Raw genomic sequence first — 55054 nt, forward strand, 5'->3', positions numbered from 1 at the left:
TCCTTAAGTGCAGTTCTGGTCATGGACTCCCTATCAACCAACTCCAATGACTTCCTATTGCGTTTAAGATAAAATCATAACTCCTCTGTTTAGCTTTTAAAGCCCTGCACAACTTAACCCCAATCTTTCTTTGCAGCCTCACTGAACCCTGTTGCTGTTTTTAGAACCAGCCAAGTTGGCTTTTTCTCTATTCCTCAGTCCTGACAGCTTATCTCTAATACCCATGCCATTGCCTAGGCCTCCCCCATACCTTCCCTCCCTTGTCCTCAAAGCCTCTTTTCCTTTAGAAAGCAGCTCAAAAATCATCTTCTGCATGAACCCTTTCAGAGTTTCCACTAACTGCTGGTGCCCTCCTTCCCAAACTACCTTGCCATTAACCATATAGTCATTTGTTTTTTAATTTTGTATTTATACTATGTATATATTTGCATGGACTTGCCTCTTCCTTTAGAATATAAGCTCCTTGAGGGTAGGGATTGTTTCATTCTTTATCTTCTGATTCCCCGTACCTGAGGGAGGCAGGTGCTGAACTTGTCAACTGATTGGATGTGTGCATGTGTGCAATTAATTGTTGCCTTGGGAAGACTGGCTTAGCAGGGTTTATTATACAAAGTTCAAGGCACCCCAGGGCCAGCCTGGCCTAAAAGTTGGTCATTTATTAACCACCCTCCCAGAGCAGCTCCCTAAGACAAAGCAGGGGCATAGCTGGGAGCTAACCCTTGGAGAAGGGGGGGGCGAATTCTGCAGTGACCACCACTGCCCTTTCCCTAGCCCTGGAGACGTGGCAGCTGGACAGTTATCCTCCCCCATCCTGACAAACTGAGCTTTTACCCAAAACAGGCCAAACATCATCAAAATATTTATTGAAACCAAAGCACAATAAGATATTCAGTCTGAAAGGCAAATCTGTGGCTGGGGAGAGGACTGGGTCCTATAAGCAGCTGGCCCACCCCCCCAAAGACAAAAAGCCGGCACCAAATGTGCTGCCCCTGTCCCCACAGACCCTAAACCTAAGCCTCCTCCAGTTGAACAGAGAGCTGAGAAAACACTGGAAATTGGAGGACCGGGGAGAGGTAGGGAATCAAGGATTTGCCTCTGAAACGTCCTCCTAGTCTTTAAGTCTGATCCTTCTCCCTGCGTCATCTTGCCCTGCCTAGGAGACCCCCACCTTGGAGAGCCCCGGCCAACCCAGACAAGGCTCTTTCTTCTCCCACCATCCAAATGGTGAAATAGAATCTGGGAAAGTAAAGAAAGGAGAGGGAGAGAGCTTGGTTAGGCCTTGGTGATGGGGGCCATGTCCTCAGAGGCCAGCACACACCAGCCCAGGGCAGAGACAGCAGAGGTCGGGGACACAGACTATCTACTTCCTTCTCTCTCTCCAGCCCACCTGCTACCAAAAATGCCCAGTCAGGCTTCAGGCCAGAAGCAAAGTGAGGTCCTGAGGCTGCTTTTGGCCTGTACTAACTACTCTCCACCTCCTATGGTAAGGGTAGGGCAAGGGAACAGGATCCTTCCATCCCCCCAGAAGAGTCACTTCTTCAACTCTGCAAACGTGCTATTCCTCCTGTCACTGCTTCTTCCATTGAGCTTTGACAACCCTGCCTCTAATCCTGGCACCCCAGCGGACATTCCCATTGCACCCAGGCCCGAAAAGCCCAGGTTCCAGCTGCAGCTCCGGCTGTAGCCTTCAGAAGCTGACCAGTCTCCCGGTACATCCAATTCTCTCCTTCGTCCTCCTTTCATGACTTATCCTACTTCTCCTAGAGTCTCTCTTTGCTTCTGGCCTATGACTTTTTCCCTCTTGCCATTCCCAATAAATAAATAAAGTCAAGACGTCAAAATTCTACCCAGGGGTGATCCCTCTTGGACTCTTCCCCTCTTCCTTCTTGACTGGCCTTCTGCCCCAGGCCCCAGAGGCTGAGGAGCTCCTGTTCCTCTACCTCTTCCTTTGGGCCCATATGGACACACAAGGGCCAAGCGGACCTCTGCCCCCTAGGGATGCTGGTTCCCCAGCTCCCATTCCACCTGGGAAGCGGGGGCCAGCCGTGGCCAACTTCAATAAATAAATAAGTTTGCACACACTGCGTTTTAGTAAAGCTTTGCAACAAATAACCTTTTAAGACGACAAAAGTGCTCTCTCCATGCAGCCTGGACCTCCAAAGAGGTGCTGCAATCTTTCATCCAGCACTGGCTGGTTGGTTGCCTGGGGGAAAGCCTCCTGGGAGGAGGCCATCAAGCCCTCACCCCCTCTGAGGGTGGGTCTAGGACTCAGGTCCTGCCTGACTGGCAGTCTCCAAGCCCTCCATACAGAGAAGATGAGCAAAAGTGCACTTAATGCTCCCATCACACAAAAGCACCCCCCACCCATCGCCAGCCCCTTCCCTGCTGGGGTACTCACTGAGTGCTCCAAATCCCGAGGGGGTGGAGAACTCCAGCCCGTAGAAGAAACCAAACATAGGGGATGGAAAGAGAGGACCAAAAAAGGGGGAAATAAATTAGGCGGCTTTTGCGGCAAAATCAGATCATTGGGGTAGACTCCCTGGCAGGACAGAGATGCCCTCCTGGGGAAGTCTTAGAAAGGATAAGATAGGAGAGAGGGAAATAGGCCTGGGGCTACAGCAGCTTTGAGGATTTCCAAGCATGTAGGAAGAGAAAGCTGGTGATGGCCAGGGAAGACTGCCCACATGCTTTCCTCCACATACTAGGACACCCAGACAGCAGCCAAGCCTCTCCAGGAGTCTGACCCTTTTCATTTGACTTAAGTCATCCTCCTGATCATTGTGATGTCCCCTCTCTACTCTCTGAGCTCCTTGACCTATCTGTGGGTCCGGGGAGCTTCTGGTTGCTTTGTGTCAGAAATCCAGAGGGGTAAAGTCCCCAAAGTCACAGTCAAAGAGTTCCCTAATGCCCTCTCCTTCCTCCAGGCCAAAGTGATAGTCCTGGCCCTGAGGAGGGGAGAGGCTGATGAACTCATCTGGCAGGAGGCTGGAGAAATCCTCCTTCACTTGGTCCAGGAGGCTATCCACAGACACTAATGGAGACAAGCGTCCATCTTCTGTCGAGGCTCTGAGGGATGCTGGGCTTGCCCTGGACAGGAGGTGTTCTGGAGAGAGAGGAAGCAGAGACCCACATTATACGATATCTGGGGTGGCCATGTCCCATACCACCCCTCCACCCTGGCTCAAGAGGGCAGGCCTGGCCTGGCCTGGCCCAGAGAAGTGTGACCCATGTGAACCACAAGATCTCTTCCATCCCAAGTCCTACTCAGCCTCCAAGCCCCTGTCTTCCCCACAGGAGAGGAGCTGATAGAGCAGCCCTCATTTTGGGACTATTGGCCAGATGTGGAGACCTTCAGGCTGGATAACTGTCTGAAACTACTTCCTCGGCGACCAGAGAAGCAGGCTCTGTATTGTGCTCCCCTCCCTCCTCCAACTCCCAGCCCACACACCTTGCTCGCTGGTGAGCAGAGGCAAGTTGCCGTCCTGCGTGGAGGCTGTGAGAGGACTTGGAGGTGGTGGCGGCGGCTGGGGGGGAAGGGTAGGCTCCAGACTGAGGCCAGTCTCCTCAGGAGTTGCTTTAAAGGGACTCTTCACCGGACTGCACACATCTGAGCTTTCCTCGGGGCACAGGAACACATCAATAGGACCTCGGCTGCTTTTCAGGGAGATCTGGAATGCCTAGAGGTACATTGGGAGATCGTGTCATTAGAAACAGTCCCTTCTACCTGCGTTGGTTTCACAAGAGCAAAATAGCTCCAAACAGAGCAAGGGCTAGGGACGGAAAGGAAACAGAGGCAATTCTGAGAAACATCTTGGCCAAATGGGCACGAAAAACTGCTCTGAGCCCCCTCATGTTTGCCTGTGCCCACCTCGAAGCGAAGACTGCAATGACTTAGGGAAAAAACCATCAGAGGATCCCTGGCCTGGTCTTTGCCTGGTCTCTGGGTCCCTTCCCCACCCAGGCCACCTCCTCCCTCACTAGGGTTATGAGGAAAGAGTTTAGGATCTCAAAAGTGGAGGTTATCTTCCAAAACATGATTTGATATGGATATGTTTTACATTATTGCTTATGTATCACCTATGTTTACCATCTTAGGAAAGAGGAAGGATAAGGAAGGAAGGAGAAAATTTGGAACTCAAAACAATATAGAAAATGAATGTTAAAATTGTTTTCACATATAATTGAAAAAATAAAATAAAATGCTATGTAAGGGTAGAGATCAGCCAAGAGAAGAATAGGGAGCTGTCTTCCCAGAAATCAGCTGGAGTCAGGATCACTAAACGTCTTTATTCTTGATCTTTTACGGTCAAGGTCAGGGGCTTAGGCCTAGCAACCTCACACACACCTTCCTCCCTCAAACGCCCGGAGAGACTGAGTCAGCTTCTGTGTCTCAATTCCTCTTCCTCCTCCTCCCACACATGTCACTTCCCCCTCTTTGTCCCACCAATCAAGTCAGCACAGAACAGCTGGTTCAACCTTCAAACAAGTTAATAGGGAACTGTCCAATTGGCAATTAGTCTCACGTGCTCCATTATCCAAGTGCATTACTCAATTCTAACCCTTTACAGGGAGAGGTACCCGACGAGTGATGAAGGGCCAGGGTTACCTCTGCAGGGTCTGATGCTTGTAGTTGTGTCTCAGGTGGGGCCTTAATCACCATCACCATCTGCTCTGCAGGGTCTGCTATACTTCGTAGGTCTTGGCAGGTCACATAGGCTAAGGTGCACTTAAAAGTCAAGGATCACAACATCATGTTGTCAACCTCTCCCCATCTGAAGCACATTAAACTCCCTCCTCGCTGACTCTCCTACCCCTCTCTGAAGGGGTCCTCCAGAAGAGATGATCCAACCTTGATCTAAACTTCTCTATTCTGCACCCCCTCAACCAAGCACGAGCCAATGTGGCAAAAAAGGCCTTAGATAGAGTTAAGAGATGCATGTTCTTGGAGAATGGCTAAATAAGTTATGATATATGAATGTTAGGGAACATTATTGCTCCATAAGAAACAATCAGTAAACTGATTTCAAAAAGGCCTGGAGAGACTTATATGAAATGATGCTAAGTGAAGTGAGTAGAACCAAGAGAACACTGTACACAGCAACAACAAGATTATGCATCGATCAACTCTTCTCAATAATGAGATGATTCAGACCAATTCCAGTGGTCTTGTGATGGAGAGAGCCATCTGCATCCAGAGAGGTCTATGGGACTATGAGGACTGAATGTGGATCACAACATAGTATTTTCACCTTTTTTGGTTTTTTTTTCTTTCTCATCTTCTTTATCTTTTTTTTTTTTTTTTGGTACAGCATAATAATTGTGGAAATATGCATAAAAGAATTGCACAAGTTTAACACATATTGGATTACTTGCTGTTAAGGGAGGGGGATGGAGGAAGGGAGGAAAAAATTTTGGAACACAAGATTTTACAAAGGTAAATGTTGAAAACTATCTTTGCATGTATTTTGAAAATAAAAAGCTATTATTAAGGAAAAAAAGGACAGAGAATTGCAGGTTCTACTCTTAGCTCTAATCTTAGCTCTAATACTTACTAGCTATGTAACCTTGGAAAAGGGGACAGCTGGGTGGTACAGTGGAGAGAGCACTGGTTCTGAAGTCAGGAGGACTTGAGCTGAAATCTGGCCTCAGACTTAACACATACTGACTGGGCAAAGCCAATTAACCCCCACTATCTCAACCCCCTCCTGCAAAAAAAAAAAAAAAAAAAAAAAAAAGTCATGGGACTCCTACAAGCTTTCTCTTCTATAAAATGGTGATCCTAATTCCTGTTCTACCTGACTCACAAGGATGCTCTAAGAATACAATAAAATACCAGATGTTGTGAACACTTAACGAGTACTTCAGGGAAAACATAACATGAGATCTCATTTTAGTAATGCACCTGACAAAGTTTTCCCAAAATTCTTGCAGCCAAAATAGAGAGATATGAGCTACATGATAATAGATAGGTTGGGAATGGGATGGCTAATTTAACATAAACCAGAGAAAAGAGATATGTCCATAGGTCTCTTCTGTTCAACAGTGACTAAATGGTGTACATATCATAAATTAGAGGATAATATGTTGTCATACAAAGAGAGTTAAACGTCTGAATGATAGGAAAATCCACAGCAATAAAGTAAGTTGAGTAAAATGGAATTGAATAGTAGTGATTATAAAGTCATATACTTAGTTGATTACCCAAGTACAGGATGGGAGAAATATAGCAAGACAGAAGTCTGGGGAGAAGGAAGGCCTTAAGGACTAAAAAGTGCTGTCTATGTAGACACTTAAGATAAATGCAATTTATCTTAAGCCCTGGACCCATTTGATATCCAGAATGTGGGAGGTGAGGATTCTATTACACCGAGGCTTCCCAAGGCAGGCTAGTTCTAGATAATCATATTCAGTTCTAAGAATCATAGGAGAAATTTTGACAAGCTGGAGCACATCTAGAAGATGAGGAGCAGGAGAAGAAGAATGGAGTCTCTAAGAGGATCAGTTGAAAGAACTAGGGGTATTTAGTCTAGAAGAAATTACACTTGGGAGATGGGGATGAGTAGAAGTCATATAATGGTTGAAACATTTCAGTCACGTAAGTCTCCTTGTCAGATTTTGGGATTTTCTTGGCAGAAATAATGAAGTGGGTTTGCCATTTTCTTCTCCAGTTCACTTGACAGATGAGGAAACAGGTAAACAGAGTTCAGTGACTTGCACAGAGTCACAAAGATACTAAGGGTCTGAAGCTGGGTGTGAACTCAGAAAAATTAGTCTTCCTGACGACCATAGGCCCTGCACCATCTACTATGCTACCTCACTACTCTGGTCCTATATGAAGATAATATCTAATAGCTAAGACTTCCCAGATGACTGAACTATTACTTGTGGTAGGAGATTACAGGGGAGATTTGGATTCACTGTCAGGAAGTAATGAGAGCTATCCAACTACAGAAGGAGTTATTTCATGAGATGCTACGTTTCTCCTCAAGCTGGGGATGCAGAAGCAGAGGCTGGAAGACCAGTTATCAAAGATGCTGCATGTGGGGTTCACCTTTCAACAGAGGTTGATATCTAAGGACACTGCGTGATGTTTATAGAAGTCCCTTCTAGGCCTGGAATCTTTGATTCTGAGTGTGGGGGATCAAACCCCCACCCCAACACATCACTGCGACTCCCCCTCCCTGCTCACTTCCTTCCCCACAAGGATATTGCTGATTGTCGGCATCTTCAGTGAGCAGTTTGAGCTGAACGGTGCACATCTGGATCAAGTCATCCAGCTGCCTCTCAGCCTCCTGGAGATGATGCAAGTCCTTGGCTAGCATCTGCTGCTTGCTGGTGTTGACGGTTACAGAATGATTCCCGCTGGAAGCAGAGCAGGGAGAAAAGGAAGGTACATCTGTGAGAGGGGCTTCTCCTTGCTCCCTTCTCTTTCTTGGAGTAGCTTCTTTGGTCCTCGGCTTAAAGGGGGAATGGTGAAGGGAAAAAGGAGGACCACATTGGGGTTCCTTATGTTCAAAGAACTATCTCAGTTCTCCTAGCACCCCCTAGGGTCCAAAAACCAGCTGTCCAGAAGGGCTCCCACTACTACCTTCACCCGGTGTGGGTCACTGGGATAAGCAGGTGGCTGGGACGAGAATGGGCAGCAGCAGCAAAGCTGGGCTCGCCTCAGCTACACTCCAGCTCTAGAATTATAGTCCTTTCTTAAAGTTTACAAGGGAGAAAAAGGCACCAAGATCTTCACTTACCCCCCACCTCCAGGCAGCCAGGGCCAGACAGGGTGCAACAGTCTGGAGACAAGTGCTCCTTCTTCCTGCGGAGGAGACCCTCAGCAAGAGTCCCTCAGACACAAAGCCCTTTGGCCATTATTCTGCCTGCATGTCCTGCTGTCTGGCCAGCTGCCTCACTCCCTCTCTTAGGTGAAGTGCTGCCCAACTGCCCCTTCTCTGGCCTCCCTACTGCCCTTATTCGAGGCTCTAGCAGCAAACCCTGGGCTGTGAATTAAACACTTGAATCTTAATCCCTGTCCTGCCAGGGACTTTCACTGAAATGGCATAAGAGGTGCTGTTATTATCCCCATTTTACAGATGGGGAAACTGAGGCAAACAGCGTTAAATGACTTGCCTGGGGTCAAATGGGTGAGCCAGATTTGAACTCGGGTTTCCCTGACTCCAAACCTGGCACTTTTATCTATTACTGCATCTAGCTGCCCCAGAGCATAGCTCTCCAACCCCTCTGCTTTCCAAGCTTCCCTGCCTACCTCTCCCATAGTTAGGACAGGGACCTGAAAATTGCATTATGAAAAATAGCCCTAGGTCTTCCTACCCCTCTTTCCTTCAGGAACCAACTTGTGGCTGGGGCTGTGGTCTGGGCAGTGGGGCCCAGACAAAGCTGTGCTGGGGAGTAGAGGGCTGGCAGGAGAGCACCCCCCCACCCCCACCTCTCCTGGGACCCAGCACCTACAGCCACTGGATGTGGTTCTTGGACTTCTTGGTGATGAGCTGGATGCCCTCGAGCACGTTGGTGATGTCATAGATGCGCCTCTTCTGCACCTTCAGCACCTCGGCTGCCCAGTTCAGGTCCACCACGCCATCTGTAGACTGGTTCAGTAACTCCAGGAAGCGCTTGGTAGTCAGGTTCAGTGAGGTCTCGTAGCGAGACTTTTCCCCTGGGGACTTCACTCCTGCTGGCAGAGACCAAGGACCCAGGCTCAGGGCCCCAACTTCCCAGGTTGCCCCTGCCTCAGACAACAGCTAGCCAGGGCAGGGAAGCTCCCTGGCCTGCAGGGCTGGAAAGCTGCCAAGACCAGGGTCCAAAGGGCAGGAAAGGACTCTGCCCCACCTGAAGGGCTCACAGATGCCACAGGGCATGGCCCCGGCAGGAAAGCCCCCTGTATTGACACACCCTACCCCAGCTCTGCCACCAACCACAGAACTTCCTCCCAGGGCTGGGGAACCCAGCCCATCCCCACCCCCCACAAAGGCCGGTTGCCTCCCCGAAGGCCAAACCCTGAAGCCAAGAAGAGGTAGCAGGCTCCTTAGTGGGGACCCTGCCTGGATCTCCTGATCCAGCGCCTCATCTACACAGGGGTGAGGGAGTGAGAAAAGAGAGCCAAGTTTTCAAAACTCCCGCCCTCCTCTGGCTCCTCTGAGTACCAAGGTTCACTAGGGAAGGGGAACTAGGGCTTAGGGGAGAGGGCCTGGGGCTGAGGGCCTTTCCTCCCCCAAAGCTCCCATTCATAGGGAAGAGAGAAGAAACCAGACGCCCCGGTTGGCTCGAGCTCAGTGTGGGGACACTGGCTTCCCAGTGTCCTGAGCAGCCTAACCAGGGGCCAGAAAAGGGGGAGCTGAACTGGAGCCTGTTTGGGTAAGGAAGGCCCATACCTTTGCCAGGGGGTCTGGGCCTGGCCCGGGTTGGCTGGCTGCCTTCAGCTATGTACTGATGGTCTGTTTCCAAATCCAGTTTCCTTTTCACCTGCAGCACAGGGGAGAGGAAAAGAGAGGCCTCATCAGAGACCCAGAGGCCCAGGAAGGGGGCTAGAAACCTGCTCTGGAACAGGGCTGGTGATGGGACGCCCCATCTTAGAAACAATTCCATTTCCCCCTCCGTGGAGGAAGGGATGAACCAGATAATCAGTGATTATCTCCCCCTGCTCCGGAGCAGTTCTCAAAGACTCCAGGGCACGCCCTAAGAACAGATCAGTTCAGGTCTGGACAGGACCACAGGACCCAATCTATCCCAGGCTCTGTCAACCCCAGGAAAGAGGGATGGCCATCGAATTCAGCCTGATCTCCATCTTCAATTGCTATCCCACTCCCCAACCCCAAAATGTGACGATGGTCCTGGAACACATCAGAGAGGGGGCTGGGAAATGACCATGGAGAGCAACCAATCAATGTGTGTTTAATAAATGTCACTTGTGGGGGAAGGAAGGGGGAAAAAACAACAAACAGTCCTTGCCCTGCATCTCCCCCAATTTCGGTAGGGGGAGGCAGAAGATAGGTGACCCAGCAAATAAGCCTGTCAGACTCAGAGTCAGAAAGACCAGAGTTCAAATCCTCCTAGGGAATGTCACTTAACCCCTCTCAGCCTCAGTTTCCTGATTTGTAAGATGGGGTGATACTAACAGCAAAATTAAATGAGAACACATGTACAGCAATTTGCCAACCCTAAGGTGCTCTATAAACACTGTACCATCATTATTATTACTATTACTGACGAGGAAATGAAGGCCTGAAGATTGAGTGACTTTCCCAAGGTCATACAGAGTACCTCCCCCTGCTTAGTGACTGCTGGGCTTTGGGAGCTTGGACAACCCCCTTTTCAGGAAGGCTTTCCTGACCCCCAGGTTTCGCAGGCCCCTCCTCCTTCGAGCTCCCTGATGTCTGAGTACTTCGTCCTGTGTAGCTCTCTAGCACAGGGCAGGAGATGGCCCATGCTCATGGATCTAGGCTGGAGTGTGGGCCAATCTGAACTCAGGACCTCTGCCCCTAGAGGTGTTATACTTTACTATACCAAGTATATGTTACTATATACCAAGATGAAGAGTCAGATCTGGATTCTATTCAGGCCTCCACTACTAACTCACTGCCCATAAACTCTCTAAGCCTGCTTTCTCATCTGTAAAACAGAGGTAAGAGCCCTTACCCTGCCCCCCTCAAAGAGGAATTTGTGAGGCTCCTCTAAAATAACAAAAGCCTCAGGTAGCAGCCATTGGACGGGCTGTGTTCCTTGGGGGCACAAAGCTATCGATGTTCTCAGAAGGATAAGGGATCATCCTGGTGACTGGGACATCCAGAAGCAGCAGAGGCAGGAGGCCCCATAAATGGCAGTGATGCTTAAAGCATCAGTTAATGTCATTAAAGATCCGAGGACCTTTTCTGGTGGAAGCAGTGAAGTAGCCCTTCCAAAGCCTCCCCCCTCAGAGCCATTACAGGAGGGCCATCACCCTGGGACCTGAGCCACCCTGACCTCAAGAAGGCACTCTACCCTAGGCATAGGGTTGGGCTGCCCCCGAGGTATTATAGTTGCTCCTGGTCCTGAGCCTGGACTTGGACAGCCAACGTAGAGATCTGCACTGCAGCCCTTCTCTGAACCACACAATCTATCTTTGAAATGAGAATATTCCTAAAGTCCAGGTTACCCTGATCTCAGAGGACATTCAGAAGCCGGAACTAGGAGTGACCGTCAAGTAATGGAGCAGACAAGCAGATTTCAGCTCAATAAAAGGAAGAGATTCCTTAAAAATCAGGAGTCCCTCAGTAGATTAGGCTGTCCCCATTCCAGCTCTTATTACCTCATATCCAGACTATCCCAGACTCCTAACTGCTTTTTCCTTTCCAACTTCCCCTATAGAGCCTGCCAGATTAGGTCCGGTCATGTCACTCATTCCTCTCCTGGAAAATTTTTACAGGCTTCTCACCACCTCCCTAGGTAAAAGTCCAAATTTCTTAGTGAAGCATTCAGAACTCTGAATACTCTATCTCTAATCTAGCCTTATTTCCCCATATTCCCCTCCTTGTATTCTTTAATCCAACCAGACAAGATGATTTATGGCCCAGTTTTCCCTACTCAGATTATGTCTCACTGCTGGAAGTCCATTCCTACGCCCTCCCACTTGCTTGTTGACCTCCAATGCTCCTTTCCAGAACCAGACCCCCAGACTTCATGGCTCTCTCTGCTCCTGATGGCCTCACAATCTAGGCCTTTTTTATATACAAGACTTATACATGCAAGCCCGACTCTAGGGTTGCCCCTAGAGACACCAGCAATGAAAACGATAACCCACATTTAAAGCGATTTACAAATCACTTTATACATTATTTCATTCTAGACACGGAATCAAGAAGACTTGAACTAGAATCTTGCCTCAAACACTTACTAGCTCTACATCCACGAGCAATTCATCCATCTTAGCCTCAGTTCCCTTGTCTGTAAAATGGGGGCAATATGAAATGATAGACGTGGTCTTTGCAAAAGCTATAGAAATGTCAGTTATTATTAAATGGTGGTGGATGATGATGACCTGAGACCCACGGACCAGAGAGAAGGGGCAGGGGGAGCCCGAGACCTGGGAGGGTGTGGAGGGAGCCGTGGCCAGGAAGCCAATGCCTACACACGCTCCCCAGGCTGGCATTCCTCACCCACAGACACAGAACAGGTTTTCCCTCTGGGCGGCGGTGGAAGGAGGAGGAGGAGGCAGGGCAGGGCAGGGCAGGAGGGAATCTGGGCTGTTACACCAGAGTGACACTGATTCACCCGCCAACCGGGACCCAAAGGAAGGGGCTGGGGAGCAGGGGGACACAAAGGCCTGCCCCAAGGAGCTCTAAACACCCACAGGCCCGTCTTCTTCCCATCTGAAGCAGAGAAGAGGAGCCCCTATGTGACAGATAAGGAAGGAACCTGGGACTCCGGCAGGGGAAGTGACATGAAGGAAGCTCCACAGATAGTGGCAGAAGTTACGTTAGAACCCAGCTCCTAACCACAAATCTAAGGCTCTCTCCTCTCACCACTCCCCACCATGATGCGTTCCCCCCTGGGAATGTCATAGTTCAGTGGGGGGGGGGGGCAGGAAAGGCTGAGACGCCCATATGGCAGGGATTCAGCCGGGCAGGCGCTGGGTCAGCAGGTCATCATCTCCTCTCCTGCCCTCTCCAGAAGAGCTAACTTAGCAGGCGCCTTATCTCAGGCCACAGGGGGTCTGCCATCTGATTTCAAGACCTTCTGTGACCTGCATCCAAACCCATCGCCCATCGAATCAGCGGCAGCTGCTAAGAAAGGGCCTAGATTTCAGGTTTCCCAACAAGGCTGTGCACCTGCTGTGACTCCCTTTCTCAGCACTCCCCAGGGCCGGGGGGTTTAGTTTTCCAGCTAGGTTCTGTCTGGGGTTCTCCTCCTCTTCCTTTCAGCTGCACAAGCTCGCAGCCTCATGAACACCCCCGACAGCTTTGGGGAATTCCCCTGGAAAGGCCTGGGTCCTCTGTGGCGACCACCAAGCATGTCTTAGGAACACCAGGCCAAACCCAATCTGTACAGTCCAAGTTCGCCCTAGGCCTGACCACTACCTCCAGGGGTCGCAGTGGGGTCAGGACCAGGTGCTACGGGCTTGGCCCGGTGTCTGGCTTTGAGACAAGAGGGAGAGCTTTCCTTGGCCTCCACCTGAAGGAGCCCAACCAGGTTCTACAGGTTGAGAGAGAAGAGGGGGAGGGGAGCGGAAGGGCTGCCGGGCAGAGGGAAGGGGAGCGCAGGCCACAAGCAGCTCCACTGCTCCCTCCTGCCTCATTCAGCCCTTCCCCCAGTCACCCAGCGCCACAAGCGCCACAGAGGCCAAGGACCAGCTCAGTCACCCGTTCCCTTCCCCTCCCCCAGGGGGCCTAGGGGAGCTGAACAAGTTCACTGAGCATTTAGACACTATGGCAACGAGCCCCTTGAAAATATGAAGGCAGGTGGAGAGGGCCAACAGATGGAGGGGGCGGTAGGAGGGAGGGGATCAGCTGCCACTCCAGGCTGTACCCTCATTCCCTAATGGGGGCGAGGCAGGACCTATTCCCGCCTTCAAGGCCTCACACAAACGGCCCGCTTCAATTGTGGCCCTTTCTGGGCGCAGAGCGGGGGCAGGCCCCCACAGCGGCATCCCCCAAGTTCGGGGCACTCAGCGGACCTCGCTTAGCGGGCACTGGGTGCTCAGCGCAAGCGTAAGATTTCGCAGCATCCTTTCTCCTCTTCCTCTTGCACAGACCGTCTCCCCTCCCCCCCCCCACGCGCGTACTACAGCCCTGGCAAAGAACGCGGCTGTCCTGCGGCGCGCAGCCACTCCTGGTGACCCAAATCCACCGTCTCCTTTACTGCCATGGGTGATGTGGTTCATAAAGTAGGACTTTGAACAGCCTCAAACACGGACACCGGTCCGTCCTCCATCGCAGCCCTGCCCCGGGCCACGGCTGCCCTTCGGCAGCAGAGCCAGCTCTCCCTGAGCGGGGGAAGTTGTAGAAACCCAAAGTGAGCCGCCGCCGCCGCCCCCTCCCCTCCAGCTTCGGTCCCGGAGCTCCAGGCCGCGATCCCCGGAGAGGGCAAAGGGAGAGCGCTCTCCAGTGCTGTGCGCGGCCGCCGATCGGCTCCACCCCGGAGGCAGGCGCACTGCAAGGGGGCTCCCTGTGGCGCAAACCCTTCCATCTGGTACCGCAGCTTAGACCCCCCACTGCAAGCACACGCACTCCCTTCCCCCGCCCGCCCGCAGAGCCGCCGACCGGGCGTGGGATCTGCCCTGGAGAGCTGCCCGGAGCCCCGGCGTTCGGGCCGGGCCCCGGAGATGCAAGCCCACAGAGATGCCCGGGGCCGAGGCCCGCCCATAGTGCTGGGAGGGCGGGGAATGGAGTATTACCGGAGGACGGCCCAGGGCAGGCCTGGGTCCACTGGCTCCCGGCCGGGGAGCCTGGGGCGTAGCGAACAGCAGCAACTCGGCCTCTCGGGGCCCCTCGGCTGTGACCGGGACGGCGGCGGCGCCGAGCGGGCCTTCGTCCTGGGTGGAGATGATGACGATCTGCTGCTCCAGCAGCTGCAGCCCCCCAGCCCCCAGCAGGGCCTCCAGCTCCGCCACGCACGTGCCGCCACCGCCGCCGCTGCCGTCCAGGGCCATGGCGGCTCCGCGGGCTCGCTCGCTCCCCCGGGCGCCGGTTCACATCCCAGGGACGGGGACTGGCCGGCGGGGCCGGGAGGGCCGGGGCGGGGCGCGGCGCGGCCCGAGGCTGGGCGGGCTTCCGCAGTTGCCGCTCGCGGCCCTATCCCCTGCCGGGGGTCTCGGCACTAGAGCACGCTCCGGATGCCAGGTCCATAGTCCCCGGCTCGGCCCGGCCTGCCGGGCTAGGGCTCAGGGCCCCGGACCCGGGCCGGGGCGCGAGCTGCGGGAGGCTCCGAGAGGGCCCTGGCCCATGCGCGGTCCTGGACTCCCGGTTTCAGCAGCGATCGGCTCCGCACAGACGGATGGAGCCGGGGCGGGAGACTGGAGGACAGGACAGGGGCCAGGACTGGGGCCGGAGCTGGGAGCTTGTTTTGGTCTCTCCAGCTGATCCCCGCAAAGTCCCGGACACTTTTACGCGCCAAATCCTTTTTGCCGCGAAAGGGGCACGAGCCGGATAGCGGCGCTTCCATTGGCTGGCAGTTCTGAGATTGATACAGAGAAGCGCCGGCGCCGAGCTCCGCCATTGGTTACGGCGCGCCGGCCCCGGCCTGCGTATCCGAGGGGGGCGGTCAGCACGTCACCCACAGCCAATCACCGCCTTGGAAATGCGCAGGCTTTGTCCGGGAGGCGCGCCGAGGAGAAGGAGCGGACTCGGAAGCCGAGGTCCTACCCAGTTCGGCCCTGCCCAACCCCGCCCCGGGGGGACCGGCTGGTGTCTGCACCCTCCCGAGAGAGCTCCCCCGAGTACCTTTATCTCCTGTACACCTCCTTCAGTCTCGAGAAACCCCTCCCGACAAGGTACACTTCCGAATCCCCCACCCTCCACCCCGAGCCTCCTCACTTCTACTCCAACTGCGTCTGTTCGGCCGAGCAAGCACTTATTAATCGCTTCCTGTATGCCAGACGGGGCAGGCAGGTGGTGCAGTGGAAAGGTCAGGGCCCGGATTCCGAAGATCTGTATGGCGGTGGGCAAATCGTGGTTGCTTTTCGGTAGTGACCCCGTAGTGGACTTTGTTGGCAAAGACTGGAGTGGTTTGTCCTTAGTGAGAGAAGGGGGTCTCCCAGGACGGGGTGTGCACGGCCCCTCCCCCCATGCAGACAACCAGCACAGCCTCCCCAGTCCCCCAGAGCCGCTCTCCTGGGCAGAGGGGGCAGGGACGTTTTAGAAGTGAGGGGGAGGGGGAGCGTTAGGAGTGGAGCCCCTCACAAGCCAAGCGCTTTTACAGACGGTCTTTCCTGGCAGCCTCACAAGCAGCCCGGGAAGAAGGAGCCATTATCGCCCCCCCCTTTTTCTTGTGAAGAATCCGGAGTCAGGCGGCTAATAATTGCAGGAGGTTCCGTTTGGACTCGGCCTCCCTGTCCACTCTGCTGTCTCCGGCGTTCGGGGGTGAGTCCGTGGCGTCTCTGTAGTCGGGGGCGGGCAACCGGGGATGTGAAGGAAGGTGGTCAGTCCTGGACTAAGAAGGGCAGGCTTGTGTACAGAGACCGTCAGAGTGGGATTTCTGTTTCAGGAGAAGTAGAGCTTACGGGAGACGCTTACAGGTATTCATTGAATGAATGTCAGGAAGCAGCAGTAGTGATGCAAGGGAAGGAGACGGGAGAAGGAGGTGCTGGGCCGGGAAAGATGCACAGATGGATCCATGAGGAGCCCCTCCAGAAAATGGCCCACCGCCGGGGCGATTGAGGGATTTGGGGTGTGGTTCCCCCCTCCCACTCACCCGCCGCCCTGGAGGAGGTGAGAGATGCCGGATCCCTCAGAACCTGGACCCTGGGAACCCACCGCTATGGCAAGTCACAATTCCAGAGAGACTGAAAGGGTAATTAATTACCCTGAACAAAGGGATAGAGGTAGCTGTAGCTCAGAGCCCACCTCTCAGGCTCCACAGGCCTTTTTGTATTCATCGGAGCTATTCAAGACTCGGCCATTTTCCAGAAAGGTTTTGTTTTCTTTTCCACTCAGAGTGTTTCCTTAAGCTCTGCCAGTCCAGTACACATTTATTGAGAGCCTACTGTATGCATGCCATTATGCCAGGCCTGGGAGATGTAAAGAAAGCTCTAAAAGTTTCCCATTTAAATAGGAGATAATCATTAGAGAGAAGGGGAACAAGGAAAGCTTTCTGGTAGAAAAGGGGATTTTTAGCTGGGATTTTGCCCCTTCAGACTTCAGAAAGGGCACAACCCCATATTGTTATCATCTCCACTCTGAGGTTTGGTCTTCCAGTGGGGGAGACCCCCTCCGCTCATCTCCCTGGTTCTAAGGGCCGCCTGTGAATAGGCTGGTCTGCCACATAAACTGCTGAAGGCTTCCAGGATGGGAATAGTCCTCTCCTCTGGGCCGAGGATGTCCTCTCCCCAGCCTGAAGAAGAGAAGCTGGAACAGAGACAAGCTGAACTGCAAGAATCAGCTGAAGGACAAGGGACCATTTCTTTATAGAAGAAGAGAAAGAAGTCCAGAAAATAGATGGTACTGGCCCAAAGCCACACAGAAGTTCAGTGGCAGATAACAGCTCAAATGCTATTAACAGCTATTTGAAAGAGGTAATACCCAGAGGCCTTAGCCCTTGTGAGGACTCTTGCTCTAGGGCTCCCGGCCTGAGGGCTGCTGATAAGACTTCCTATGTTGTCTATAATCATACTCAGTTTGTGTGAACTGAACCTTGGGCTGGAGATGCTTGTCATCACCTCCCAGACTCAGGCTGACAGAGCTTGACACACTCAAGGCAGTCCTGAAGCTGTTTTTTTCCCCATAATACAATATTATTGAAGACTGGGGCCAACCCAAAGCAAAACCTAAAGTAGACAGAGTTGGTCTTTCTCTATTCCACATCTGCTCAGCCCATGTATTCAGGTGACTCCTGGGTGCATCCAGAGTCTGGGTGTGAACCAGGTGGACACAGGTCCTAGTTTCCATGCTAGGCTTTCTGTCCAACTCCAGGCACCCGTTCCAGCTTCAAAAAGACCCTGCCTCCTCTATATCCCTGATATTTGGGCAACTCTAGTAAGAAGGTAGAGAGCCTAAGAGAAGGAAACATCCTATGTTGCCTAGCCTTGTCCAATGTTTAGTTCTTAAATCTTGCTCCCTGAGTCTGCTGTTGTAAATGATTTAACTTCTCATATTATGTTCTAGCTTCACTAATAGAATGTAAGTTCCTCGAGGGCAAGGACTATTTCCATGTTGTCTTTTATATGTCCAATCTCCCCCCCTCAAAAAAAAAAAAAAGAAATTGAGCATCACACAGAGTTGCATGGTAGATAGCTATGAGCAAGCTGCAACAGTTATAGTGCCAAATTCTCAGTGTTTGTACACTTTAGAAATATTATTGCCACAAATTTGGACTCAATTCATTATTGAGTGTCTCAACTTAAGAAAAGGTAGTCACAGTATAGTTACTAATATAGAAATGTGTACATATTCTCTCTTGTAAAACATTTAACACATTTAGCACATTCCTGTATGCAATGAACTTGGAAGAACAGAAATGAAAAATATGGCCAAGGAATTGTATGATAGGTAGAGAAAATGGGCTGTTATGGGGTGAGAATAAAGGATGACCAGTAGGCAATAAGTATTCCATTGGTGTTCTTATAATGTCAGAAGAAATTGAAAAAGTTCTCCAGCATGTGAGGGCATAAACAGATTTTTGCCGTTCTTTATAACCCTAGTAATGAGCATGTATTGTTTAGTAATTTTCAGTCATATCTGACTCTTCCAGGCTCCTTTTGAGGTTTTCTTGACAAAGATACTGCTATTTTCTTCTCCAGCTCATTTGACAGATGAGGAAACTGAGACAGAGTTAAGTTATTTGCTAGAATCATACAGCTAGTGAGAGTTTCAGGCTGAATCTCTTAGACTGAGGAAGATGCTTCTTTGTGACTCCAGGCCCTGCACTACTTAGTTGCCCAGTTAGTACATAGTAAGTGCTTAGTAAATGCTTGTTCACTTCCCAATTGACTCCCTCTTTATGGAACTTATAAAAGGACATGGACAATAATGGCACAAGATGGTCAAGCATAAGTAAATTGTAATCCATTATCACTGGAAGAAGCATGAAAAAAACCAACAAAATCATGGATCCCTTTGAGCATTTTCAATAGCTAGTTGAATCAGTTCCTTAGGCTGCCCTAGCCTTTTGTCTAATGGGAAGGGATTTTGTGAACTGGGAAGTGTTTGGAAGGTCATTCAGTAAGAGAGATAGTTTTGGCCGAAAGGCTTTTTGCCACATGCTTCAAATTATACCACATGAGCCTTCTCTGCCCACACAGGATGAGCTCCACTGAAAACAATCTTTTCTCCCAGCTCTTCCAGTACATACAGTTAGAACATCTGCTGGTGCTGGACACAGCAGGTCTGTTATGCTGCTTTCTCAAGCATAACATAATATCTCAGCTGCCTTCCTCCATTCCTCCTGCCCACTTCTCCCACTGGCAAGTTCTTTCAGGGGACACTGTTTTGAGGAAAGGTCCATTCATCCTTGGCTTCTCTCTACAAACTTTATCACCAATCTCCAGCCTCCCTACCCCACCTTGCACAGCTCCCTTTTTGTGCTGTCTTCTGAAGTTAGAATGGAAGGAAGCTCCTTGAGGGCAGGGTTTATTTTTTTTTGGCTTGTATTTATATACCTATTATTTAGCCTTACAGTAATATGATGACGATGATGATAAAATAACTATAAAGTTTAATAAATACTTATTGCTTGCCAGCCTGTTATTGCTACCCATCTACTAAGAAATCCTCAGTTCTTATCCCATCTCTATCATCCTTTTCGCTGTTTCCAGTGAACTCCTCTTCTATCTAACCCAGCTTGTGCTGCAAAGGGCCTTCTGAAGACACTCTTGTTATTGCTATTTTACCATGTTGCTCCCCAAATTGAAAGCTTGGGGAACAATTTTTTCTATCAAAAGACCCTAGGGAAATAATTAAGTCAAAGTTTTCTCCCCATTGGAGGACCCTGCACTAGATGACATTGAACAGGTGATGGAGTAACCAAAGACCACAGTTTTGTGAGGTTATGTGAAGGGGTGGGGATGGGATTTCTAAATCTCAGTTCTGCCACTGTGTAACCTCTGACAAGTCACAACCTCTCTGAGTCTGTTTCCACTTCTGAATAAAGGAATAATTCCTCCCCTGCCTTCCTCTCAAGGTTTTGTGAAAATCAAATGAAATGATGGTTGTTAAAGTTTATAGGAGCATAGGAAAGAGCTACAAGCTCTTCAAGAAATGAAGCTACCTAAGGTTACATGATTTTTCTGTTACCACACAAATTGAACTAAATTTAAAAAAAAACAGCATTCAATTCATCTGCTTTTTAAAAATTAACTCAAAAACAGTATAACATTTCTTCAATAAATGCAATATAGAGGGGAAGGCCAAGGAGAATGGATGACAGAAGATTTTAGGCATAAGAAATTCGTGTATCTAGATAATATTGATATATAGCCCTTTAAGGTTTGCCAAAGCATTGTTCACATGTGCAATTCAGACTCTCTGAGTTTTCTCACTTCTTACATGGAGCTTGTAGTGCTTCCAACCACTTGGTTAGGAGTAGTCTTTTTTGGATGACTGCCTGTATCTTTAAAACCAGAGCTCCATTTACTGTTCTGCCATCTTCATCTGCTGTACAGTAGGGTCTTTGTGAAGAGATGCTTGCCTCCAACTGGGATCTTCTTCCTCAACTGAGATTTGTGAGAGGGAATACTGGCTAAGGGGGTATTACTTCTGGAAGAACTAGAAGTGGGGGTCTGGTTGGGCAGGCAAGGAAAGGAGTTAGGAAGACCCTCAATGAGTTCCCCCATCACCTGAACTCCAACAACCCCAAACCACTTGCTTTGTTGGAGCTTTGTTGAAAAGCTTTGTTGGAGATGATCTTGGCCCATTGCCTGGTATAAATAAGTCCAGCACTGAATGGGGGTTAGTCCCTCAGGACACCTCATGGAAGAAGCCACCCCAAAGAGCATATGCATCTCTCACAGGTTATCATTATTGACCTGATTCTATAATACAGATTCCTTGTGCTATGGCTTCCCTTGAGACTAAATTTGAGTATTACATCCCTAACTTCATTCCTGATACACAATTACTAAATGACTACAATAATTCAAACAGGAAAAAAACCCCACTGCAATGCAATCAAAAGTTAATTTTGCAAAATTACGAAGAACAAGCATCCTATCCCACTGCAAACATGGGAAGTTCTGTATAATCCATTTACCATCAGACGTTTTTAGTGTTTTAATCAGTTTTGCTAATTTTTTGGACTTTTTAAAGTTTAAAAACATTTATTATGTGGGATGGTTCTCTAGGAGAAGAATAGAGATAAGTAGGGAAGACTTTGGTGATGTTAAAAAAAAAAAAAAGTAATCAATCTATCAATAGTCATTTAAAAAAGGAAAGATGAGATAGTTCTCCAGAAGCTCACATTCTAATTGTAGGAGATAACTCAATTAAGAGTCCACTGGCAGGGTGAAAAGACACAGAAGCATGTAGTAGGGTTGATGACATTGCCTGGAGGTCTTCAGGGTGAGGAGTCAGGGTAGATAGTAAGACCCAGAGAACATAGGACAGACTTGTAAGGCTGATGGAAGAGTTTGGTGGTCCTTCAGTTATTGGAGAGGTAGGAATTGAAGACTCCCAGCTCATTTTAGTGAGATGAGTCACTATGTCTCTCTTCTCAGTATGCCATCCTAGACAGCAACAGAGCAACAGGGGAGCCTGAAGGAAGAGGAAAATGAAGTAAGGGTGAATGGAAGTAGAGAAGCTAAGGGAAAACTTTTTAACAAGCAGAGATGTCTAGTAATAGAATGGATTATCTCATGAAGCTGCAAGTTTCCTGCTCCTGGGGTAGTCTAACACAGAGTGGATAGCTACTTGTCGGAGTAGTTATGAATGATTGTGGAGAATGTATGGCTAGACTGAATAACTCTTTAGATCCCTTTGAAGCCTGGGATTCCTTGAATATATCTGTTAAACTTCAGAGAAAGAAAAGGAAAGTCTGACTTAGCAGGAAAGCTTCTCTAAGGAAGTAGGATTTGAGCTAGGTCTTGAGGGATAGAGAGGATTTGGTTAGGCAGCAGGGAGGTAAACAGTATGAGCAAAGGCACAAAAGTAAGAGCATAGCAGGGGTCAGTTTTGTTTTTTTTTTAAAGGAGGTTATCTTATGGAAATTTATGTTGGGGACCAGAGAGAAATGAGGTGGGAAATGGAGAATAGATGTCAGAATACAGAAGTCCTTAAATGTCAGGTAATAGAATTTGATCCTAATGCTGTCAGTGGGACTCTTGGTAGTCCCTCAGACTTTTCAGGGGATCTGTAAAGTGAATTTTTTAAAAATAAAACTTAAGGTATTTTCTGAAGTGCTTTCATTTCAGATACATTAAGTATCTATTGTTACAAACCATATTAACAAAACTCTTGGTGGGGGAATGAGGAATCAATAATTAAGAATGTGAAGGACCCCTGTGACCAGGACTTTTTATGAGTATTACTGCAAGAGTAGAAAGGGACCACTGGCATCTCAGCTTGGACTGCCTGTTGCTAGACCACCCAAAGTGATCCCCAAACATTTGTGATTTTGCTTTCTTCCTCCCAGACACTCCCAGGCTATTTCTGTCTGCTCCAAAGACCAGATGAATGGTGGATAAAGCTTTGCAAGGGGCCAGTCTCAACTTGAGCTAAGGATCCCTCATACTGCCAATCTACATATTGCCAGATTTTCTCTTAATGAAAGATTATATTCCAATCTGAAAAATTACAAATCTGCATAAGTATTCATGGAGTTTAATGCTGTTGAGAGAGGTTCCTAATTACTCTGCTATCTCAGTGGAAGGAATTAATGTGTTTTGGTGGTTGTAAAGGCTTTTGAAAAGCTTATTCTCTGATGATTTCTCTTACATCTGGCCACTGTGCCCTCTGCTCCACAATATGACCATCTCTTGTTCTTCTCTCAGCATAGGGGTATAGGTGATAAGAACTCTCAACCACTTTTCCTCATCCCAGGAAATAATAAGTCCCAGTCATCCCACTTTTGCTCCCTATCAGCCTTTCGTGGCTTATGTACCTACACCATAAACATTCCCACATCAGAATGTTCTTGTGAAAATTAGAAGTCAGAAGTTCCAAGTAACTGTGTAATCATCGGCAAGTCATTTGAGTCTTAGAATCCAAAGTTTCTTTGAAAATTCAACAAAAATAATGAACATTTTTTAGAAAGGTTTTAGAAAGACCTGGAAAGATTTACATGATCTGATGCTAAACAAACAAGTAGAACCAGGAAAACAATGTATACAGTAACAGAAAGATTGTGATCAACTATGAAAGGCTTAGTTCTCAGTAGTTCAGTGATCCAAAGCAATCCCAATAAACTTTGGACAGAAAATGCCATCTGCATCCAGAAAAAAGATCTAAGGATATTGAATATAAATCAACACATGCTATGGTCACTTCTTTTTTCTATTTTCTTTTAATTTCTCCCATGATTTTTCCCTTTTGCTCCAATTTTTCTCTCCCATGATTCATAAAGCAATGTGTATTGAAAATAAATTAAAAAAAGAAAATTCGACAAAAAGCCATCTCCTACACAAGCTGATCTCTTCAGCTAGTTGAGCCTCTTCCCCAAATTACCTTATGTTTGTGTGTGTGAGTGAGTGTATTAAATGGATTTGTGGATAAATTCTCTACCCTAATGGAATGTAGATATTTAATTATTATATGCTAGGCACTGTGCCAAGCGTGGAGGACATAACATGAGCAAGATAATTCTAGTCCATAAGAAACTTGCACTCTAGTGAGAGAAGGCAACACAAAAGTGAGCTGGAGGATGCAAATACAAAATCCAAGGTTTCTGTTGGGGAGAATGACCAGAAAGTCAGTTTCTTGAGGGAGAAATTGTCTTGATTCTGTACTTCTATCCCAGGAATCTAGCACAAAACCTGACACAAAGTAGGTACCAGATAAATGCTTGACTAAATATGTTTCCCAATCTATAAAATGAACATGATATCTGGTAACCTTCCTAATGGGTTTGGGATAGGGTGAGAAACATATTCAAATATTGAGTACCTGGTCTATGCTGAAACTAGCAACAGGAACTAAATAGGCTAAGCAGTCTCAGCCAGCAATATTCCTATGAGATAATGGATGTCTGATTCATTACATACAACGATAATGGATTTTTAGACAATAAAGAGAAAAAGGTTGGAAAAGAAAAGCATCCTTGGTCTTGAGTGAGCATGACCAGAACCCAAACTGGGGGAGAGGAGAAGCTGGAAGCAAGACAAAAGCAGAAAGAGAGGGACCCCACACACATAAACACACACACACACAGAGTGCCTAGATTAGTATAGTATGGACAGCTGCCTCAAATAGCAGCTGGAGCAGCTAGGAAAGGTCCTTTTTAACAACATGGGCAACATGTTCCCCACCGCCTGTTAGCAGACTTCTTTTACCCTGGACCCACTGGACACCAATCTCTAGCCCAGCAAAATTATCCCTTGGTTAGTGCCAAAGGAAAAAAGCAAGGCACCAGACAAAGAATGACAACATAGATATTGTGGGGCTGCCCTTTGGGAAGGATCTTGTGAAGAAGTCAGGGTTCCCCAATTGCAGATGGTCCATGATTCTATGCCTGCCTTTTCTGTGTAGTTGTACCTAATGACAACCTACCCCAGGAATCCTTAGTGACAATTCACTTGTCCTATGTGCTCCCAAGGAAGGTGATGACCAACAATGTAAAATCATTAAATTAGACATTTATTCACCTCCTCCCAAACATCATACATTTCTGTTTTTCAATCTTTTTTTTTAATTGACATCAACAAATGAAAAAAGAAACAGTTCAGCATTACAAAAGTCTATATTTGCTACGCATTATACACAACATTAAAGGCACCTTCTTCAGTGAGACAATGTTTATTTCTTCATTGAGATCCAGTATCAGTTCTGGTTTGTTCATCCTAAATTAGGCCTCTCAAAAGACAGACTGAATTCTTTTGATTAAAGGCTCAAAAAGTAACTGTCAAATAGGGAGGGATTTCATTATCTCAATTCTTTTACGTTTATTCTGCTTAGGGGATTGTCATAGAAAGCTAGAGAAAGAAGGAACCTCAAAGGTTATTTGGATGACACAATAGATACAGACTGGGCCTGAAGTCAAGAGGACCTGAGTTCAAATGTGACCTTAGATACTTACTAGCTGTGTGATCCTAAGCAAGTCATTTAACCCTGTCTGCTTCAATTTCCTCATCTGTAAAATGAGCTGGAGAAGGAAATGGTAAAATACTCCAACATACCAAGAAAACCCCAAATGAAGTAACAGGAGAGTGAGTACGATTAAACAACTTAAGTCATCTGGAAGCAGAGATTCCCTCTATTATAGCTGTGACAAGTGATAATATCCAGCTTCTGCTTAAAAACTCCTAGTGATTAGGAACTCCCTACCTTATAAAGCAGTCTTTCTATTTTTCTACTGATTTAATTACTAAGAAGTTTTTTCCTAAATGGGAGACAAAATTTGCCTCTTTAACCTTTCTCATTTCTCCTGGTTCTGGCTCTTCTACTCAGATAACTGTCTCCTTTCCACTTTCCCTTCCAATTTCCCCCAAGTCCCTTCTTTAAGGTAAATATCCCATCTCTATATGGAATGGCTTCAGATTTCCTCATCACTTAGGTCATCTTCCTCTTCAGGGCAAAGAAAATCTCCAAAAGGAGGTACAGGACTCTGAGTTTTTCTTCTAAATGTCAAGTATATATGGAGTATGGGAAAAAACCCTGGCCTGGCAGATCAGAGACCTGAATTATAATCCTAACTATGCCATGACAATGTTGTGTGATGTTGGGCAAGCACGTCATTAAATCTCTCTAGCCCTCTCTTCTTAGGCAATTGAAAATAATGGTGTTGAACTAGATTTCTGTGTGGTACACTGAAAAGAATGCTCCACTGGAGTTAGGAGAGACCTGGATTTAAATCCTAAGAGTCAAAAGGGAGAATGAATGCAAGGAGGAACTTTGTGAACATTTAAAGAGCTAGAGAAGTAATAGCTAAAGAATTACTATATAGGGTTAGCTAGGTAGTGCAGTAGGTAGAGCACTAGCCCTGAAGTTAGGAGGATCTGAATTCAAATTTTACCTCAGACACTTAACACTTCTTAGCGGTTGTGACCCTGGGCAAGTCACTTAATACCAGTTGCCTTAAGGGCGGGGGGGGGGGGGGGAAATATATATATATATATATATATATATATATATATATATGTTTGTGTGTGTATGAGACAACTTCCTTATTCTTCATTACCAAGAATTTTAGGATGATGAAAAATGCTTTTCTAGGAGAGGAAGGAGAATATGCACATCAAAGAGCAACTCTGCATTACTCAACAGCTAGATTTCTTCCCTGCAGCACAGGGAGGAAACCACCCCCTGTGCTGCAAGAAGAAACCTTTCAAACCAGGAAAAAAGTTGCATCAAGAAGGAAACAGTCTAGCTAAGAAACTATAAACAATATTCTTAAAGGCTCACCTTGATTTTTTTTTTCAGAAAGAATAAAAATATTCCTATTGGAGTCCAAACAAGAAAAAAAATTAGGGGGAGAATCAAAACTGCCTCCCCAATTTAATTGTATTATTGGGGTTTGAGAGAGAAGAGGTAGAAGGGGAGGAGTCCTCAAAGGAGGAAGAAATAAGCTTTACATAAATGACAAACAGGACATGAAGATGTAGAAAACCCCATCGATAGATGGAGCATTGAGCTCTAACAGGCAGATTATTTCTAGGCCACTTCTTTATTACACACAGCCATTGTTCAGCCCTCTCACAAGCCTGTAGGATTTGCTGAGTGCCCTAAACTAGCCCCAGAAGTTGGTCTGGTGGAAGGATGAGAACATGTTCCCATGACTCCCCTGGGAGCACATAACAATGATCTACCCACAGACAGCTGGGAAACTCGGAGCCTTTAAAGAGCCTGACTAATGGCTGGCCCTGGCCTGATGAGCAGAACTTGCTGAGGGAATCTGGGGCTCAGAAAGGGAATGACTGTTAAACAAGGACAGGAGGTGTGCATGCAGGCGCCGTTAGGGAGAAACAAGGCCGGAGCCTGTTCCCTGGAGCTGGGGCAGAAGGACAGGTCAGCAATGTTGGGCAGGAAGCAGGCCAGATCCTGCTGACCCAGGCCAGGCCTCTCCTCCTAGCAAGCACCAGCAACCAGTGCCAGAAGGGAGCCAGGAGGCCTTAGGGCTATTTAGCCCCAACCTGGCATTTATAAACAAGAAAACTGAGGGTCACCCAAGTAGGCAGTGAGTATTCCTAACTCCCAAGCTATGATGGCTGGGGCTGCCTCGGGTGACCCACACTGTCCTTGCCTGGCTGCTTTTATCTTTACTTTAACCACCTCTGGGAATGCCCTCCAGGACTAGAGGCATTACTTTATGAACCTACACTTTGGATATATGTTTTCAACAAGGCTTTTGTTTAGAAGCTTTTTTAAAGTACATTTTATTTTTGTTGAAATTAGGACTGCACCATAAAACAGTCCTCCCAGATCTATATCTCCTTTTCATTCAGACCTGTCTTTCATTCCGTCTACACTGGCTAATTAATCCACCTGGGCAGGGAGAGGAGCCCTCAGTTGGCAATACAAAAGTCCCAACAACAACAGGATTGACAAGTGATTGATAGTGCCTTCTCAAAGAAGAAAATGAAAATAAGAGTCTATATCTTGACCTGACACCCCTTCCCCTCCCCCTCCTTACCCTGATCAAAACATTTTTGTTTCTCAGAACTAGACTGTCTCGAATATAAGAGCTACACATTCTTAATGGGGGAGAAATCAAAAGTGAATGAAGTAATGTAAGGGATAAATTTTACAAATTTTAATAATATATTCCCATTGGAAAGGCCCCAAATATGCTTTTCTTTCATTTGAAAGTGTCAATCATGACTGATTTTTCTTTTAACTTTAAGTACCCCTACAATAAATTATGTAATATCTCTGAACATCATCTCATTAGAAACAGACACAATAGATGGCATAGTACCTGGCACAAAGTCAGTTTCAAATTTATATTTGCAATTTTAATGATTAATAATACTGATTTTACTAGCACCATTACCATTGCAATGAGAGGCAACATGGCATGGTAGAAAGCTGGTGTTGGAGTCAGAAAAACCTACTCTAGGCTTACAAATTACAAATTAGTTCCCAATATACATGGGTGGAGGAAGTTTGCACAACAGGAGTTCCTTACACCGATAAACCACAGATCCCAGAAAAAATAATAACAATTGTGACTCTTTACAGTAAAAAAAAAAAAAAAAAAAGTTAACAAAGTATTTTCACATCTATTTTTTTTTTTAGGTAAATTCTATAATAGTCCTGGGTATGTCCATATTAATCCCATTTGCTATTATGAGGAAAGAGAAATTCAGAAAAAGGAAGTGACTTCTCAAAGTTACAGAACTAGCAACAGAGTTAAAAATTGAACCCAGGGCTGGTACAAGTCCTTCATGACCTTCCCTGAGGTCCAAAAAGTCAGAGGAGGCCTCCCCAAAAAAACAAAAGCTGAAGAGAAAAAAGGAGCAGGATGGGGGGGGAGTGGGTAGAAGATAAAAGGTATTGCAATTTAAAAGTCATTTATGCAAAGAGCTTTGTGAAATCTGCCTAAGAAAGCCTAGTAACAAGGGGAAATTATTTTTTGCATTCTTGTCTGAAGCTATAAAGGATGCAAGTTATAATAGGACTCAGTCTAAGCACAGATTATCCCTAGAGAAAATGCCTAATCCAGGAAAACTGGTCTAGAAATCTGGAAGAAAGGTGATGGACACTGGCTATTCAAATCAGGAATCTTGAATGCAGTGAGGTACACAATCTCTATGGTTAGCAAGGGGAAAACTGGCAGGGGGTAAGGCTTAGATGCCTGAGTATGTGCTTCTGTTCCTGATGTCACCCTTTGGTTTTCCAATATCCCCATGTTTTATTCTCTGCCTGACTTGTTACAACCTGTAACAAGCACAACTACAGCCAGGTTTCCATCAGCTCTTCACATACACAAATAGTCCCAGTCTAGCACTCTCTGATTTATTTACAAGTACATCTGTTTTATTCTTTGTGCAAAGCAAACCAGGTTTGGAAAAATAATTACATACATTCTTATTAAAAAGTCTAGGTTTAAACTCCTTTTAGATCTCTAAAGGAAAATTTCCCCCCTCCATTCAAGGAAAGTCAGATAGAAAACCTGATTCTCCCAAACCTATAAACACACTTCACAGGAGCAGAGGGAGGAAAAAGAAGATGAAAGAAATTCTGACTCCATTATCACTGACTGTCTTCTAAAAATATAACATCACTAACAAACATGTAGTTTTTCATGTCTGATTCAGAAGAAAAACAATTTAAAGAAATCAATGAGTGAGTTATTTAGGAAAATACTTTCTTCTAAAGTAGAAAAAAACTTCACAGAGGAGACTTTTGGAGAATCAATTTGTGGGCCAGGGAGACTGTGAAGGTGATTCTAATGGGACACTGGACTAGGAACTTCTAAGACCCCTTCCAAGTCTGTACTTCTACAGTAAAATCATCTGAAGTAATATTAAGATGTGTCCTCTGTACATAATTACCTTTGAACAGAGTTGCACTTTGTTTTTGTTTCTTTTTTTAAAAAAGATTTATATTCCACTGATGGTCTAAATAGCTCCCTGTCATTACATAAAGTACTTGATTTTAAAAAATGGGTTAGAGCCCTTGTTACTAATGAAATTAAACATAAATGAACCTTAAAGAATAAAATAAGTCATCTCTCATCTCTATTGGAAATTTCTGTTGACAAAAAAAAAAAACCTAATAGAAAAAAAAATGGCATAGTGTTTGTTTAAAAAATTAATTATCAAGAAATCCATTCAGGGGATGGTAAAAGCCAATCTGAAAACCCTTTAGGTTTATGTTGAAGACAATGACCCTGGCCCCAAGGCCCCCCATTACCCACTTTACCAAAGCCTGCAGCTTATTTCCCAGAGTGGCTTTTATTATAGATAAGGAAGTCTGTGATGTCGTGCCAGACGTTGCTGTCATCATAGAGGTAGGTCATGGAAGACTGCAGGGAAGGCTGCAGTGTGTGTCTGTGGTACTCAAAAAGCCAGAGGATGAGGCCCCAGATGACAGCGGAAAACAAGGGGAAAGGATCCTGCTTGGGCTCTGGGAGGAAGCCTTTCTCCACGGCTAGCCGGGCCAGTCCAAACAGAGTTCGAGACAGCAGGTACATGTTAATCTGCAAAAAGGAAAACCTGAGTAGAGGACGGCCCCCCAGTGCCCACCACGTTTCCCTGTCCCCTCCATTCCAAGACTCCTTGTCAACCAGACATGAACCAAGAAGGAAAAAAGGTCTGGAAGATGGGAACAAGATCACCTTGAGGCACCCCAGCCCCAGCACTTCCAAGGGAAGAAAGAGCCACCGAGTCACTATTTTATTCCATCAAGTAATCATTTACTTCTGACTGCAGGACTAACCAGGAAAATCCTGGACTTGAGTGAGGGAGTAATGAGCCGCTAGAGCAGGGAGGAATGCAGGAACAGGCAAACTTTAACCAAACAGGGAAAATCTAATTTTAGGCCTTGATAGCAGCTCAGGCTAATGATTAATCATGGTGAGATAATGATCTGCACAGGCGTGGGGCAGGTGAGGAAGCAAAGGAGGGTTCCCATGAAATGATTCTAAGACCATAACTAAGAAGTCCAAATACAAATTTGGTCATGTACAAATACAAAGAAGGTCAGGTGATGGGAAACAGCTGCCCAGGAAAAGAGGGGGCTTCACTTACCTGGCTGTTAATGTTATTATTTTCTCCAAAAACCAACCAGCCACCGATACAGGCTGCCAGGAAGGAATGAAACTGGAAGGTCTGTCCCTGGATCCGGGACTGCAAGGCACACAAGCCCTTGTAGGTAAAAACAAAGTAAGCCAGGTTTCGGGAATGTGTGTATGTGGCCTGAATGATTGCCTTCAGCTTCTCCTTTAGGCTAAATGAACAAATACACACATGAGAATTAGGAAGACTGTGATCACAATGAAAATATGAAGACAAGAGAATATTTTCCTTTGGAAAGCATTGAAAGCTATGCGTGCAAGGGCTAAGGGATTGGTTAATTTACAAAATATAACAATGTGTTTTCCCAAACACACGATCATACTATGTTTAAGACTCAGGAATGCTGCTGGAGATAAGCCATGAAGAAATACAAAATCAGAAGTCCATACCTTCCGCCTCTGAAGAGAAATGTCATGACCAGAGCATGGGGTGCACGGATTTTAGCTCCATAACTGGGAAAGAAAAACAATTTTCATAAGATATTGGGCTCTTTGGATAAATTCAAGAAAGGTCTTTAACACTAATAAATGACTTAGCTTCCCTCAGCTCTTCAGGTAAACAAGATTATTCAATGCTATCAAGACACCATTAATCACATGCTCACAGATTAAATTACATAGATTATTAGAGGTGGAAGGGTCCTTAGATATCATTTAGTCTACCACCCCCATTAAAAAGGAAAACAAGACTCCTAGGGAGTTGGGAGGGATGGAACTGGAGTGGTGGACTAGAAAAGCATTCAGAGGACCTCTCCCAACAACTTTAAAATAACACTTCAAATTTCATTCTAGAGTAGGAGAGCCAACAGAAGGTCAGAGTGAGACATTCAGTCCAAGGCAACCCAGGAAGTAGAATGAGTGACAGGGGGAAGGAGGCCCCCCCGCCCCACATGGATGAAATACCAGTGAGGGGACTAAGGTGGTCATGGCATAAGCAAGAGCAGCTTCAAGAGTTCTCAAGCCAGAGATGTAAGGGGATCTGGCAATTGCTCTGGAAAGATGCTGTTTGGCAACTCTATTGCCTATATTCACTTTTGAGTCATAATTCAAGGGCAGAAAAGAGCACTTCAAGAGGGAGCAGGAAACCTAAGGGGCAACTGTTTGCCAAGTCCATTGCCCAAACACACTTCTAGGTCATAGTTCAAGGGTGGAGAGGAGCATCTCAGATGAAGGGGTGTGACAGCCCTAAGGGGGCAGTATAACTTCCAGCTCCAAGGAAGTATAACTTCCAGCCAAGGATCAGAGACTCTGAAGAGTAGTATCAATTGCAATGCTAAGGAATCTGGCGTCCTGACCATATTACAGACCAAGACCACACCTCTCACCAGATCACAGAACCTTGGAAGCCTGAAAACTACCAAACTCCCAGAACTAAATCTGAAAACAATGCAAAAACCCTAAAGATTGAGATGAGAGTCTTTCCTTTCCCCCATTGTGGAAACTGAGCTCAACATTAACATAAAATTCTAAATCAAGAATTAGAGTGGAAAAATTAGAAAACAACCAAAAAAGAATATTACTATAAAAATGTAATGTGACAGAATATCAAGACACAAATTCAGAGAAGATAATAAAATTAAAGTTGTTACAAGAAAAAGTGAATTGGACACAAACCCAGCAAGAATTACTAGAAGGGCTAAAAAATGATTTTCAAAATCAAATAAAAGTGGTAGAGGAAAAATTAGGCAGAGAAATGAAAACAAAGGAAGAAAAGCATGAAAAGATAATAGCCTAGTAAAAGAGGTACAGAAATACCAAAGAAACATCTTTAAAAAGAGAATTGGCCAAATTAAAAAAGAGATAGACAAATTCACTGATAAAAATAACTCCTCAAACAGAAGAACTGGCCAAATGAAAAAAGAGATACAAAAACTAATGAAGAATATAATTCCTTAAAAATAAGAATTGGGCTCATGACTCCCCAAGATAGCAAAAAACAATAAAACATACTCAAAAAAATAGAAGAAAATATGAAATATCTCATCTGGAAAACAAATCAAGGGATAATTTTTAAATGGTTGGATTACTTGGAAACTATGATCATAGAAAGATCCTAGATATATTTCTTTTTTTTTATTATTTAGAATTTTTTGTCCACAGTATATATGCATGAGTAATTTTTTTATAATATTATCCCTTGTATTCATTTTTCCAAATTATCCCCCCCTTCCACCACCCTCCCCCCCCCATGACAGGCAATGCCATACATTTTACATGTGTTACAATATAACCTAGATACAATATATGTGTGTAAATACCATTTTCTTGTTGCACATTAAGTATTAGATTCCGAGGGTATAAGTAACCTGGGTAGATAGACAGTAGTGCTAACAATTTACATTCACTTCCCAGTGTTCCTTCTATCCTAGATATATTTCAAGAAATTATTAAAGCAAACTGACTACTCAATATCTTAGAACTAGAAGATAAAACAGAGCTTAAAATAATCTATTGATTACCATGTGAAAGAGATGTCAAAGTGAAAACTCCCAGAAATATTATAGCCAAATTCCAGAACTGCCAGATCTTCAAGCAGAAAATAGAATTATTCAAGATTTAGCATTATATTAAAGAAGTAGAGAATTTGGCATTTTGCCAGAAGGCAACCGATCTCAGATTACAACCAAGTTATCAAAATGTGCATACCCTTTGACCCAGCCATACTACTACTGGGCTTATACCCCAAGGAACGACTAAAGAAGGGAAAGGGATCTGTATGTGCCAAAATGTTTGTGGCAGCCCTTTTCATAGTGGCTAGAAGCTGGAAGATGAATGGATGTCCATCAATTGGAGAATGGTTGGGTAAACTATGGTATATGAATGTTATGGAATATTATTGTTCTATAAGAAATGACCAACAGGAGAAATACAGAGAGGCTTGGAGAGACTTACATCAACTGATTCTGAGTGAAACGAGCAGAACCAGAAGATCATTATACACTTCAACAATGATACTGTACGAGGATGTATGCTGATGGAAGTGGATTTCTTCAACATAGAGAAGAGCTAATCCAATTCCAATTGATTAATGATGGACAGAACCAGCTACATCCAGAAAAGGAACACTGGGAAATGAGTGTAAACTGTTATTTTTACCTTCTGAATCTAATTCTTCCTGTGCAACAAGGAATTCGGTTCTACACACATATATTGTATCTAGAATATACTGTAATATATTTAACATATATAAGACTGCTTGCCATCTGGGGGAGGGGGTTGGGGAAGGAAGGGAAAAAATCTGAATAGAAGTAAGTGCAAGGGATAATGTTGTAAAAAATTACCCATGCATATGTACTGTCAAAAAAATGTTATAAAATAAAAATTTAAAAAAATTAAAAAAAAAAAAAGATTTAGCATTATATTAAAGAAGTAGAGAATTTGGCATTTTGCCAGAAGGCAACCGATCTCAGATTACAACCAAGAATCACTTACCTAGTAAAATAGTACAATACTCCAAGAGAAAAAAAAAATTAATGGAACAGAAGACTATCAAGCATTCTTGATGAAAAAAACAAGAGTTGAATAGAAAATGTGACTTCAAATACAAACTCAAAGGAAGTATAAGGTAAACATGAAAGAGAAATCATAAGGGACTCAATAAGGTTAAACTCTGCCTTTCTATATGGGGAAATGATAAATATATCTTCTAAGAATTATATCATTATTAGGGCAGTTAGAAGGCTTCTACATGGAAAGTGTATATATGAGTAAATTGATACATTGGGATGTTAAAAAAAAAAAAAACAGGTGAAATAGAGGAGGATGGGGAAACTTATCTCCCATTTAAGTGGTATGCAAGGAAGAGTTTTTATACTCCAAGGGGAAATAGTATGTATAGGAGGGGCATGATTCTTAAACCTCACCACATCTAAGTTGGTTCAAAAAGGGAAAATATATATGCATACTCAATTGGTAATAGAAATCTGATTTACCCAAAAAAGAAAAAAAAAATAAAGATGGGGGTAAGGAGAGAGGAAATAATAAAAGGGAAGTTAGATATAAGAAGGCAGTGGTCAGAAGCAAAACAAACGAGAGGAGAGACAGGATAAAATGAGAAAGACAGAGAACCACACAATTAATAATCATAAATGTGAAAGTAAATGGGATGAACTCACCTATAAAATAGAAGTAGATGGCCGAATTGATTAGAAGTCAAAATCCAATGGTATATTGTTTATAAGAAAACCATTTAAGACCGAGACAACACACACACCACACACACACACACACACACACACACAATGGAGGCTGGAGTAGAATTTATTATGCTTCAGCTAAGTACAGAAGCTGGGTATCCATCATGATGTAACACAAAGCAAAGGCAAAAACTGATCTGATTAAAAGATTTAAGTGGGGAAACAACATTTTGCTAAAAGATAAAAGACAATGAAATAATATCAATACTAAACATGTTTGCACTAAATGGCATAACATCCAAATTCTTAGAAGCAAAGTTAAATGACTTACAGGAGGAAAAAGAACTGATAAATCTAATGATAAAATAAATGAACAAGAAGATTAATAGAATCTTTTAAAAATTAGATATAAAAGACATTTGGAGAAAACTGATGGGAAGAAAAAGGAGTATGGTACATACTAACCATGTATTAGAACATAAAAATTTCATAAACAAAAACAGAAAAGCAGAAATATTAAATTCACCCTTTTCAGACAAGAAGGCAATAGATATTACATTTAACAAAGGACCATATAAAGATAGAGTGAAAGCTAATTGGAAACTAAATAATCTAATCCTAAAGAATGAATGGGTCAAACAAATCATAGAATGATCAATCATTTCATTAAAGAGAAAGACAACAATAAGACAACATTCCAAAAATTTATGGGATGTGGCCAAAGCAATAAGTAGGGAAAAAATTATACCTCTAAATACTTACTTCTATAACACAAAGAGTGGATCAATTTCAACTTAAAAAAAAAATCTAAAAAAGAACTAATCAAAAATCTCTAATTAAATACAAAAATGGAAATCCTGAAAATCAAATGAGAAATTAATAAAAATAAAAGTAAACAAAACCACTTAACTAATAAATGAACTAGGAGTAAATTTTATGGGGAAAAAAAACTTCAACAAAACAGATAAATCACTGGTTAATTTGATTTAAAAAAATTAATGAAAACCAAATTACTAATGATATGGGTTGAGGTCCCTTTAAGATTGCTTTCTGATTCCCAACCCCCCCCATGGCTGAAGAAGCTAGGATCTTTGATTCACAAATCCTGGTCAAAAAGCACCCTTTTGAATTCCAATAATATCCTGGCTTTCCCAGCTCCCACTGGATCTGAGCTAGCTTGGGCTTTCCCAGCCCCCCACTATCTGCTCAGTTTCCCCAACCCCCACAAACAACTTCCTCCTTATCTAAAAACCCATTGAATACTATTCAATTCTAACCATGGTCGAAACCTGCCAGGAGCCTGGGACTCCACCCATCTTCAAGATCACCAAGAGCCCCCATTATAAAAAGGGAACCCTGGAGCCCATTCTTTGCAGGAGCCCGAACATGGCATTCTTACATCAGCCATGCCAAGAGTTCCTATCCACCCAGCAACCAAGTCTGGCCCTGGTGTCTTTCTACCTTTACCCTTACTTCCAAACCCCGACAATAAACATTTTTTTTTTATCAATCTAAGTTTTCAGGCCTGTAAATTCCTTTACAGGGGACTCTGCACCGTCACTAGACTGCATTTAACTGTGTATCCTTGCGTCGAACCAAAAGAGGTTACCCCTTACCTTATTCTCATCACTAGTATCAAAAATAAAATGAGTAAAAGTCCCATCAATGAAGATGAAATTAATTATTTAGAATTATTTTGTCCAATCATATGTCAATAAAACTGGCAATCCCACAAAACAGAAAATTTTGATTACACCAAATTAAAAAGTTTCTGCACAAACAAAACTAATGCAAACAAGATTAGAAGGGAAGTAACAAATTGGGAAAACATTTTTACAGTTAAAGGTTCTGATAAAGGCCTCATCTCCAAAATATATAGAGAATTGACTTTAATTTATAAGAAATCAAGCCATTCTCCAATTGATAAATGGTCAAAGGATATGAACAGACAATTTTCAGATGATGAAATTAAAACTATTTCCACTCATATGAAAGAGTGTTCCAAATCACTATTGATCAGAGAAATGCAAATTAAGACAACTCTGAGATATCATTACACACCTGTCAGATTGGCTAAGATGACAGGAACAAATAAGGATGAATGTTAGAGGGGATGTGGGAAAACTGGGACACTGATGCATTGTTGGTGGAGTTGTGAAAGAATCCAACCATTCTGGAGAGCAATCTGGAATTATGCCCAAAAAGTTATCAAAATGTGCATACCCTTTGACCCAGCAGTGCTACTACTGGGCTTATATCCCAAGGAAATGCTAAAGAAAGGAAAGGGACCTATATGTGCCAAAATGTTTGTGGCAGCCCTTTTTGTAGTGGCTAGAAACTGGAAAATGAATGGATGCATCAATTGGAGAATGGTTGGGTAAATTATGGTATATGAATATTATGGAATATTATTGTTCTATAAGAAATGACCAACAGGAGGAATACAGAGAGGCTTGGAGAGACTTACATCAACTGATGCTGAGTAAAACGAGCAGAACTAGGGGATCATTATACACTTCAACAATGATATTGTATGAGGATGTATTCTGATGGAAGTGGTTATCTTCAACATAGAGAAGAGCTAATCCAATTCCAATTGAGCAATGATGGACAGAATCAGCTACATCCAGAAAAGGAACACTGGGAAATGAGTGTAAACTGTGAGCATTATTATTATTATTTTTTCTTCCCAGATTATTTTTACCTTCTGAATACAATTCTTCCTTTGCAACAATAACAACAAAATTCAGTTCTGCATATACATATATATATATATATATTTTGTACCTAGGATATACTATAAGATATTTAATATGTATGGGAATGCCTGCCATCTAGGGGAGGGAGTGGAGGGAAGAAGAGGAAAAATTCGAAACAGAAGGGAGTACAAGGGATAATGTTGTAAAAAAAAAAAAAATTACCTATACATATGTACTGTCTAAAAATGTTATAATTATAAAAATTAATAAAATAAAAAGAAAGAAAGAAAGAAAACTGGCAATCCAAGTGAATTGGATAAATATTTACAAAAATATAAACTTCCCAGATTAACAAAAGGAGAAATAGAATATTTAAATAACCCTATTTTGGAAAAGGAAATTGAATGTGCCTTCAATGAGTTCTAAGGAAAAATCTCCAGGACCCGATGGATTTACAAGTGAATTCTACCAAACAATTCTAAAACTAAATAAACTATTTTAATAAACTGGTAAAGGAGTCATACAAATTTCTTTTTATGACACAAATATGATTTTGATACTTAAACCAGGGAGAGCAAAAACAGAGAAAGAAAACTACAGATTAATTTCCTTAATAACTACTGATGCAACATGTTTAACCTATAGTAGATTGCTCACTGTCTTGGCAAGGGGGGGAAAGGGAGAGGAAAAATTGGAACACAAGGTTTTGCAATAAATGTTGAAAACTATCTTTACATGTATTTGGAAAAATAAAAAGCTATTATTAAAAGTGAATATTGATACAAAAGTTTGAAATGAAAAACTAGCAAAAAAACCCACTGTATCACAAAGATCATACCCTATGACCAAGTGGGACTTATACCAGGAATGTAGTACTGGTTCAATATAATTGATTTTTAATTATTCACATAACTGACCATATCAATAACTAAAACAAAAATCATATTATCAGATCAATAGATGGAGAAAAAGTCTTTAACAAAATACAACATCCCATTCCTATTAAAAACATTTAAAAGCCTAGAAATCAATGGAGCTTTTCTTAAAAAGATATGTAGTATCTAACTAAAACCAAAAGCAGGGCAGCTAAATGGCACAGTGAAGAGAGCACCTGCCCTGGAATAAGGAGTTCCCCAGTTCAAATATCATACACTGTGTGATCTTAACCAAGTCATTTAATCCCAACTATCATTTATATATACATATATATTATGTATGATATACATAGCAGTAAAGCAAGGAATTCCATTATCACTATTGTTCATTATTCCCTAGAAAGGTTAGCAATAGCAATAAGATAAGAAAAAGAAATTGAAAGAACAAAAATAGGCAATAGGGAAACAAAACTATGACGCTTGAGAAACCTAAAAATCAACACCTTTAGAAACATTGCAGGATATAAAACAAACCCACAGAAATCATCAGCATTTCTATATATTACCAAAAAAGTCCAGCAGCAAGAGAAAGAGAAATTCCATTTAAAATAACTGCAAATAATATAAAATACTTGGAAGTACATCTGCTAAGACAAACCCAGGGATAACATGAATATAATTCAAAACACTTTTTGCACAGACACATCCAAACAATTGGAAAAATATTAATTGCTCATGGGAAGACCAAATCAATATAATATAATCCTAACTAAATTAATTTACTTATTCAACACCATACCAATAAAACTATCAAAAAGCAATTTTATAGAAATAAAAATAATAACAAAATTCATCTGGAAGAACAAAAAGCGAAGAATATCAAATGAATGAAAAAAAAATGTGAAAGGAGATAGCCTAGGAGTATTAGATCTCAAACTGTATTACAAGGCAGTAATCATCAAAATAATCTATACAATGGTAAATCAGTGAAATACATCAGGGACACAATATACAAAAATAAATAACCTTAGTCCTCCAGTGTTGATAAATTCAATGATCCAAGCTTTTGAGGAAGAATTCAACATTTGACAATAATTGCTGAGGAAAAATGGAAAATGGTTTGGCAAAAACCAGGTACAGACCAACATCTCACACTATACCAAGAAAAAATCAAAATGAATATAGGATTTCAACATAAAGGATGGTATCATAAGCAAATTTGGGGTACATGGGAAAATGTATCTGATAAGTATATGGAAAAGGGAAGAGTTTATGACCAAACAAGAGATAGAAGGGATTAAGAAAGTAAAATAATTTTGGTTACATGAAATTAAAAAGCTTTTGTACAAATAATAGATATGCCATCAAAATTAGAAGAAAAACAGGAAACTGGGGAAAAATTTTACAGCATTTTTCTAATAAAGGTCTTATTTCCAAGATATATTAGAGAACTTAACCAAATTTATAAAAACAAGATCCATTCCACAGTTGATAAAACAGTCAAAGGATATGAACAGGCAGTTTTCAGAAAAAGAAAGCAAAGCTATCAATTGTCACATAGAAAAATGCTCTAAAGTACTACTGATTAGAGAAACAAAAATTGTAATAATTCTGAGATATCACCTTATACCTATCAGATTAGTTAACATCCCTAGAAAAAGAAAATGATAAATTCTGAAAGGATTATGAAAAAGTTGGCACACTAATGCATTGTTGGTGGAATTGTGGATCCACCCATTCTTTAGAGCAATTTGGAACTATGCCCCAAAGAGTTATTAAAAACTATACCTAGCATATACTTTTGACCTAGCAAAAACATTATTAGATCTGAATTCTAAAGAGATCAAAGAAAAGGGGAAAGAACCTATTTGTGTAAAATATAGCAGCTCTCTTTGTAATGATTAAAAATGGAAAGTTGAGGAAATGCTTTCAATAGCTGAATAAGCTATGATGTATAAATGTGATGAAATACTGTTGTGCTCTAAAAGATGACAAGCAAAATGGTTTCCAAAAAACCTGGAAAGAAGTGAGTGAAGTGAGCATAACTAGAACATCATATACCATTAAGGCAATATTATAATAAAGATTAATTATGAAAGACTTTGCTACTCTGATCACAATAATCCAAGATAATTCCAAAGGACTTCAGAGAGTAAACTAATAACTCCTAAAAACAGACTGAAGCATATTTTTAAACTTTTTTATTTATTTTTCCTATTTGTGTATATCTTTTATTTTGCAACATTCCTAAAATGGAAATGTTTTGTATGAATTAACATGTACAATTAGTATCACATTATTTTCTTCTCAGGAAGGGGGGAACGGTGGGAGGAAAAGAATTTAAAACTCAAAATTAAAAGAAATTATGTTAAAAATTTTTACATATAATAGGGAAATAGTTAACAAACTAAAATATGTGTGTATACGTACATATATATATATGTGCATATATATATATATATATATATATATATATATATATATATATATATATATATATATACCCACATACATTTTTTAAACATGAAATTGAGGGGCACCTAAATGATACAGTGGATGGAATACTGGCCTTGGAGTCAGGAAGACCTGAGTTCAAATCTGGCCTCGAACATTAACACTTCCTAGCTGTGGGACCTTGGGCAAGTCACTTAACCCCAGCTAGGTGGTACAGTGGATGGAGTACTAGCCCTGAAGTCAGAAGACCTGAGTTCAAATTTGACCTGAAATTGTGTAACTCTGGAAAACTCACTTAACCCTGACTTCTTATATATATATATATATATATATATATATATATATATATATATATATATATATATATATGGAGGAAATTGAGATTTAGAAAAGTTGAGGTACTTGTTCATAATTAATTAATAATGAATATGTGAAATGACTATAAAAGGAAGTGGTGTTTACAAAGAGAAATCAGATATTTCTTGCTTATATAAATGTATCTATTGTATCTAGAGAGATGCTCAGGCACAAATCTGAATGGGTCCGCTAGCTATGACTTCCCTCCCCTCCCTATTCTACCCCCATCATCTACAGGACTATATGAGGGTACCTTCAGTTTTTGTTCTGAACCCAAATCAAGAATTCCTAGTAATGGGACAACTTCCCATCATCCTTTCAGTTCTCCTCCTCTACTTATACTCTAAGCTTGACAGACTTTTCGTTCAATTCTAGTATTAGATACTCTTTAATGCTAGCTAGGAAAACTAAGAAAACAAACAGGAGTATGGATGAACTTGAAGAACAATTACACAATAGAATGACAACCAAAAAACATCCCATTATGGCCATCCAAGCCGCTATCTAATGTCTGATAGTGTCTGTAAAGACCAAGAGGCAATTTGGCCAGAGGGAAGAGAACATTACTCTTTCCAATCTCAAAGGTTAGGGATGTTCCCTTAAATAGCCAAGCTTTCATTAACAACTCACCATGGATCTGTCATTCAGGAATTCAGCAACAGTCTTTTGAAATCTATTGTTGTTTTGCCTGGATCATCCTTTAGGTCAATGCTTCTGGTAATTTGGGATTTGGTAAAAGTCTTCTTCACTCTTTCTATCCTCTTCACAATATGAGAAAACATCTTTTGTATTCCTTTTAGTCTGAATACTCAAACATAAGACACTGGAATATATGCATGCTGAACAGTGGTGTCAAACTCAAATAAAAACGGCAGGCTCTAAACATACATATGGTTCCCAGTGGGTGGCATCTTGGCTTGGTTTTACAATAAAATATTATAGCTGTTTTATTGTATTTTAACTTCTGTTAAATATTTTCCATTTACATTTTAATCTGGTTCCTGCACACTCAGGATTGTTGTGGGTGCTGTCTGAGATATATTTGATACTTCTGATGGAGAATACAAGTTCCTTAAAGGCAAGGACTATTTCATTTTTGTTTGACCTTCCAGAACCTAACATAGTACCTGCTACAGAGTAAGTAGTAAATAAACACTTATAGAGTGGAACTGAATTGAATTTCAACAATGTTATAATTACTAACCATCTATAAAAGTTGTCCTCAAATGTATTTAATGGCAGAATTGTTCATTTCAGTTATGCTATCATTATTATTATCAATGCTGTACAAAGTTTTTTCAAACAGGCTTGGAAACAATGTTGGGCCCCTACTTTTGAGGAATTAAAAGCAAACAAAAGATTTCATTAGAATCAGTAAAGAAGCTGCTTCCACTACTCTATGTATGCTTGCCTTTAGCCATTGAGTCATTCATACCATATTACTGGTTGAATAGCTAAGCCAGTCATATACTATTCAGAGGAACCAATTGGCACTAGACCTGCATAAATTTCTCTCAACTTCCAAAACAAACATTTTCACGAAATCATAGAATCTTGAAGTGAGAAGGAGCTTTGAAAGTCACCTAGCTTTACCCTTCACTTGAAACCCAAATCTCTTCTACAACATTCTCCAACAAGGAGCCATCCAGCCTCCTACTGAAGATCTCCAGCAATGAAATTAACTTTGCCACTTCTACTGACATCAACTAGATTTCCAACTTCAGTCATCCTTAAATTTTCCCTCTTTATCACTACCTATATGCAATCAGCAAACAAGTCTTTTTGATTTTTACTTCCACATGTCTCACATTTGTCCCCTTCTCTCCTTTCAAATGACTGCTAATCCTAATTCATATCCACATCTCTCTCCACCTAAAATGCTACAATAGGCTTTTTACTGGCTTCTAGTTCATCCTTTCTCTAATTCATCTTTCCACACAGCTACCAAATTAACATACCTAAAACACTAATCTGTCACAACACTGCCCAAAATCTTCTGTGCCTCCCTATTAGCTCTAGAATAAAATACAAAATTCTTATTCTATTTTTTAAAGGTCTCAGAATATCTTTTCCACCTATCTTTTCAAGTCATATCCCTTAATATACATGCTTATTTTCCAGAAAATTGATCTTTCAAGCCTCAGCATAACTGCTACTCTCATTAAACAAAGCCGTTTCTGATTCCCTTCAGTTCTTAGTACTTTCTCTTTCTTTTAAATCAAGAAGTTCTTAACCTGAGCTCTGTAAATTGATTTGTTTGTTTATTTTGCTAACTGAATTTCAACATAATTGATTTACATTGTAATCTTGTTTGTTTTATTTTAGGCATTTAAAAATATATTCTGAGAATGGGGCCCATAAGCTTCAGACTATCAAAAGGATGTGCTGATAAATGTTTAACAACTGACTCTCTGAAAATGCACTGACATACTTTAAAGTTTAAACTGAATTTTTCCTATCACTTTTAAACATTTTCTATCACTTTTAAAAGTCTAGATAAACAGCAAAACAACAAATCAAACCTTCATTTATAATATTTGCCAATTTCCAAGGTCTAAATGCTCACAGAAAAGAAAATTTAACAATCAGCTTTCCAGGGCCATTACAAGTCAGCTTCCACATATCTCTTGAGTTCATAACAAAAAAAAAATAAAATTAAGAACTCCCACTCCAAATTATCTTTTACTTATTTCCATGCATGTTGGATCCCTCTAACAGAATTAATCTCCTTGAGGTAAGGAATTATTATTATTTTTTTGGTGGAGGGGTCTTTGTAATTAGCAAAATGCTTGTTCATAATAGGTACTTAATAAATATTTGCTTAATTGGATTGTGAGTTCACTATCCACAAGGCATTCAATTTTATTTCTGGACAACTCTAATTGTTAGAAATGTCCTGCACTGGGATTAAATATGCTTGCCTATTAATTTCTCATGCCTGTCTCTTGCTATCAAGTACAGCAAAAGTTCTACCACATGAGCCTTTCAAATATTTGAAGACAACACGCTTGCTACTCCTAAGTCTTATCTTTGTCAGACTGTTTTGTTTACACATCCTTATACTATTCAGAGGAACCCTTATAATTAAATATGACATGCATCCAAATATCATACCATTCCTTTCACCATTCCTCATACAACCTGTAGCCTCTAAAACTAGACAAAATACTACACCTGTTCTGGCCAGAGTAAATAATAGTAGACTACCATTCCCTTCATTCTGATACTTTTATTAACATCCTCTAATAATAATAAATTGAGTTTTTTGACTAATCACACTTTTGATTCACACTGAACCTGCATTCAACTATAATTCCCAATCTGTGACAAGCCTGTGTTACAAAATGACACATCCTACATACATAATTCAAGCTATCACACTTCCAAGTTGCTCAATTGTATTGTTTCTTCCCAACTCCTCCAGGTTGTAAAGGTCCAGCGAGTTTCCCAAGTCACAGACAGAAATATGCAGCATTGTGCAAAATAAATATGTATTACATAAGACATGGTTGGGAAAGAATTTGTGACCTTTCTTCTCTGTTTCCATTGTGATCTGAACTTTTTAGGTTCCATTAATGTTCAGTTATGGGTAGCATATTCTAGGAAGGACATTAATAAACTAGCTTGTGCACAGAAAGGGTAATGAAGGTACTAAGGGATTTAGTCATACCCTATGATTATCTGTTGAAGAAATCAAAAACATTTAGGTTGAAAAGGAGAAAAATTAGAAGGCCCCTAATAATGACTGCCTTTAAATAATTGGAAAACTCAAAAAATTTAAAAACAAATGTAAACAAAATAATTTGTTTTGAATGTAACTGGGGGAAATATTAGATAAATAAATCTATTTCAAATAAATAAATAATTGGAAGAGTATTAATCAGAAGAAGGTATTACTTCAGTGACTAGGCATAAGCAGGAACTTATGGGTTACAGAGACTGATTTCACCTCAGTGGAAACAACGTTTTAACACTTAAAAGCCACCCACCAATAGAATAGATTATCTCATAAGGCAGTGAGTGAGCTTCTTGTCTCTGCAAGTGTGTAGGCAGATGGATAGCTCATCACTAGGATAGGTGACAGATTTCTACTTAAGCTGTAACCAGAACTGAGATTTTATTATTTAAACCATTAGTTTATTGTTCCTATTCTCATTTCAGGCTAGTAGGTCTTCTGAAGTTAGGAAGTTTGATAGAAAGTATAATGCAAGTAGAAGAAATACTGTAGCAATTACTGAGTGACTTTGGGCAAGGCTTCTCACTCACCTCCAGCTTGCTCATCTATTCAGTAAGTGTCAGACTAAACACTTTATGCCATTCACCTGTAAAGCCATGATTTAGGCAAGATCTCCAGGATTTTCCAGAATTAAGGCAGAAAGAACCCATAGGGGAGGGTGGTGAAGTACCTTAAGTTCATCTGAAGGAACTGACAATATTTAGCTCGGAAAGAAGACTCTGGGGATGCAGAAAGTAAGGGCTGTCATGAGGAAAGAGACTCAGATTTGTTCTCTTTGACTCCAGAGACTAAAACCCGCGTGGGGATGAGAGCGCTGGGGAGATAGAAGCTACAAAGAGGTAAGTCTCCTAAAGGACAGAGGAGTGCAGAAATTAAATGGGCTGCTTCTGGAGGTAGCCAGAAAAGGCTCGGTCTCCACGGGTGGAATCTGTCCTGGAGATTTCATTCTCATCCACGTGTGGACTGGACTAGATGGTCTCGGAGTTTCCTTATCTCTCGGAGATTCTGTACAGCGTCCCTCACAGCGAAGGGCAACGCGAGTAGCAGCAGCACTGCCCATTTCACGAATGCCCAGAGCCCAAGGCTTTCCCCTCCCCCCAGACCCTGCACGTGACCGTGACCTTGAGGGCTCTAGCCCTGGATTCCCTAGGACCCCGCTTTCTCCACACTCCATGACACCACTCCCGTCCCCCTGTCCCAGGCCTCAGTCCTCCAGGACCGACCCCTAACCCTCGACGACCCAGAGCCCGGCCCCCGGCTCACACGGCTCCGTTGCGGAAGCCCTTGAGCACGGCCAGCGCGGCGTGGTAGCGCCGCTTGCGCAGCAGCGTGTTGACGGTGTAGACCAAGATCTCGAGCTTCGGCGGGAGGCCCATGATTGACTGCCAAAGGGAGCTGGGACACCGAGACAAAGAGTGAGGAGGCACCACCGGGCGAAGCTCTTGGAGTAACTCTGCCCCGAGCTTCCGGGGCCTACTGAGACGCATTTTCTTATAGGGCAGTGGATCCGTCATTCACCAGAGACGGGCCAATCACTATCACGAACTTTCTCTAAAAGCATGGGAACCTGGAGTTTCCTTGGAATTATTGGCTCATTGGATCAAGAAATAACAACCATCGCCCATACCATGATAGGCTCCTCCTCCTCTGGCTTGGTGTAAGAGATCAAGAGTCTGCATTCCTCTCCCAGGAGCTTGGTGTCCCTTAGGGAGTGTACTCGCTATCTGCTCCGGGGGTGGGAGGGTTCTAGAGGTGATAGACTGACACAAATTTTTGAAAACTGTAACATTTCAAGTTTAGAGCTCAGAGGTCATGGAAAACGCCAAACTTCTTTCCTTTTACACCTAAGGAGGGATAGCTAGGTGGTGCAGTGAATAGAGCACCAGCCTTGAATTCAGGAGGACCTGAGTTCAAATCTGGTCTCAGACACTTAACACTTCCTAGCTGTGTGACCTGGGCAAGTCATTTAACCTCTGGAAAATAAATAAAAATACCTTTTAGACCTGAGGAAACTAGGACCTGAGACGGGACGCGCCAAATCCTGCAGGTGGTAAATAGAACCAACACTTTCCTGAAGCCCTATAAGCTTCGATTTATCCAACCTTCTGCTGGTCCTCAAAATCCATTTCCCAGAAGATAAACGGATAGGAAGAGGATATTGAGGGGCGGCGAGGTGGCGCGGTGGATAGAGCGCCAGCCCTGACCTGGCCTCAGACACTTCACGCGTCCTGGCTGCGTGACCCGGGCAATATCCCCAAATAGGGAAATCAAGTTATTTAAAAAGAAAAGCAAATTGACAACCACCACCAAAACATCGTTTTGGGTTTTCTAGCTGTCAGAGCTTTTTTCTGACAAAAAACAAGAACTCAGAAAATGCTGGCATACCGCCTTAAATCAGATTTAATGACAATGAGAATCAAAACAGAACAAATTCTATGTTGTTGGAATTACATGAAACCAATCACACTGCTGAGGGAGCTGTGAACGGTACAGTCGTTTTAGGAAGCAGGTAAGTTATGAAATTGTACTTACCCTTTCACCTAGTGAGCGTGCTCTTAGAACAATACCCTAAGGGAAGTTAACTGTACAAAGCTGCTCGATTTGCAACCGAACTACCGGGAGGTGTATCTCACCTGTCATCATCCCTCACAGTTGTGGGACCATTGGCTACTTCCTGGTTTGAGATGTTTTCTAGGTCTATTTGAGGCACATATTTCCAATAAAATATTTAATATAAAAGGGTAGGTAAGTCAATCAAATCATCCAACTCTCCCTTAAAGTAACCATACTCTATGCTTTGATAACTGTCAGGTGACAAGTCAATTAGAGAAGTGAACTAAAGGTGAGCAAAACTTAGACATCAAACACAAAGTTGAAGTGTTAAAAGTCAATATTAGCTATTGCAGGGGTTCTCAAACTACGGCCGGAGGGCTAGATGCTGCAGCTGAGGAGTTTATGCAGCCCTCCGGGTTAAGGCAAATGGGCTGAGGGGCGGAGATAGAGTGGGAGGTTTTGTTTTTACTCTAGTCCGGCCCTCCCACAATCTGAGGGACAGAGAACTGGCTCCCAATCTAAGGGGGGACCACTAAGCTATAGCAATAGGAGAAGAAAAATTAAAGAAATTGAAATAGACAAGGAGGAAACTAAACTATCACTCCTTGCAGATGATATGCAGATGATATTTAGAAAATCCTATGCAGATGATATTTAGAAAATCCAGAGAATCAATTTAAAAACCTCTCAAAATTGTTAACAAGTTTGCAGGATACAAAATAAACACACATAAATCATCAGCATTTCTATATATATTATCAACCAAGTCCAGCATCAAGAAATAGAGAAACTTCATTAAAAATAACTGTAGACAGGATAAATTACTTGGAAGTCTACCTGCCAAGACAAACTCAGGAACTATATGAACATAACTATAAAACATTTGTCACACAAACAAGGTCAGATCTAAAAATTGAAAAAAATATTAATTGGGTTGGGTTGACTGAGCCAATATAATAACAATGATAATTCATAAAGTCAAATCTAAAAATTGGAAAAATATTAATTGTTCATGGGTAGGCTGAGCCAATATAATAAAGATAATAATTCTATTTAATCAATTTATTAAATGCCATACTAAGCAAACTATCAAAAATTATTTTATAGAGCTAGAAAAATAATAACAAAATTCATCTAGAAGAACAAAAATTCAAGGATATAAAGGTAATCAATGAAAAAAACCGCAAAAGAAGGCAGTCTAGCCATACTGGATCTTAAACTGAATTATATAGCAATAGGTAATCAAACAATCTGGTATTGGTTAAGAAATAGGGTGGTGGATTGATGAAATAGATTAGGTACAAATTACATTATAGTAAACGAACATAGTAATCTAGGATATAATATACCCAAAGATTTAAGATTTTGGAACAAAAACTCATTTTACAAAAAATTCTGGGAAAACTGGAAAACAATATGGCAGTATGGCAGAAACTAGGTATAGATCAACATTTTACACTATATGTTAAGATGAGGTCAAAATAGGTATATGATTTATGGATAAAAGATGATATCATATGCACATTAAAAGAGCATAGGATAGTTTATCCATCAGATTTATGGATAAGGAAAGAATTTAAGACCAAATATATAGAGGGCATTATAAAATATAAAATAGATAATTTTGATTATACAAAATTAAATTTTTGCACAAACAAAACCAATGCAAGCAAAGTTATAAAGAAAACAGAAACTATATAGAGAAGTCAAATTTATAAAACTACAAGTCATTTCCCAATTGCTAAATAGTCAAAGAATATGAATAGGCAGTTTTCAAAGAAATCAAAACTATCTATAATTATATGAAAAAATGCTCTAAATCATTATCAATCAGAGAAATGTAAATTAAAATAACTCTGAGGTACTGCCTCACACCTATCAGATTAGCTTATATGGCAAAAATGGAAAATGTTTATTAGAGAGAATATGAAAAAACTGGAACACTATTGCACTATTGGGGGAGTTGTGAACTATCCAACTATTCTGGAGAGCAATTTGGAATTATGTCCAAACAACTATAAAACTATCCATACTCTTTGATACAGCAATATCTAACCCACTGTTAGATCTATAGCCAAAAAAATATCCAAAAAAAGGGGGTAAAGGACATATTTGTACAAAAATATTTATAGCAGGGTCAATTAGATAGTACAATGGATAGAGCATCAGCTTTGGAGTCAGGAGAACTTGAGTTCAAATCTGGCCTCAGACACTTAACACTTTTTACCTCTGTGATGCTGGGCAAGTCACTTAACCCCAATTGTTCTCTCTCTCTCTCTCTCTCTCTCTCTCTCTCTCTCTCTCTCTCTCTCTCTCTCTCTCTCTCTCTCTCTCTCTCCATATATATATGTGTGTGTGTGTGTGTGTGTGTGTGTGTCGTGTGTGTATCAACTCTTTTTGTGTTGGCTAAGAATTAGAAATCAAAGGGATGCCCATCCATTGGGAATTGGCTAAACAAGAATTATTATTGTACCCATCCAAAAATGACAAGCAGGATAATTTCAGAAAAATCTGTAAAGACTTACATGAACTGATACATAGTGAAGTGAACAGAACCAAGAGAAGTATTGTACAGAGTAATAGCAATATTGTTCAGTGGAGAACTGTGAATGACTTGGCTATTCTCAGCAGTACAATGATTCAAGACAATCCAAAAGGACTAATAATGAAGTATTTATCTTCCTCCAGAGAAAGAACTGATATTGATTGAAAACAGACTGAAGCATGATACTTTTCAATTTTTTCTTTATTTTATTTTCTTTTACTCAAGTCTTTTTGAACAAAACAATGGAAATGTTTTACATAATTGCACATATATATCCTATATCTAACTGTTTACCATCTCAGGGAGAAAGGGAGAGATAGAATTTGGAACTCAAAATTTTAAATAAATATATTTTTTAATTGGGGGGAAAGTCAATTTAGCAATCCTTGAGATGAAGTGTACCATACAGGTAGTGTTTTGATTGATTGGTGGCCATCATACCATGTGAGTCTTGTATAAAGTCACCATATTAGTTTGGAATTGAGGAGGAGTTCCTTGGAGGATAGGGACAAGAGATCTTACCTGAAGTTGGGGCCTAGATCTCTTCACCTTTGCTCAGGAAAGACCTTGTGAACTTCAAAAGGTCTGAATTTAATTTATCATGTTAGTTCTAGTAGCATCTCCAGAACAGCTGACACATTATCTGCATCTGAAGCAAGGAATTAACTAGAGAAAATGAAGAAAGGCAGATTTAATACTCTTACCAAGAACCCAGAAGAAAAGCTATATCATGCCTGGGAGAATATTTTAAGGATTTCATTAAAAAAAAAAAAAAACTCATCATCTTTGAGGAGATATAACTTATTCCTCTGCTGCAAATGCTAAATTTAAATCCCATTTTCCTTGGATTCTATGTATTTGTGTGAGAATGTGCTTTATATCCTTTTTGTGTGGGACAATATTTGATATCTACTATAATAGCATAATAAATGCCTATTTCTAAAAGCTAAATACATTAGTTTCTGTCTCTGTCTCTGTATCTCTGACTAGTTCTTTTCCTACAATCTGCATTCATGCCCATATTTTCTCACTTGACTTTATGTAGCTTTGAAGGCATTGTCCTATATTTCTTTTCTCTTTTACTACAAAGCTAGATCCATACTTTCACTGTCTGCATAGTTCTAACATTCATTCCTCAACCCCTTACTGAAAGTGTCCTCTCCTGACTCATTAAAAAAATCTCTTAGATGCTAAATATAATGATAATTTCTAGTCCTCATCATCCCTGACTATTCAATAACTTTTCACATTATTGATCATCCTTTTAAGATACCCAGCCTTAGCCGTTCCTGAGACTATGAAATAGTAGTAATGATAGTTAACATTTATATAACACTTACTATGTGCCAAACACAATGTTAAATACTTTACAATAATTGTCTCTTTTGAACATATTATCTCCATTTTACAGTTAAAAAAAACCTGTGTCAAACAGTAATAAAGTGATTTGCTTAAGGTCACACAGCTGGTAAGTATCCAGAATATGTTGAACTCAGGTCTTCCTGACTCCAGGTCCTATGCTCTCTGCACTGTACCATCTAGCTATCTAATAAAGCAGCAGAAAAAGCAAGAGGAAAAAACTGAGCCCAAATATTCCCCCAAGAAGTCCATAGAGCCTGATGAGGAGACTGGTCATGAAATCAGAAAGTAGGCTGAATGAATGAGCAAACAAAAAAAGAACCCCACCATAAAGAACTATTACGGTCAATGGAATATTCAAGATACAAACCCAGAAACATAAAATAATTCTAAAACATCTACAAGAAAAGTTTCACTGTGCCCAAAGGGCTATCAAAATGTGCATATCCTTAGGTCCAGCAGTGTCTCTCCTGGTCTTATATCCCAAAGAAATCTTAAAGGAGAAAAGGGACCATATGTGCAAAAATGTTTTGCCACAGCCCTTTTTGTAGTGGCAAGAAACTGGAAACTGAATGGATGCCTATCAATTAGAGAATGGTTGAATAAATTATGGAATATTATTGTTCTGTAAGAAATGACCAGCAGAATGAATACATAAAGGCTTGGAGAGACTTACATGAACTGATGCTGAGTGAAGTAAGCAGAACCAGGAGATTATTGTACATGGCAACATCAATATTATAGGATGATCAATTCTGATGAACGTGGCGCTTTTCAACAATGAAATGATTCAGACCAATTCCATTGATCTTGTAATGAAGAGAACCATCTATACCCAGAGAGAAGACTATGGGAACTGAGTATGGATTACCACATAGCATTTTCACTCTTTTTGTTCTTGTTTGCTTGCATTTTATTTTCTTTCTCAATTTTTTTATTTTTGGTTTGATTTTTCTTTTGCAGCAAGATAATTGTAAAAATATGTATGCATATATTGGATTTAACATTTTTTTAACCATGCTTAACATATATTGGGTTACTGGCCATCTGGGGAGGTAGTTGGGGGAAGCAGGGGAAATTGGAACACAAGGTTTTGCAAGGGTTAATGTTGAAAAGTTATCTATGAATATATTTTTAAAATTAAAAAGCTTTAATTAAAAAATTTGGTTGCTAAAAAAGCAAAAACAAAAACAAAGAAAAAAGAAAAGTTTCAAAGAAAAATACAATTTACTCAAGAGTTAACTAGACCTCCTAGAAGATATGAAGCAACAATTAAAATAGAAAAATCTAAAAATAATTTTAAAAACCAAATAAAAGCATGAGGGAAAATGCTAAATAAATAAATACAAGCTAGTGAAGAAAAAACTTAAGAAACATTGATTTGATAGCCATGAACAACAACAAAATAAGAGTCTAGACATTGTTTCAACAAATCATAAAACAAGACTAACTAAACTCATAGAAGTTTTCTCTTGTCTTTCTAGTCTTCTTATATCTTACTTTCAAACACATACTTTTTCAACCAGTGACACTGCTCTCCTGGCTGATTCACAAACAAAATATTTGATCTCTCAGCTCTAGGTATTCTTACTCTGGCTGTCCCTTGTACCTGGAATGCTCTCCTTCCTCCAAACCAAATAATAACCTCTGTGGCTTTACCTTGTACAAGAAGCCTTCCCCAATCTCTTTTAATTCCAGTATCACTCCTCTTGTTAAGTATTCCTTATTTGCCATGTATATACCTTGCTATTTGTATACTGTCTCTCTTATCAGGTGGTAAGCTCATTGAGGCAGGAATTGTCTTTTACTTCTTTTTGTATCTCTGAACTTAGCACAGTTCCTGGCACATAGTAGACACTTAACCAGAGGGCAAAGTGAAAATAGAGAGAATAGAACTGAAAGAAACTCTTAAAATGAAAACTCTCATTTCCAAGATATATATATATGAACTTATTCCAAGTTATAAGAGCCATTCTCTGACAAATGGTTGAATGATATGAAGCCGCAGTTCTCAAAAGAAGAAATAGAGGCTATTAATAGTCAAGTGAAAAATCCTTTAAATTGCTAATTATTAAGGAAATGAAAGTTAATATGACTCTGAGTTTCCACTTTACATCTATCAGATTGACAAATTTGACCAAAAAAAAGAAAGAAAGAAAGAAAGAAAAATAACAAATGATGCCAGACCTATGGGAAAATAGGTACATTAATGTACTGTTAATGAAGCTATGAACTGGTCTAATCATTCTTGAAAGCAATTTGGAATTATACTCAAATTGCTATTGAACTGTGCATACTCTTTGTCCTAGTGACTCTGTGGGAAAACTTTATTGTATTATTTGAATGTAGTCCTTTATAGCTGAGAAACCAGACCTGTTGCTTAAAGACCAGATTTGTTTAATTCTTAATATAAGATTTCACATTATGTTAACCAGAAACTTTCCAGTGGATATGAAGCTTGAATCCTGTATGATGTATGACTTATACAGACTGTATGGGGGTAGGGTAGGGAGTGAACCACCATTTAGGCTTCTTTCTCTACCAAATAACTTAGTAAACTTCTTTTTAAATTATTTCATTTCTGGGTTTTGTTCTCAGTCAATAATTTATAGTATCAAAAGTGGAATCTCTGATGCTCAACCTGAAGAGCAGGACCAAACGAAATAAGATCAATCTGCACAATAAAAACCAGATGAATAACCTGAGAGTTTAGGTGGAACATAATCCTTGTTCCTTCGTTTAAACTTGTAGGCGAGCATGAGACACCTTTACCCAGGGATTTACTCAAAGTAGAGTTAGAGCTAGCTACACTACTTTTATTGGCAAATGAGTCAGCCTCTTGGACTGGACAACCAAAGGGACTGGGGATATTTGGTTGGTTGTCCTTTAGCATATTTCTCTGCTCTTTTGCCTCTTTCTTCCTGCATTTAACTCAATCACCTGTGACCATTAAAAATAAAGAATGGTGTCTGTGGTTATATATTAGTGGTAGCTGCCCAACTATCCTGACAACATGGCACTGTGATCCAAAATTCAAAGGCAAGTGCTGCCATTTGATCCACATGACCTGCTGGGAGATAATCCTTTATCATATATTTGTGTTACGACTTGTTCTGATCTGTTTAGTTAATTAAGCAACCTTGATGAACTAGTCAATCAAAATACATCTATTTATTTAGGACAACTCTGAATGAATGTATTTGGTAATAAATAAATAAATAGACTGTTGTTCAGGCTTGAGCATATACGAAACTGAATACTCATACCCCAAAAGTAGGCAATCCCCTTTTCTCCCTCTCTACCCTTTCTATAAGTTTCTTAGGAAAACTTTTGATTTGTGTTATATATAGTATTTTTTGTATTCTGTTATCTTGAAAGATTTCTAAGGAGAAAATGCCTCTAGCTATAAAGACTGCTATAAAAATATTGCAGCCAAGGAGTTTAGAATAGTGGGGAAAATTAATGAAGTTTTGTACTTAAAACAACTTTCCTAGCTTTCTATAATCTGATATTAAACCATCCATTCCATTAAATAAGGAATTCTCACATTTCCTACTTTTAATAAGAGATAAAGTTTTGAACAGGAAAAAAAGAAAAAAAATGGTAAAATACTTTCTCTGTCATTTCAGCCCTGGTCAGGTTGAGGTTATAGAGAAAAACCCAGATCAGATCTTTTTCCTAGTTTGTAGAAATTTATAGCATTGTAAAATAATTAGAGGCTAAATTTGTAACTTAATATAATTCCTATGCTATAAATTTCCAAATTATGGTCTGAAAATTTTGCAAATTTTGAAATATTTTAAAAAGGAAATGAAACAGCA

At 41.7% G+C, this 55054-nt stretch overlaps 2 protein-coding genes and 1 long non-coding RNA gene across 6 annotated transcripts; 1 reads left to right on the top strand and 2 right to left on the bottom strand.

The window, feature by feature from the left end:
- Positions 1-846: 846 nt before the first annotated feature.
- On the bottom strand, positions 847-15101 carry E2F1 (E2F transcription factor 1). 2 transcript variants are annotated; one of them, XM_074292422.1, is made up of 7 exons: positions 14378-15101; positions 9381-9471; positions 8461-8683; positions 7210-7362; positions 4607-4721; positions 3449-3677; positions 847-3103 (listed from the first exon to the last, which is right to left on the bottom strand). In XM_074292422.1, the coding sequence occupies exons 1-7, from the start codon at positions 14630-14632 to the stop codon at positions 2853-2855; spliced, it is 1317 nt and encodes a 438-aa protein (XP_074148523.1). In that variant the 5' UTR covers positions 14633-15101; the 3' UTR covers positions 847-2852. The 2 variants fall into 2 exon arrangements, with proteins under 2 accessions (XP_074148523.1, XP_074148524.1); XM_074292423.1 differs by having other exon boundaries at positions 8461-8680; positions 14378-15099.
- Positions 15102-15193: 92 nt separating this feature from the next.
- Positions 15194-19804, top strand: LOC141557161 (uncharacterized). The gene is made up of 2 exons (XR_012486723.1): positions 15194-16061; positions 16186-19804. It is a non-coding gene; the product is annotated as an uncharacterized LOC141557161 (long non-coding RNA).
- Positions 19805-19953: 149 nt separating this feature from the next.
- Positions 19954-46261, bottom strand: PXMP4 (peroxisomal membrane protein 4). Of its 3 annotated transcripts, XM_074292426.1 has the most exons (5): positions 46040-46261; positions 30910-30972; positions 30473-30671; positions 29646-29922; positions 19954-21383 (listed from the first exon to the last, which is right to left on the bottom strand). In XM_074292426.1, the coding sequence occupies exons 1-4, from the start codon at positions 46150-46152 to the stop codon at positions 29659-29661; spliced, it is 639 nt and encodes a 212-aa protein (XP_074148527.1). In that variant the 5' UTR covers positions 46153-46261; the 3' UTR covers positions 19954-21383; positions 29646-29658. The 3 variants fall into 3 exon arrangements, with proteins under 3 accessions (XP_074148527.1, XP_074148526.1, XP_074148528.1); XM_074292425.1 differs by lacking the exon at positions 19954-21383 and having other exon boundaries at positions 28736-29922; XM_074292427.1 differs by lacking the exons at positions 19954-21383; positions 46040-46261 and adding an exon at positions 41671-45872 and having other exon boundaries at positions 28736-29922.
- Between the last annotated feature and the right edge of the window lie 8793 nt (positions 46262-55054).

Source organism: Sminthopsis crassicaudata, chromosome 2, assembly GCF_048593235.1.
Source record: "Sminthopsis crassicaudata isolate SCR6 chromosome 2, ASM4859323v1, whole genome shotgun sequence".
In the NCBI taxonomy this organism is placed as follows: domain Eukaryota; kingdom Metazoa; phylum Chordata; class Mammalia; order Dasyuromorphia; family Dasyuridae; genus Sminthopsis; species Sminthopsis crassicaudata.

Bases quoted from the DNA above. Each gene is read 5' to 3' on its own strand.
- PXMP4 (XM_074292426.1), bottom strand. From the start codon at position 46,152: ATGGGCCTCCCGCCGAAGCTCGAGATCTTGGTCTACACCGTCAACACG. The intron at 30,672-30,909 runs GTATGGACTTCT...TTGTTCATTTAG, and splicing joins TTTCTCTTCAGAGGCGGAAG to CCTAAAGGAGAAGCTGAAGG. The intron at 29,923-30,472 runs GTAAGTGAAGCC...TCCTTTTTGCAG, and splicing joins ATAATAACATTAACAGCCAG to ATTAACATGTACCTGCTGTC.
- E2F1 (XM_074292422.1), bottom strand. From the start codon at position 14,632: ATGGCCCTGGACGGCAGCGGCGGCGGTGGCGGCACGTGCGTGGCGGAG. The intron at 8,684-9,380 runs GTATGGGCCTTC...GGTCTCTGCCAG, and splicing joins GCCCAGACCCCCTGGCAAAG to CAGGAGTGAAGTCCCCAGGG. The intron at 4,722-7,209 runs ATATCCTTGTGG...TTTTAAGTGCAC, and splicing joins GAAGATGCCGACAATCAGCA to CTTAGCCTATGTGACCTGCC.